This window comes from Vitis vinifera, chromosome 9 (genome assembly GCF_030704535.1).
Source record: "Vitis vinifera cultivar Pinot Noir 40024 chromosome 9, ASM3070453v1".
Lineage (NCBI taxonomy): Eukaryota > Viridiplantae > Streptophyta > Magnoliopsida > Vitales > Vitaceae > Vitis > Vitis vinifera.
Window position 1 is genome coordinate 23,988,485 of NC_081813.1, and position 56,530 is coordinate 24,045,014.

At 35.7% G+C, this 56,530-nt stretch overlaps 3 protein-coding genes across 10 annotated transcripts in view; all 3 read left to right on the plus strand.

Annotated features, from left to right (window-relative positions):
* The first annotated feature begins 304 nt into the window (after positions 1-304).
* On the plus strand, positions 305-35,643 carry LOC100853522 (uncharacterized). Of its 4 annotated transcripts, none has more exons than XM_059739790.1 (10): positions 305-837; positions 1,193-3,139; positions 3,319-3,684; positions 16,462-16,673; positions 16,918-16,955; positions 20,244-22,105; positions 22,236-22,548; positions 32,081-33,879; positions 34,023-34,334; positions 35,431-35,643. In XM_059739790.1, exons 6-8 carry the CDS (start codon positions 20,377-20,379, stop codon positions 32,181-32,183), a joined length of 2,145 nt encoding a protein of 714 aa, XP_059595773.1. In that variant the 5' UTR covers positions 305-837; positions 1,193-3,139; positions 3,319-3,684; positions 16,462-16,673; positions 16,918-16,955; positions 20,244-20,376; the 3' UTR covers positions 32,184-33,879; positions 34,023-34,334; positions 35,431-35,643. The 4 variants fall into 4 exon arrangements, with proteins under 4 accessions (XP_059595773.1, XP_059595774.1, XP_010655223.1 ...); XM_059739791.1 differs by having other exon boundaries at positions 1,193-1,669; positions 3,500-3,684; XM_010656921.3 differs by having other exon boundaries at positions 1,193-3,684; positions 16,462-16,833.
* Positions 2,219-3,138, plus strand: LOC109123173 (uncharacterized). Its single transcript, XM_019222133.1, has 2 exons — positions 2,219-2,772; positions 2,892-3,138. The coding sequence occupies exons 1-2, from the start codon at positions 2,219-2,221 to the stop codon at positions 3,136-3,138; spliced, it is 801 nt and encodes a 266-aa protein (XP_019077678.1).
* An 8,706-nt stretch (positions 35,644-44,349) lies between the features above and the next one.
* LOC100241082 (uncharacterized) overlaps positions 44,350-56,530 on the plus strand; it is a 12,743-nt gene continuing 562 nt past the window's right edge. Inside the window, exons 1-13 of one of the 5 annotated variants that reach the window (XM_010656913.3) lie at positions 44,350-45,286; positions 45,874-45,950; positions 46,037-46,142; positions 46,715-46,804; positions 47,477-47,590; positions 49,341-49,526; positions 50,875-51,012; positions 53,010-53,515; positions 54,297-54,396; positions 54,562-54,621; positions 55,970-56,062; positions 56,169-56,288; positions 56,377-56,530. The exon at positions 56,377-56,530 is cut by the window's right edge and continues 400 nt beyond it. In XM_010656913.3, the coding sequence (XP_010655215.1) occupies positions 45,895-45,950; positions 46,037-46,142; positions 46,715-46,804; positions 47,477-47,590; positions 49,341-49,526; positions 50,875-51,012; positions 53,010-53,515; positions 54,297-54,396; positions 54,562-54,621; positions 55,970-56,062; positions 56,169-56,288; positions 56,377-56,530 (1,723 nt within the window). In that variant the 5' untranslated portion in view covers positions 44,350-45,286; positions 45,874-45,894. The other 4 variants (XM_010656915.3, XM_010656914.3, XR_002030897.2 and 1 more) reach the window with 4 other exon arrangements.

Sequence of the window (56,530 nt, forward strand, 5' to 3'; positions counted from 1 at the left end):
GATAAAAATATTTTTGTATTCCTTTTAGTGCTATATTCAAAATTCTATATGATATTTATGGATAAGGAAAGGCAAAGATTGGTGAAAATGGATACCTTGGTGTCCTAATCACAATAGCAAATATTTGAGCCAGGAAAAAAAAAAGGAAAGGATAATTGAATGTAAAAATATCTTTTTTATTTTATTATAAAGATAAATTAGCATTAAAAGTTAAAATAATATTTGTTTAAGGTGATATAAATGACTATTTCATTTATTAATTAATTTAAATTCACAAAAATGGGAAATATTGAGGAGAAAGAATCTCTGCTAAATTGGATTTGGGTGACAACTTTGGAAAATGCAATTTTGTATAAACAATGCTGATTCACACTAACAAATCAGGGTTTTTTGTTTTTTTTTTCCTTAAAGAGGGTGGTGAGTAGGCGGAAGATTCATGCAGTGGGCGAAGAGAATATTCCAGGAAAAGGGTGATGGGTCACGAATACGATGGGTTTAGGGGTTTGGGGTTTTTGGACATTGGCCAAGCCAAAACCACTGGCTGAGCAGGTTGTTTTTGGCTCTCTGTGAGGCCAAATCTTCAGTTACAGGAACATTGAATGGTTTTGGACATGGGTTATCAGATTTCACAAAGTGGGCATGTCTCTTTTTCTCTGTCTATGAAGCATGCAAATAGACACTTGTACAAAATCCACAGAAAACACCAGTAGGGGTTGTTGAGAAAACTCCTCCACCCTTGTTTAGAATGCCTTCTTCTTTTCTTCTTCTCCTGTTTCATTTGGTCTCTGCTGCCGTTCTCTTCTATTCCCTTATGTTCTTTGCATTTTCATTGCTGAGGTAACTTTTTTTATTTTTTTTATTTTTATTAATGTGATTTTTTTTTGGCTTGTTAGTCTTTTGCATGTATTGTGATTAAATAGCATATGACAATTAAATTCTTGGGTTAAAATCCATAATTAGCATTTTTGTTGCGGATGTCCTATGTTATGTTTTTGTTTTCATCCTTTTTCTTAATATTTTTGGTTTGGATTGCTCTTCTTTAAATAATTTGTTTTCTTTAAACTTGAAAAAAATGATGTATGTCCTTATTATTCTGTTTCCATAGCTATAATGGATTTAGTTTATTAGTAATATTGAATTTTCTTTTATTCTTTTGAAGAAACTTCTGAAGTTCACTGTTGTGGTTTTGTAGGCCAAGCTTGGAGGAATATTAGGGTTATGTTTGGGAACATTTTAAAAAACATTTTTTTTTTACAACGTTTCCCAAAAACAGTTTTTTTAGAGCAGTTTTCAAAATCAGTTCTGTTTTGGGAACTTGAAACTTTCTCTACCTAATTTTTGTGTTTCCAAATATTTCTTAAAAAATAACTTTTCTTTGTGGTGCTTTATTTTCAATCATTCTCATCTTTGTAAAATTATTTTTTAAAACAACCCCAAAAAATAAGTGAAAACAATTAAAATATATTCTTAGAAAAGACCCTATTTCAAAACAATTCTCAAAATCTATTTTGAGAACAATTGATAACCAAATGTATGTTCGTGTTTGTTTTTGCTCTCAAAAACAAAAAATATTGTTTAGAAAACTTCCCGAACATAGCCTTGATTTCTGGATTGGGTGCATTCAGGACTGTTGACTGTTTCACCCACTAGACATAATCGACATCAGGAGGTATCACTGTCCTGTTTAGGATTTTGTCCTCTTTTTTATCAAGGAAAATGGGTGCAATGAAAGTCTTTGTCAATGTTGGTGATCATGGGAGGGCTGTTGATGAGAAAGAGAAAACTCATGTCCTTGAGCTGCAAAGCTGTTGATGAGTGGCTTTACCAGGCTCAAATACCATTTAGAGGGCATAAGGGGAGATGTATCACCTTGTGGAGAAGTTCCTACAAATGTCAAGGAACTGATGAGAGAAAAGATACTTGAGTTGAAAAGGGGGAATCTCAGAAAGGAAATCGAGAAATTGAACCAGCACAATCTCTCGTTGAAGAGGAAGTCCTTCCTTAAACCAAAGAATGTCAAGCAAGAAAAGTTGGAACCATTCAGAATTCTAGTTCAGGTGTGGAGAGCAAGCAAAAAAGGACCCTGTATCAAGGGTCGATGATTTCATTTTTAGTTCGAAGAATGGGTTCGGAAAGAGCTAGTTGTGATAGAAAGGAAGAGGATATACTGTCAAGGCAAGCCAAAAACGCATTGACAGTTTTTTTTTTTTTTAATGAAATGGGCACTGATTTTACTGCTCCAACCTCAAGGGGCTTCTACAAAATTTTTAACCGGATCCTCAGTTGCCATCAGGTTGAGTGCGAATTTCCTAGCTATCAGGAGCTCAAAGTTTGGATCCTTCAATATATGGTGAAAGAGATGCTACATAATGTGCATGGGATTAGAGATACATGGGCAATAATGTGGTCTAACATCATAGTAGATGGGTGGAAGGATGAGAAGGGAAGAAACTTGATGAACTTCTTTGTTGATTGCCCCAGGGTTCTAATTTATCTTATTTTATGTTACGTTTCAGCCTTGATTGATGATGTTGATGCCTTAGTGCTGTTGTTTGAACAAGTTATTGAGGATGTCGGGGTGCAAAATGTGGTGCAAATTGTTTCCCATTCTACATCAGAAGGTATGGAAGCTGTGGGCCATAGTTTGGTGGAGAAGTGCCAAACAGTGTTTTGGAGAGTTAGTGCATCTCATTGCATAGAGATGATATTTGAGAAGATTGGGATGATGGGTAACATTAGAGAGATATTGGACAAAGCCAAGACTGTCACAAGGTTCATACACAGCTATGCAGCAGCTCTGAACCATATGAGAAATCATACATGTGTCCATGACCTGGTGAAAGCCTCCAAGAGTAAGTTAGCAATTCTCATTTTGACTCTACTGAATATAGCCTCAGAAAAGTGGGGTTGGAGAAAATGCTTATCTCAGCTGAGTGGGAGACCTCATGCTGGGCTTCCAGAAGAGAGGCGGAGAGGGTAGCTGATATTATGGTGGATCCCTATTTCTTGAGTGGAGCTGAGATGGTCCTAAAGGCAACTGTTCCTCTGGTGGGTGTTCAATGCTCAATCATTGGGGGTGATAAAGACAGTGCCCATTTCATACAAAAATCTGCCAATGCATTTCTTAGCTTGCTTTGAGGTTATATCTTCTCCCTCTCAGTCACAACTAGCTCTTTCTGAACCCATTCTTAAAACTGAAAATGAAATCATTTTGTTGACCCTTGATATGGGGTGTTCTTTTTTTGCGTGCTTTCCACCATCTGAACCAACATTCTGAATCGTTCCAACTTTTCTTTGCTTGACATTCTTTGATTTAAGGGAGGACTTTCTCTTCGAAGTAAAGATCATCAGAGACAGACATGTAACATATGTGAAACATGGATGCAGTGAAGGAAGATATTGCAGAGGAATTTGAAAATAATGAATCAATACATGCTGTTTTGGAAAATGATTGATGAGATTTGGAACAATCATTCATATGGTGCTCTTGATGCTGCAGCTAATCACTTGAATCTGAGAATCTTCTATTCAAGGGAGTATAGTTTTGATTAGGAGGTTTTTGAAGGTATTAACTGCTGTGTTGAGCATATGGTACCTGATGAAAATGAGGTATGGTCACAACTTGACCAGTATTTGATTTTGGGATGGGAAGAGCCATGGACGGAAGAAATGATATTCATCCAGGTTAGAGAAATATATTCCCTTTGATTATTCAGATCTGCACATCCTAAATGGAATGAATAGATGAGTTTCTATTTACACGTATCGAAGATTTGAATTAATAGTTAATTCCATGGTTTTTGTAAATATTATTTATTTTGTATAGCTGTCATACAAGTGTAATAGCTGTATTCTAGAAATCTGGTTGTTATTGGAATAGGATAGCTGTGTTCCTTATTGGTTGTGATTTAATCAATTATTGTATATGATTTAAGGTCTTGTACTACTTCAAAAAATAATAGAGATCATATTTATCCCTTTCTTCATGGTATCAGAGCCAATTGATACCTGACTTATGTTTCCATTATTGGCATGCATTGCCGAGAAAATCTTCTTTGCGCCTAGCCTTCATCATCCTTGCTATCTCTGGCCTTCATCTCTATTCTCAGAGTTGTTGCTGATATTCTCCTTCTGTTCTTAATTGTTATGCTTGTACTGTCATTTTCTTGCTTTTTTTGCTTTGGTTCAATTCCTATCCTAATTACCTAAGATATCATAAACATTAAAACCATTGCTTCTGTTAATCCCATTCAGAATATAGCTTCATTTTTTTGACAAAATCCTACCTTCTAAATCACTATTATGAAATTGAATTGCTTAAACTTAATGGATTGGTTCCAATCACGAAGCTATTCTTCAAAAGCAAGGGAAAAATGAAATACATGGTAGGCACTATGTCACCACCGGCTATAGAGGATCCCAAGTTTTGAGTATGGGAGCCAGTAAATTCAATGGTGATGTCCTGGTTTTCTTCACTCTGCAACCAGAAATCAGTATGACCTATATCTTACTAACCTCTGCCAAGGGCATTTGGAGGGTAGTCACTCAAACATATTCGAACAGAGGTGTAGTAGCCTAGTTGTATGAAGGTGTAGTAGCTTAGTTGTATGAACTGAAGTGACAGATCATCTCTACTATGCAAGGTTCCAAGAGTTTCACCTGGTATTGCAATACTCTTGACCTTTACCAAGATGTGGAGATGGGACCAGCGGTTGATATGAAGAAGGTGAAAAAAAATGAAAGAGGGGAAACAGATTTTTGTCTTGCTGGTTAGCCTCAATTGACAGTATGATCAAGTCTGCATGATTAAGTTTGTGGGCAGATTTTGGGAAATTAACCTTTTCCATATTTTAGAGAGGTATTTGCTTATGTGTGAGCAGAAGAAGTTGAAAGGGTGTGATGCTTGGAAAATTAGAACATCCAACACCTAAGAACTCTGCTTAGTAGCCATTAAACTTGTTTTTAAGGTTGTTTTATAGGCGGGAAATTACAAAGGAGAGGGAAGGAGACTTGTGGATAAGGACAAGATATGGTGGGACTATCACCACAACCAAAGATTTGCTGAAAAATTCATGGAGAACTGCTATATTGGAACAAATATTTCTAATAGGGAGCTGTTGGAAAGGGAGGAAACTAGTTGAACAAACCTAGGCAAGCCCATCAAAAGGTGGTGATGGAAGACTCCGAAGAAACCTTTCTTAGCAAGAATGGTCTGGAGAGGTTAAACAAGCTGCACGCCCAATTTGAAAATCAAACTGTTGGCTCCACTCCACTTTCAGGTTCCCTTTTTGTTGCTCAATCAAGTAGTATCTATGCTTTGAATTCTTCTAAAGGCTGTTGTTTGATACTTGGATCATTGATTCAAGTGCATAAGAGCATATGTGTAGTTTTTCACATTGTTTTCTACGTATTAAACTTCTTTTGGAAAGTAAATAATTCAGGTTGTTGATGAGTCATTTTCTTCCATAGCAAGTTAAGGAATAGTTCAATTGATCGCTACTTTGGTCCTAAAATCTATTCAACATGTCCCTGCATTCACTAAAGAGTTGTCCTATCCGTAGGAAAACTCACTAAAGACCTTCATTGTTCTATTGTATTCACCTCTTTCGGATATATTTTTCAGGACTCTGTGATGGAGATGATGATTGAGCAATGCTGAATTGAAAGTTCTACTAGTGGTGTCAGGCTTCAAGACTTGGTTTCCACGTCCTCTCCAAAAGTAGTCCACATTTGGCTTTGACATAGACATATAGGATATCCGCCTTTTCTTTTGTTTAAATATTGTTCCCATCTTTGTTTGAAATCATCATCATTAGTAATTTTACTTTTGAACTTGCCAAACAGATCACGTTTGATAAATACTCCTAATGTTTTTTCTGCTTTTGTTAAACCCGCTTTGATGCTTGAGTTCCTTATCACATTATAAATATTTTTACTGTTCAATGAATTGTTACTTTTATGGATGATTGCATTCGTTCAACTTGAGCTTATCTCATGAAATCCAAATCTGAAGTTTCATTGAGTTCCTTATCACATGACAAATTTTTGGTTTTTGTTGGATTGTTATTATCATAGATGATTGCATTCATTCAACTGGAGCTTGTTTCATGAAATCCAAATATGAAGTTTCATTAATCTTTCCTTTCTTTCACAATCTTAACTGCTTTCAATTTGGGGCAAAAATACACATGCTCATATTTGAAAATGGAAAAGATGATTTTAATTAAAACCTAAACATTTATCTTTAAAATGGGGATATTGTTCATCATTCTTCTTGTGTAGGCACTCTTTAACAAAATGGGGCCACTGAATGAAAAAATGGACCTTTATTAGAGGTTGCTTAGTAAGTTATTCTCCAAATGAGAGGTTTAAAAACCAACTAGGAGGAAGGTATGCTATCAGCTACCTAACTAATAAATCAGACGCATTCTTAAGTCCTTGAGTTCAAATCTCCCATGAATAAACTTGCTCCTTTTTCTCCAAGTTTCCAAGGGATTGGGAATCCATCTTTAAAGGTATCATAACCATTTGAAGGATATAAATGTTATCACCCTTCTACAAGAAAAAAATATGTTACCATGGATGTTACATTTGTAGGAAACCAACTTTATTTTGGGGACACCTATGTTCAGGGAAAGAATGACTATATGAAAGATAGGTGGTGGGATTTGATTAGTAGCAATAGCTTCCAAATTTGAGTTTCTCATTCTTGAGAATTTTTTTTTTTTCAATCTTCCAATCCAAGTATTGCACTTGACAATCCTCTACTAAGTTCATCCACTCAAAAAGAGCTTCTATTATACCTTCTATCTTTTGAAAATCTACCTATGGGTATTCTAATAGCATGCCTTTATCACTAAGTTCTCTAGACATGAAATTCTAACAACTTTCCAAGAGACCTTGAGCCTAAGATCATTGAAGGAGGTTATGAACGAGTAAATGCCAACATTAGATAAAATTGAGACTTAGGAGATTGCAGCTTACCAAAGGGAATTAGATGTAAATGGATCTATACTATTAAATACAAAGTTATGGAACATTCAAGAGGTACAAGGCTAGGTTAGTTGCTAGAGGGTACACTTGGTTGTATGATGTTGAGCACAAAGAAAACATTTGCTCAAGTGGCAAAGATGAAAAATATCAAAATTTCGTTATTATTGTTTTCCCACTTGGATTGGCATTATAACATTTTAATGTGAGGGATGTCTTTCTGTAGAAGAAGAGAGATGGAAGGAATAAAAGGTATAAAATTCTTTTCCTTGATGTTCAACTTGTACAAAGACCCACATGTATACAAAAATTCCTAGCACCAAAATTCGGAACTTTCCTAACCTAATTACACTAGATTTCATTGATTTACGGCCACATCTCAATTTGTGGAAAGCCTTAATTACAAAATCATGGCTCTCCTAATTTCATTCTTCCACACTCCTTCCCAAGCTAGTAAATAGATATTTTCCCAGCTTGGATATACTTGCTTGAAACGTTGTACTGCTTAAATCTTTTGTGAGTATATTTGCAAGTCGACGGTCAGTAGAGATGTAAGGAGTACAAATCAATCCATTATCTAGTTTCTCCTTAATAAAACGTTTGTGTATCTTTGTGTTTTGTTCGATCATGTTGCACTGGATTATGTGCAATAGTGATTGTAGATTTATTCTCTCAGTAAAGTTTCATTGGGTCATCCCATTTAATCTTCAGATTTTTTAAAATTATCTTCAACCATAGTAGTTCAAAAATTCCTTGGGCTATTGCGCAAAATTCTGCTTTTAGATTAGACCTTGCCACTAAACTCTATTTCTTACTTTTCCATTTCACCAGATTCCCACCAAGAAAGGTGCTATCTAGTGGTTGATCTTTTGTCAATCATAGATCCAACATAATTTGCATGTGTATGTTTTAAGTATTAGTCTTGAGTTTTGTTTAAATATGATGCCCTTTCTTGGAGACTCCTTAAGATATTATAACATTTAGTCAGCAGCTTGCAGATGAACCTTTTTTGGACTGTGCATGAACTGACTAATCACACTCATAACATATGCTTCATTCAGTCTTATGTGAGAAAGATAAATGAGTCTTTCTACTAGATGTTGATACGTCTCTCTATCTACCGTAACATCTTCCTTAACCTCTCTAAGCATATGATTAGGATCTATTGGTGTGCTTGATGGTTTACATGCCAACTTCTTTGTTTTCTTGAGAAGGTTTGTTGCATATTTCTACTGAGAAATAAAAATTCCCTGCTTAGAATGTGCAACCTCGATTCCTAGGAAGTATTTCAACCTTCCTAACTCTTCAATTTCAAGTTCCTTGGTTAAGCATTGCCTCAAAGTATGTCTCTCATTTTCATCATTTCCTATCATGATGATGCCATTCACATATACCAGAAGGGTTGTAACTCTCCTTGAATCTGAATGCTTGATGAACAATGTATAATCTCCTTGACTTTGTCTATATCCTATGTTTTTGATCACTTTAGCAAACCTTCTAAACCATGCCCTTGAAGACTGTTTCAGCTCGTATAGAGCTTTCCTCAATTTATACACTTTTTTAATAACTACGTCATTTCCAAATTCAGGAGGGACTTTCATATAAATCTCTTCTTCTAAATCTCCATTCAAAAATGCATTTTTGACATCAAATTGTTGTAGATCCTAGTTATAATTTGTTGCCAATGATAACAAATTCTGACTCTGTTCATTTTGGCAATCGAGGCAAATGTCTTTAGATAATCCAGATCATATGTTTGAGTGTATCCTTTAGCCACCAATCTTGCCTTATGCCTCTATAATGTCTTATTTGCTCTATACTTAACAATATAGACTCACTTACATCCCACTGGCCTTTTTCCTATAGACAATGTTGAATATGTATAGTATACTATCTTTCCTTGTTAATATAGGTCACATGTATGGTAGTTAGGACTCCTAGCCTTGTATATATATATCTCTCAATTGTAAGTAGAGATTACAATGAATGTGAATAAGGTTTTTCTCCTTTCTCTCTCTCTCTCTCAACATGGTATCAGAGCCAAGGAAGAAAACCTAATTCTTTCCTGTTTTCCGTGTCATCAACTCCGGGAAACCTTCCGGTGACCGTGTTTCTTTCCGGTCACCTTCCCCATCTCCCAATACTTTCCGGTCAGTCGGATCGTCGTTAGAAACCACTCACCGCTGGCAAATTTTCCGGCGAAATTTTCCGGCGAACTTTCCGGCGAAATTTCCCGGCGACCTATTTTTCCGACACCGACCATACCAGAAGGAGCGCCTGGAGGAGATCTCCAACTTTTGTGAAGGCACCAGCACCAAAAGAGCAGCCACGCGCCGGCCACGCGCAATTTTCCGGCCGGCGGTTGAATCTCACGCGCCGGCGCGTGGGGGCGCGTGAGAGCTTTTCCGGCACGCGCCTCCTCCTCCAGCTTCGCCTGACGCCGATCAGCCTTCCCACCTCCCTGGTTCTCCCATCCGAGCCCTGCACGTATCTCTTTTGGGGATTTTTGTCTCCGTCGGCCCTCCAAACAATCTTTCCGGCGAAGCTCCGACCACTTTTTCTCCACTCCAATCCCTGCACGTGCCTTGGGAAGTGTTCTTCTCCCTTTCTGGTGGTACCACACCGCGATCTGAGGCCGTCTCCCTTTTTCGGTGGTGCCACGCTGCAATCTGAAGCCGTATTAGGGCTCTCTTCGATCCAAACATACTTCATTCTCCAGATAAGTGGATATGGCTACTAAAGCTTCCATTTTTTCCTCTGTCATATCTGGATCTCCTATGATTACTTCGGAGAAATTAGTTGGGAGTGAAAATTATCTTTCCTGGTCTGCCTCTGTTGAACTTTGGTTTATGGGTCAAGGATATGAGGATCACTTGATTACACAGGAGGCAGATATCCCTGAGGTCGACCGCGTACAGTGGAGGAAGATAGATGCACAGTTGTGTAGTGTATTATGGCAATCGGTTGATCCCCGAATTCTTCTTCATCTTCAGGCCTATAAAACTTGTTTTAAATTTTGGACTCAGGCCAAAGGATTATACACGAATGATATCCAGCGTCTTTATAAGGTGGCTTCTGCTATTGTCCATCTCAGCCAACAGGACTTGGATCTATCTACTTATATTGGCCAGATTGCCTCTCTTAAGGAGCAGTTCTTGACTGTGATGCCTCTTACTCCTGATGTTGGGGCTCAACAAACACAGCTTGACAAGTTCTTCATGGTCCTTACTCTTATCGGCCTCCGTCCGGAACTTGAGCCTATTCGTGATCAGATTCTTGGTAGTTCATCAGTTCCGTCCTTGGATGATGTGTTTGCTCGCCTCCTCCGTATCTCGTCCACTCAGACTTTGCCATCTGATAGCGCTTCAGATTCTTCTGTGTTAGTTTCTCAAACTACCTCTCGAGGAGGACGCAGTGGTACCCGAGGTAGAGGTCAACGTCCTCATTGCACCTATTGCAATAAACTTGGCCACACTCGCGATCGTTGCTATCAGTTACATGGAAGACCTCCTCGCACTGCCCATATGGCCCAGTCCTCTGATTCTCCGCTGCCTCAGCCTCCGAGCTCCTCCGCATCTCAGACATCTCAAGCTTCTATTGCCTCTGTTGCCCAGCCTGGTAATGCCTCTGCCTGCCTTACCCACACATCTTCTCTTGGACCCTGGATTCTAGATTCTGGAGCATCTGATCACCTATCTGGTAATAAGGATCTTTTCTCCTCTATTACTACTACCTCTGATTTACCTACTGTTACCTTAGCTAATGGTTCTCAAACTGTGGCTAAAGGTATTGGTTTGGCCCTTCCTTTGCCTTCTCTACCTCTCACTTCTGTCCTTTATACTCTTGAATGTCCTTTTAATCTTATTTCCATCAGCAAAATCACTCGTACTCTTAATTGCTCTATTACCTTTTCTGATAAATTTGTGACCTTGCAGGACCGGAGTACGGGGAAGACGATTGGCATAGGACGTGAGTCTCAAGGCCTCTATCACCTCACCTCAGATTCATCTCCTGCAGTTTGCATTTCCACTGATGCTCCTCTCCTCATTCACAATCGTCTGGGCCACCCTAGTCTCTCCAAGTTCCAGAAGATGGTTCCTCGTTTTTCCACTTTGTCGTCGCTTCCGTGTGAGTCATGTCAGCTTGGGAAACATACTCGTGTCTCGTTCCCAAAGCGTTTGAATAATCGGGCAAAGTCTCCTTTTGAGCTTGTCCACACTGATGTTTGGGGTCCTTGTCGGACTGCGTCTACTTTAGGATTTCAGTATTTTGTCACTTTCATTGATGACTATTCTCGATGTACTTGGTTATTCTTAATGAAAAATCGAGCTGAGTTATTCTCTATTTTCCAGAAATTTTATACTGAAATCCAAACCCAGTTCAATATTTCTATTCGTGTGTTACGCAGTGACAATGCCAGGGAATATTTTTCAGCCCAATTTACTTCGTTTATGTCTCATCATGGGATTCTTCATCAGTCTTCTTGTGCTCATACTCCTCAACAAAATGGGGTAGCTGAACGCAAGAATCGACATCTTGTTGAGACAGCTCGTACTCTCCTCCTCCATAATCATGTTCCTTTTCGTTTTTGGGGGGACGCTGTTCTTACCGCTTGTTATTTGATTAATCGTATGCCCTCCTCTGTCTTACACGATCAGATTCCTCACTCCCTTCTTTTCCCTGACCAACCACTTTATTTCCTTCCTCCTCGTGTCTTTGGTTGTACTTGCTTTGTTCATATTCTCACTCCTGGACAGGACAAGCTTTCCGCCAAAGCCATGAAGTGCCTCTTCTTGGGATATTCCAGACTTCAGAAGGGTTATCGTTGTTATTCCCTTGAGACTCATCGGTACTTTATCTCCGCTGATGTCACCTTCTTTGAGGACTCACCATTCTTTTCCACCACTTCTGAGTCTCTTCCTGTTTCTGAAGTCTTGCCCATTCCCATTGTCTCCCCACCTGATGCTATGCCCCCTCGACCACTTCAGGTTTATCATCGTCGCCCTCGTGTCGTTGCTCCTCTCCCTTTTCCTGAGGCACCTGCTGACTCACTTCCTATCCCTTCGGCTTCACCTGCCCCGGCTCTGCCTTCTCCTAATGACTTACCCATTGCTGTTCGGAAAGGTACTCGCTCTACTCGTAATCCTCATCCTATTTACAATTTTTTGAGTTATCATCGATTATCTTCACCCTATTCTGCTTTTGTTTCTGCTATATCCTCTGTTTCTCTTCCAAAGAGCACCCATGAAGCTCTTTCCCATCCAGGCTGGCGACAGGCAATGGTGGATGAAATGGCTGCTCTGCACTCTACTGGCACTTGGGATCTTGTTGTTTTACCCTCTGGTAAATCTACAGTTGGTTGTCGTTGGGTCTATGCAGTTAAGGTTGGTCCTGATGGTCAGGTTGATCGCCTTAAGGCCCGCTTAGTTGCTAAAGGCTATACTCAAGTTTATGGTTCTGATTATGGTGACACATTCTCCCCTGTTGCCAAAATTGCTTCTGTCCGCTTGCTTCTGTCCATGGCTGCTATGTGTTCTTGGCCTCTTTATCAGTTGGATATTAAAAATGTCTTCCTTCATGGTGATCTTGCTGAGGAAGTTTATATGGAGCAACCTCCTGGTTTTGTTGCTCAGGGGGAGTCTGGTTTAGTGTGCAGGTTACGCCGCTCTCTATATGGCTTGAAACAATCTCCTCGAGCATGGTTTAGCCGTTTTAGTTCTGTTGTTCAAGAGTTTGGCATGCTTCGCAGTACAGCAGACCATTCAGTTTTTTATCATCATAACTCCTTGGGGCAGTGTATTTATCTGGTTGTTTATGTGGACGACATCGTCATTACAGGCAGTGATCAGGATGGTATTCAGAAACTAAAGCAACATCTTTTTACCCACTTTCAGACCAAAGACTTGGGGAAACTCAAGTATTTCTTGGGAATTGAGATAGCTCAATCCAGTTCTGGTGTGGTCCTTTCCCAAAGGAAGTATGCTTTAGACATCCTGGAAGAAACCGGTATGTTAGACTGTAAACCGGTTGACACACCTATGGATCCGAATGTCAAACTTGTACCAGGACAGGGGGAGCCTTTAGGAGACCCCGGGAGATATCGACGGCTCGTAGGTAAATTGAACTATCTCACCATTACTCGTCCAGACATTTCTTTTCCTGTGAGTGTTGTTAGTCAATTCCTACAGTCACCATGTGATAGCCATTGGGATGCCGTAATCCGTATTCTTCGATATATCAAAAGTACACCAGGCCAAGGTGTATTGTACGAGAACAGAGGTCATACTCAAGTTGTTGGTTACACAGATGCAGATTGGGCTGGCTCACCCACAGATAGACGTTCCACTTCAGGGTACTGTGTTTTTATTGGAGGTAATCTAATATCTTGGAAGAGTAAGAAACAAGATGTAGTGGCCAGATCTAGCGCTGAAGCCGAGTATCGAGCTATGGCTTTGGCAACATGTGAACTCATATGGTTGAGACATCTTCTTCAGGAGTTGAGATTTGGAAAGGATGAACAGATGAAACTCATCTGTGATAACCAGGCCGCATTACATATTGCATCCAATCCAGTCTTTCATGAAAGGACCAAGCATATTGAAGTTGACTGTCATTTCATTAGAGAGAAGATCGCATCAGGATGTGTTGCTACAAGTTTTGTCAATTCAAATGATCAACTAGCAGACATCTTCACTAAATCTCTCAGAGGTCCTAGGATTAAATATATTTGTAACAAGCTTGGTGCATATGACGTATATGCTCCAGCTTGAGGGGGAGTGTTGAATATGTATAGTATACTATCTTTCCTTGTTAATATAGGTCACATGTATGGTAGTTAGGACTCCTAGCCTTGTATATATATATCTCTCAATTGTAAGTAGAGATTACAATGAATGTGAATAAGGTTTTTCTCCTTTCTCTCTCTCTCTCTCAACAGACAAATCTACTAACTCTTGAGTTTTATTCTTCCCTAGGGCCTTCATTTCTGCATTCATGGCTTGTCTCCAAGTTTCATTAGATAAAACCTTAAATAAAGTGGTAGAAATCTAAAATATTGTTCAAACTTGTAAGAAAACTCTTGTGAAATGGAGACAACTTTTTGAATGACACAACATGGGAAAGTGGATACAGAGGATGTTTAGTACATTCCCTTGTTCCTTTCCTAATGGTAATAGGGAGGTTTTGATTTATGGGTTTTTTAGACTGAAGTTTTGATTGAATTTATAAGGGAGGATGAGAGACTATTACTTCATTTCTAGAAGCTGGTTCAGATTCTTGAATTTGTATGAGTTTAGGGATTGCAACTTACTTCCTCGAGTACACTTTGCCAATCATTCGATTCTCAGGAGTAGGCTCAATGGACGACAACTCAGGTTCAAAGGAGGGTACATATATTGGATTGGACACTTGTGGAAGGTCAATGAGAAAGAGGTCAATGAGAAAGAGATCAATGAGAAAGAGATCAATAAGAAAGAGATCAATGAAACAGGAATCTCAATCTTTGTCTTCTTCAATGGAATTCCCCCTTGAAGATAAGAAGTGGGAAAATAAGACTCACTTTGTTGTAAGTAACATCAGCTAAGATAAAATTTTTTTTGGATGGTGGATGGTAACACTTATATCCTTTTTGAGTTAAAGAATATTCTACAAAAAAACATTTGATTGCTCTTGGGTCCAATTTTCCCCTGTTTGGACTGTGAAGATGTACTAAGGACACACATCAAAATATCTTAAGAATGAGATGGTTTATGATTCTTGTATTAGGAAAAAATGATGAGAGTATTTCCACGAGACTTTTGAAACCTTAGACTCTCGGAGGTAATCAATTTATGAGATGTATGGTGTTTATGATGGCTTCCCCCCTAAAAGATTTAGACATGTTTTTTGAGTAAAAAGTTAGTGTTGTATCAAGGAGGTGACCATTTTTCCTCTTAGTAACTCCATTTTGTTGTGGGGTGTTTACACATGATGACTCATGAATTATTTCCTCATGTTGAAACTATGGCGTTAGGACTTGATTGAAATAATCTTTGACATTGTCAGACCAAAACCTCTTGATAGTTACACCAAGCTAGTTTTTTATCATATTATGGAAATTTAGGAGAACAAAACTCACATCAAATTTGTGTTTAATGATGAAGATCCAAGTGGCCCTAGTACAATCATCGATCCAAGAGAACTTTGTTGGAAAAATCCCTAGCACACTTGTCTTTTGTTATGCGATGAGTTGTGACAAAGGGGCAACGATGATGGTTTTGTTGAGGTCCCGACTGCTATAAAATTGTTTAAATTTTGTGTTATGATTATATTAAGTTTTATTTTTTATTTTTTATTTTTATAAGAAACAAACAAATGAATTAAATTAAGGATAAAGAAATATAAAAAAAGGATGGGGAATCCTTCCAAAATACAACGAACTAATAAGAAAATATGTTGAAGCATCCAAAGTACTAAGTAAACTTATACAAAGTAAAGTACCGCATGAGAATATACAAAAAACAACTCATAGCTCTAGTATTTGAATTATTTCCTTCCAAACAATCTTTACTTACTAACCTGCACTTGTCGAACTACACACTGAAAATCTATCAAGCTGGACCACATTAAGGGGAATGCCCTTAAATGCTGTGCTACAAGATGCCCAAAAGGAGGCAAGGAAATGAATGATATCCCAAAGAACCTTTAAAGTCCTTGTCTTGTCCAAAAAAAGCCTAGCATTTCTTTCTCCCCAAACAATCCAAATCAAAATGAGACATAGTTTGCCAAAGAACCTTGCCTCTAATGGAGCTTTCCAATCCCTTATATGAGATGGTTATCATATCACAAATACTTGTAGAAGGAATCCAGTCCAACTTAGCTTATCTAAAAAGTTTGTGACATAGCCCCAAAGTGAATGAACAATGTAAGAAAAGATGATCCACAGTTTCTATGCATGCTCTTCTAAAGTTATTAATGGTGGCCTAAAGTTAGAAGCCTTGTTAAAGGTATAATGTTTTATAAAAATGGTGAGCTAAAGTTAGAAGGCTACCTTAATACAGATTGGGCAGGTTCTATTATATATGAAAGATCAACAGTAAGATATTATATGTTTCTAGGAGGAACCTTGTCAACTTGAAGGAGTAAGAAACATTCTGCCCGTCAAGTGTGGAAGCTGACTTTATAGTTATGGCTCAAGACAACACTAAAAAACATCTCTCTCTCTCTCTCTCTCTCTCTCTCTCTCTCTCTCTCTCTCCCTCCCCCTTACTTTGACGGTGTTGTTTTTGAGTTGGTTAATATTAGATGGTTTTCATTTTAATATGCACTATCATCTTCACTTCGTTTTAAGATGTCATGATTATTGACATTGCATTGAGCAAACTTACTATTGATCTATTAAAAGTACAAAGGATTGATCTTGCTTGTGTTCCATATATCCTGTGTGCCACTCTAACGTACAAGCTTTTTAATGCTAATGTTCATTTTGTCTAGGAAATTTATGAAACACTTCAAAGCTTCATCAACACCAACCATTTGATTGGGACTGACAGTGAACTATAGTTATCACTCTGGCACCATCTGTTGATGCTTTATCAAGTCAACTCTGTGTGGGAGCTGCTGCTGCAAACAAGCCAAAAATGAGATTGACTCTGAGCTCCATGAGTGTTTTGTAGTGGCCATCAACAAATTTGATGGGCCTGAAAGTGAGTAAAATATTTCTCCTTCTGGCAGGCAAGTCGGGCTTAGTTCTTATTTCTTTATTAGGAAGACAAGTTGTGAGACTAACCCTGTAGCATGAATGCACTAAACACTAATCAAGTTGGACATGAAAGTGGAAGGTTTGTCCATTTATCAAATGAAATGGTACTTACAAGTATTAACATTGAATTTTATGTTTCTCGATTTGAGCCTACAGTGTCACATAATAAATTTTTTTTTTTTTTTCAGAAATACGAGCTTGCTAAGGATGGCAGAGAGAAATGAAGGTAATAAATGCATTGGGGGAGAAGTTATTCTTACAATCATAAAATCTTCATCACTCTCTGGAAAAGGAAAATTCAATATTGTTTTCGGCATTGATATTCAACCATCTCTCTCCTAAATCTGTATCTTTTATTTGCTTGGCCTTCCTGAGAACCCTTACCACTGTTTCTGGTCTTGTGGCCACTGGTGTTTCATTTTGCTTGTTGAGATCATCTAAACAATGGTCCATTATCTAATAACACAATGGGAGTACAATTGAATCTTTGCAATTGTAGAAGAGAGATTGAAGAATAAAAGGTAGAAAATTCTTTTCCTTGATTCTTCTTCTTTCAATCTGTACAGAGACCTGTACATATATACACATATTCCTAGCGCTGAAATTAGTAACCTTCCTAACCTAATTACATCCAATCCCTTTGATTACAGGATTGTCCTAGTTCACTTCCCATTTACAATGTTATACAGCTTCAGCTTTCTAATTTCATTCTTCAACAGTAATGTTCTTTATTATTTTAATGCAGTCAATTAAAAATTTAAACTTTACTGTTAGATTTCTTATAATGCAGTCAACTAACATTCGCTTTGCTTGCCTTATCACGTATTTGTGTTTACATGTTCATGCTGATTGCTTGACTGTTATAATTTTTTTATGATAGCTGGTTTGTTGCAACCATACCTAGAATATGGTATTGGCTTATGGGGAAAGGAAGTCAAATTCTGGTGGTCAAAATAAAAAACACTTGGTAGCAATGCTGTAAATCTAAATTGCACAAGAATAGGTATTCATTTTAGAATTCCTTGGAGCCTTGGCAAACATTCAAGTTCCACAGGAAGACAAGTTTCTTCATTAAGTGGTTAAAGGTGATTTATTTGTTCCCTTTTAGTTTTTCTCATCAATATTTGCCTTATCCAAGGGGCTGCTAAGCAAGACCAATGAGGCAAGGACTGGCAAACTAGAATAAACTGCAACTAGTGTGCTCACCAACTTTTTCTCCTCACCTAGCATGAGGGCTCACACCAAGGGAGCATTCTCAATGTAGTTTGTTTTTCTGTTCTGGTCCTTGTTTCCCAAGTAGAAGATCATCCAAGAATATGTTCTCTTGTTGAAGGAGCCTAAAATATTTCTATTTTCAACAGTTTCCACTCAAATTTATCATCTTCAATTTGATGGACTCAATACCATTGCAAATTCAGCATAATATTTGGAACTTTGTATAGAAACTGAAAACAATGATTATTTGTATCTTTTCAACTTTTGTGTTGATGAGAAAGAGAGGTAATAGAATTTGAAATGATGCTCTATATAGATGAAATTTGAAATTACCTATTTTACAATATAGATAAGATATTAGATATATTTTGTGAATTAAATAGCATTATATTTATTTATGGTGGTGGGTTCCCCTAATATAAATAGCCATTTTATTTATTAATATTACTATCAATTAATGATAATTGTAAAATTTAATTTGAATAATTTTATGAAATGGGAGAGATTTAAGGACAAACAATCTTGTGATTTTGTTAATAAATAGGATATAGGTAATATAAATATTTTAATAAAATTAAAAATATTGTTATATAGTGTCTTATCAACTAGTCCATTAAAAAGGCAATAGCATTTACTCTGCTGAATTGGATTTGGGTGGCACCTCCAAAAAACGCAATTTTGAATAGAAATGCTGATTCGCAATAATTATTCAGGATTTTTTTCTTAAGCAAGAAGAGATTAGAAGATGATTGTATAGGAGGGAGTTTGAAAATTGAAAAATTTGAAATACATTGAAGAAGTTGTACAAAAAAATCTGAAGGTGGACAAAAAATTTTGAGAAGGGGTGATGAGTTGCAGAAGATGATGGTTTTGGTTTTCTTGTTCATTAGCATAGCCAAAACCACTGGCTGAGCTGGTTGTTTTGTTACTCTTAGGTTACAGAGAGGTGTCAGGGGGAGCATTGAATGGTTTTGGAACCGGGTTATCAAATTTCACAAAGTTGGTCTGTCTCTATCTCTTCTCTTTTTCCCTCTTTTTCTTTATCTGTGAAGCATGCAAACACACACTTGTACAAAACCCACAGAAAACACCATCAGAGGGTTGTTGAGAAAACTCCACCGGCTTTGTTTCTAACGCCTTCATTTCTTCTTCTTATCTGTCTTATTCGCTCAGTGCAAATGTTCTCTTCTCTTCTCTTCCCGTCTCTTCTCTTCTTCTCTTCTCTTCTTTGTATTTTCATTCCTCTGGTAATTTTTTTGAACTTTCATTGTGATTTTTGTGGCTTGTTGGTCTCTGGTGTGTATGTTTCTTATGTATTGCAGATTGATCTATTATTATTATTATTTTGAAATTTTTAATGTGTTTAGCTGCCTGTTTCATCTATTCAATCTATGTCAATGTGTGTGTACTCTCTTTGATCCAAATAGAGCCTGCCATTCTTCCCAGCATTACAATGGGAAAAGTGGTAACAACATTTAGTCCTATATTTGCTGCATTCTTTTTAACCATAGCACTACCTATTGCCATCTATTTTTGATGTTTAATCTAGTTCATTTAGAACCCCAAATTACTCCATATTCCAATTAAATGTTAGTAATTCTGGATAAATTGTGACTTTTTTCTGCATAAATAGTTGTATTGCAATTAAGTCTTAGATTAACCTCCATAATTAGCATTTCGAATAGGATTTAAGCATAGATTGTTGTGGATCTCCTATGTTTTGGATTTCATTTTCTAGCTAAATATTTTTTTGTTTCTGTTTTGTTCTTCTTCAAAAAACTCGTTTTGTTCAAAATGAAAGAATTATGAGTATCTTTATCATTATTCAAGATTATGAACCTTGATCTCATAGTGGTTTCACTTTTCCTTGTTGTTCTATTGGATATGTATATCTCTTTACTTGGATTAGAACACCTACAAATGTTATTCCCAAAGAACAATCTGATTACCACTCAAGCAAAAAGCCATTATAAAATTAAAAATGCTGTTATACTTAGTTGGGGACCATTCTTTTGCTTTTTGTGTAATAATAAAATTTCGCAATTTTTTACTGTGTTTTCATGGCAGATATATTTAAGTTGTTTTTTGTTTTGTATCATTTTTGCTTTGTGCATTTTAAGTAAAATGTGTAGGACATCATCATACTAGCCTGGATTTGACCCTGGTTGAACCCTCTGCATTTCATATGTAACACTGTCTGTTTCAATTACCATAGTCAAATTTATGGTTTGTTGGTAATATTTGAAATTTTTTGTTTCTCTTGAAGAAACGTCTAAAGTTCACTCTTGTGGATTTTCAGATTGTGTGCATTCAGTGGACTGCCGTCATTTTCGGGCATATTTTCTCATAGTTTCATCGGTTGGAGAGATTATCTGCATTCTAGAACGACTGGTTGTTGTGAAGTTATCAGCTTCCAGTTCAGAACAAGAAGAATGGCCACAAACGATGTCTCTGCCAAATTTCATGATCATGGGAAGGCTGTTGATGAGCAAAAGAAAAAGGCTCAATGCAACTACTGCGGTAAGGTGGTGAGTGGCTTTACCAGGCTCAAATACCATTTAGCAGGCAAAAGGGGAGATGTATCAGCATGTGGAGAAGTTCCTGCAAATGTTAAGGAACTGATGAAAGAAAAGATACATGAGTTGGAAAGACGGAAACTCAGAAAGGGAGTCGAGAAAATGAACCCGCCTGATCTTTCTTTGAAGAGGAAGTCCTCCCTTGAATCAAAAAATGTCAAACAAAGAAAAGTTGGCACTATTCAGAGTGCTGGTTCAGACAGTGGAAAGCATGCAAAAAATGACCCTGTATCAAGGGTCAATGAAATAGTTTCATTTTCAGTTTTAAGTATAGGTTCAAAAAAAGCTAGCTCTGACAAGGAGGGAGAAGATATACCTGTAAGCCAAGCTAAGAAATGCATTGGCAGATTTTTGTATGAAATGGGCACTGATTTTAGTGCTGCAACCCCTACAAGCTTGCGCAGAATGATTAATGGCATCCACAGTTGTCATCAGGTTGAATATGAGTTTCCTAGTCATCAGGAGCTGAAAGGTTGTATCCTTCAGGATGAGGTGAAAGAGATGCTACATCATGTGCATGGGATTAGAGATACATGGGCAACCACAGGGTGTAGCATTGTAGTAGATGGGTGGAAGGATGAGAAGGGAAGAAACTTGATGAACTTCCTTGTTGATTGCCCTTGGGGTCCAATTTGTCTTAGATTATGTGACATTTCAACCTTGTCTGATGATGTGCATTCCTTGGTGTTGTTGTTTGAACAAGTTATTGCGGAGGTCGGGGTTGAAAATGTTGTGCAAATTGTCTCCCATTCTGCATCAGAATGTATGGCAGCTGTGGGCAATACTTTGATGGACAAGTACCCAACATTGTTTTGGACAGTCAGTGCATCCCATTGCATAGAGATGATGTTGGAGAAGATTGGGATGATGGGCACCACTAGGGAGATACTGGATAAGGCAAAGACCATTACAAGGTTCATATACTGCCATGCAATGGTTCTGAACCTTATGAGGAATCATACACTTGTCCATGACCTTGTGAAACCCTCAAAGAGCAAGTCAGCCATCCCATTTTTGACTTTACAAAATATAGTTTTAGAAAAAGGGAGGCTGGAGAAGATGTTTATCTCATCTGAATGGAAGACCTCATGCTGGGCTTCCAGAAGAGAGGGGAAGAGGGTAGCTGATATAGTGCTGGATCCCTCTTTCTGGAGTGGAGCTGAGATGGTTCTAAAGCCAACTATTCCTCTGGTGGGTGTGCTATGCTCGATCATTAGGGGTGGTAAGGGACAAATGTGTTACATATATGAAACAATGGATGCAGTGAAGGAAGACATTGCAGAGGAATTTGAAAATAACGAATCCCAATACATGCCCTTCTGGGAACTGATCGATGAGATTTGGAACAATCATCTACATAGTGCTCTCCATGCTGCAGCTAATCACTTGAACCCGGCAATCTTCTATTCAAGGGACTACAATTTTGATAAGGAGGTGTTTGAAGGTATTAACTGCTGTATTGAACATATGGTACCTGATGAACACATCCAAAATGAGATATGGTTGCAACTTGAACAGTACAAGGATGCGGAAGGTGATTTTGGGCTGGGGAAAGCCACTGAGAGAAGAAACATTTTTCATCCAGGTTAGAAAAATATATCATTTTAATTGTTACAACTTTTGCTACTTTGAATCTTCCATAAGTGAGATTTATTTATTTAATTTACTTTTGGGAGGGAAAATTTCTAATTTATTCCCTGTTAATTTATCTGCAGCCTTGTGGTGGTCCAACTATGGAGGACATTGTCCTGAGTTACAAAAATTGGCCACTAGAATTCTAAGCCAGACATGTGATGGTGCTTCAAGATACAAGCTCAAGAGGAGTTTGGCTGAGAATCTACTGGCAAAAGGAAGGAACCCAATAGGGCAAGGGCGATTATGTGATCTTACCTTTGTGCATTACAATTTGCACTTGCGGAATGCTGATTGGAGCACAGACACTGACCATGAGTTTGGGGAGATTGACCCAATGAATGACTGGATTGTGTGGGAAGGACCTTCCACTTCTCAATCAAATGTTGAGCCCAGGTATGATAAACATGATTAATAATAAAACGTTGACTTAGGAAGCCATGTATTTTCTTTGATAGAACACCTTCTGTTTTGATAAATATATTCTATTGGATGTTATTTAGATCAAATTGAACCTTCAAATTTCACTAATTCAAGGACATAGTATTTAGGGCAGGTTATCATTCATAAAGGAATTTAATTTAATTTAATTTAATTTAATTTCTTTCCTGGTCTATGACTAGAAAGGAGGAAATTGCTTCAATGTTCTCTAACCTCTTGTTACATATCATCTGTTTTTCATGTGGCTTGCAACTAGAAATTATTGCTTGGATGGAATCAACATTATCGCAAACTAGGATAGTCTGATTATTTTTTCAATATATATATTTTTTTTTGTTCCTTGTTTTTTTTGTTTACAAACCTACAGTTGAGTTACTATTAAATTATTGAAATAGTAAAGGAAAATTGCTTTAAGAATTATATGCTATTTTCATTCATTGGTATTTGTTTGCAATAGCACCTATTTGTTTGCAGTAGCCATTACACTAATGCAACCAATTTCACTATTTTCTGTTTTTCTTAGGGCTTGTGCTTTCTTCTTAAGTTTCCATGGAATCTCATTCTCCTGAATAGCAATATGGTGTGTCCCATGTCTATCGTCACACAACTGATTCCATGTGATTTAGAGGGAGGTCTTACCGAAATGCTATGCTATTCTGGTAGCTCTCACTGTACATGTGTAGCAACCCTTTTTATTAGGCTTATAATCTATATATTTATACTGAATTTACCTATCAAAAAAGGGTAAAGATAAATCGGCTAATGTGTTAAATGATAGGTTGACTGTTTTTGCTTTCTTTTTGTCCTCAAGAAGCTATTTGTGCAACTTTCAATTATAAATCGGGTATTTGGTTTGTGTTAATTTTATTTCCAAATTTACTCATTTTTTAAGGAAGTGATTCATGGAACTTCTGTTGTTTTTTACTTGATGAAAGTGTCATGGTTAAAGTATGAAAGGGTTAGGGTTAGGCTTGGGTTAGAAAAACACCAACCCAAAGTTATTTAGGGTTGGTACGTGTTACTGAAATGGCTCTACACCAGGGCATGGGCAAGGTATGAAAGGGTTAGGGCTGGACTTAGGTTAGGAAAATACCAACCCAAAATTATTTAGGGTTGGTATGGGTTAACAGCTCGTTGAAGGCGAGGACAATCCGCTGAAATTTAAACCTGCATATTATTATGTATTTATTATTTGTTAATTGTATTATTTTTTATTTTATTTAAAACATGAAAAAAAAATATAAAAGGATAATGAAAGAATTATAACTTTATCATTTTTTAATTATATAAGACTAATAAATTTATCATTCTTGTTTAGCTATTAAAATATTTTTAAATATTGAAACTTGAGTTTAAAGTTATCATTTATATTAAATTAGTAATTAATAATATATTTTATGCCTTTGAGACTTACTTGATTTTTAAAATTTTATTTTATTATATATTTTACATTTTATAATTTTGAACTAAGTATTTTATTCATAAGAATTTTGTTTCATAGCTTGTGAAAACCAGTGGGAACCCATAGAAACCCAAGTCGCTGATGAATTTGGTGTGGATTGAGAGTTTCCAACCCAACCTCGGGTTGGCTTTGGTGTGAGTTGGACATTCATATGTGGGTTTGGCGTGGGTTAACCTTCTAACTTGCTAACGCACCTTTTTATTGATGTCAAATGATTGGCTGAATGAGTCATAGGCTTTTGATTGCAAAGTAACTATTGGAATCTCGAAAGGGAAATAATCTTCCTAAATTTAGTTTGTTGAAAGTACATGGAGTATAGGTCTTTTTTTTTTCTTTTTTTTTGTTTGAAGTCTATTAAGACTTTAGATGTTTTAGCATCATTTGTCTTTTAAGTCAAATCCCATTTGATGATATATTGTCTAAATACAAAATGTATTTTTTTTTAATCTTAAATCTATTGACTGATACTTTTACATGAATTTTTATTCGAAATTCAGAAAAATTTAGACTTACTCAAACTTTAGGTAAAAAAATCAAAAGCTTCCTTATCATTGGAAACTACTTTAGTTGTTACATTAATTAGGGCACATTTTTATGAGAGGGTGTAGGATCAGGGTTCAAAGTATCAATTGAGTCTAGTATGACCTGGCTGAGTCAAATCCGCCTCGGCTAGGTTCGAGACGATTTTGATACCCAAGTTATGATTCCAATATTGAACACTTGCTTAGTGCTAACTTGCCTTGAATCATCGAATTCAACTGATTTTTTGGAAAAAAAAACTCATTTGACTCGATTAAGTTTCTAATTCAAACCCAATACTCCGAATTAGTTCATAAATCCTTCTTCTTCATCCACAAAATAACCCCTCTTCACTGCCTGTTGGTGCTATTGTGGTGATTGAAGCTTGAGAAGCGATGATCTGACACTAATGGTTTCTCATCCTCTAATCATTGGCTTCTAATCCTTTTTTATTATTGGCGACATCTTGGATGGTATTGGATTTTTACTAGCGATGGATGACATCTCATTAGTGCCTTGGCTCTTCTTGCATCCACATCTCCAACTGTACTTCATGGTGATGACCTTGGAAGCTTGAGAACAAGATTCACCCTTAATTGGAGAAGAAGATTCAGATCGGGGAAAAGATTGGGTGTTGGGTATTTTATTATACATCAATAATATATATGGTATTATATTATAGTATTTGGTATTAGATTATACAACATTATGGATTAGATATATGGGTTGAGGATGGGATTTCAAAAATATATATGGAATGGGGATATTATATGGCTGTGCATAAGGTTATGAACATGAATTTTTATGTGGCTATAAATATAAATTGTTAATACATTAATTGATATATAATTAATTTTATTATACTTACAAATTGAGGGAAAAAAATTGCATAAAAGAATATCATTTAATATATTTTAATCATTAATTAATAAAAATATAATTGTTTTATCATATTCATTAATCATATTCTTTTTTAATTTTTTGGGCTATTAAATTACCATATTTTGTGTACCACCCGATGCTAATCCTAGTTACGGAAACTGATGTGCCTCAATACCTTTGAGTCAATGATTGATACCACAACTTTGAAACATGTGTGGGACCCTTACTTCATGGATCTTCTTTTCTTCCTTTAAACTACCTCATTTGTCTTATCATTTACACATTTTATGTTTCCTTTGTAGGGTAGGCTATTGGAAGAAATTTGAAACTTCTTAGAATGAATATTTTCATTTTGTTTTCTTTAAGCAAAAAGATTTGGAAAATGGAAGAGAACTATGACTTCACCAAGAGTCTTTCTTGGCTTTATATAATAATATGGATGCAACTTACAACACTGATATGAAGGTCACAACATCTTCCTTTATGTTCAGTGAAGAAGTCATTCTCTCATTGAAGCCAACTCATAATGAAGCCGGTGAGGAGATGGAGGAAATGTTATTATGAACTCAACTGGTGGTAGAGTTTGGAAGTGGGAAGTTGTTGATAAATGACACTACTTTGAAATTTGGCCTAAAAGAATTAGAATATGGATGAGAAGAAATATTTTATTGTAGGAAAAAAAGTTGGATATTAATCAAGCAACAAGCCACTCATCAATTTTTTTACAAAAATCTTGCTCTTACAACTTTTGGTAACTTATTCATCGAGACCTGAAAGGTTTCCTTAATGTGCAAATTACCGGCTTGTCATTTCTAATAGACTAGATCTAGGACAAGTGATCAAGATGAAGCCAAATTACTCTAAGCAAGGGAGCACCATTGGGAAGAGGTTATAGACTGGGAATATGAACTCAATGGAGGAAGAAGAACTTTTTGACATTTTTAAAACAAGACTCGCCTCGCCATATCATAATGGGATAGAGGAGCTCTTAAAGATTTGGCTCTCACAATGAGGTAACAAGAAAAAATTTTAGTTGCAACTATGGTTGCTTTAGATCATTGAAGATTTGTCTCATTCAATTCCTTCCATAAACTGGAAAATTAGCATAACGGTTCGTATTTTGCCCTTATTGTTCTCTCCATGAATTAACCTTCTTTAGCAACAAGCAAAGGTTTCCATAAATAACAAAGGCAACTCCTAAGAAACACCAAAGGAGGGAATTAAAAATATGATAAACTTAGGGTTTTGACCATCTTATAATGAATAGGCAAGTGATTTACGAATTCCTCATTTTGTTTGCACACACAGCATTGATCAGCTTTGCACAAGCAACACTGATTGCTTGTGCACAACCAACAACAATTGGCTCAAAATCTACTCACATTTTGGTCCAAGATGAGATTTTTGTCTAAAATATCTCAAGCAATTAAATCAACCCTGGAAGTAGCAACAAATCTCTAGACCTCCTTTGTGGAAAAGAAATATCGATACTTAGATTCAAAGCCTTATGGTAGGATTTCATAGAGAAATGACTACCTTTTTTACTTCTAAACTAGCTTTTCCCTTTTATATGAATGCAATACAACGTCATAAGTATAATACAAGAAAGATTCTACAAACCTCAACTCTTAATAAGCTTTTGATGAGCCTCAGGATTCAATGACCGTGATTACTTTGCATATTTCAATAATCACAAATTTGGGAAGTGATCATCAAGAGGAATCTCCCACATTGAATATAATGATTAAAATTTTTGTTTCTGGCCTATTACCCACTAAAAATACTAGTTAAAGGATGGAAGGTGTTCCATCATCTATTGCTTCTTTGTATTTTTGAATTGGGCCACCACGTTCATTACTAAACTTCTCCATAGCAACCTTCCTCAACAACTTTTTTTTATATATAGCAAAACTTTAAAGGCACTTTTTTATTTTTGCTTTCATCTTTTAGAAACAATATATTCATTCCATTGAATTGATAAGTAAAATAGAAGAATGAGAAGCCCTTCCAAAATATATAATGCTTATAAAAGAAAAATAAAAAGAAAAAGAAAAAGTATGTCTACATTCCTCTAGAAAAAACAAAATAAGTTTTATGATTTAATGAGTGTAAATTGATGTAAAAAACAACAATTGCGATGAGATGGTAAAAAATCCCCTATGAATGACAAGGTTTGCTCTACTTTTTATTGATTGTAGGTTTCATCTTGATTAGCTAATTGTGTTACCCAAGAAAAATAATATCCCAATCTCTAGAATTCCAAAAATTAGCAAATCCATTGGTTAAGCGACCACAAATCTCTTTACCTTTTAGACAACTTTAGGAAGACCATAATAGAATCTCCTTTGACAAATAGATTGGATAGACATGTAATCTTAACTTCCTATAAATCCTCTAAAACGAGAACAATCTCGGTCTCAATAGGTAAAAATCCTTTAACATGTTTAAAACAAACTAAAAAATGTCTATCAAAGAACCTCTTATCTCAAGTTGTTATGGTTAATTAAAGAGTATCTATCAAACTTAATTTTATTTAACCCATTTAAGATGGTATCCAAATAGGATGTCTCCTTAGCTAATCATATAGAACAATAAACATGGTTACCATTTCCTATTAAGTACTGTCCCTAATATAGATTTATTTGCAATCTCACATAGAAAATTGATTAAAATGAGATAAATAACTGGACATTTATGCTATAGCCTTTCTGTTGCAAAATTTTAGCCATCTAACAATATTGTTAGTATCTTAGCATAGATGCTCAAGATGACCTTGTGCCATAAATTGTCACTTTCTATAGAGAACCTCCATAACCACTTCCTTAAGAGGGCTCTATCGCTCAAGAAGATCCTATGAAGCCTAATTTAAAATCTCATCCCTTTTGGGTTTACATACCTAGTCCTAACCAATGTCGTGGTCTTTCTTCCTATCTTTGACTCCCAATCTTTCAATCCTAGAGGATACTTTTAGTAAAATCTTGACTGTAGAAAGTAAGAAAGTGTGAATAAGTGATAAACATATTTACATAAGAGCATAGTTGTGAAAGGCGCGCCCTAGGCCCTAGGTGGCGCGACGCCACCCTCCAGCGCCTCGCCTGAAGGCAGGTGACGCCCCTTCACAAAGGCGTCGCGGTCCACAGGTGCGCCTCGATCCCCTACCTCATTCTTCTCCTTCTCCTTCTCCTTCTTCTTCTTTTTCTTCTTCTTCTTCTCCAGTGTCGGGTTGCAGAGGGCAAAGAGAAGCCCTAATTTCTTTTTTTCTTTTTTGGGACCAAAACAACGTCGTTTGGTCCATGTTCTTTTAAAAGAGCAGGGTCCAAAACGACGTCATTTTGGACCTTTTTAAAAAGGGTCAAAACGACGTCGTTTTGACCCTTTTTAAAAAAAGACGAACAAATCAAAACGCCTATTCCTTTAAAATAAAAAACAGGCCAAAATGACGCCGTTTTGGCCCTGTTTTCCTTTCCAGCCCCCTTTTCTGGTTGTTTTCAACCCGATAACTCTTCCAAATTTTGCCCTAGCCTTAGTCGTGTAGTGGAGAAGTGAAGAAGACAAAGAAGAGGAGGAAAAATAGAGGGAAAATAGGAGAAAAATAGAGGAAAAATATATATAAATTTGGGTGAGCCTCACTTCACTAAAGCCCGCGCCTTAGGTGCGCCTTGCGCCTCAGGCTCTAGGACTACTTTGCGCCTTGAGCCTTTTAAAACTATGCATAAGAGTTATTCTACCACTTAAGAATAAGCCGACCTTTTTTTTACCATTTAAACAATTTGGTATCCCGTTTTACATTGGTTCCCAAAAGCAAATAGCTTGCTTTGGGTCCTACCGGATCTAAATTAGAAAAAGGCGAATCAAGGACTTTATATTTGAAAAGGCTAGCTAAAAAATAAAATTTGATTTTTTGGTGTCCAGCAGTGAACTAATCTAGAAATTTAGCTTAGGGCATTATACAACCAAAAACTATTAATATAAGGTTGTGACTTTGACTCGTTGGCTAATGATCTTTCCCTTGGCCCTAGATCTGCTGGAACCCGAACCTCTAATCTTAGAGCAGATGAAATTGTTGCAAGAACTCAGTTTTCTAGAGTTTCAAACTTAGAAGCCCAAGGTTTGATGGGGGATCTGGCTTTTCTGGAGTATTATATTTTCTATTAGTCTAAATAGACTATTAATATACCCTTCCTTCTTTTCATTTTCATATTATCAAATACGAAGTATCGTAAAGTGCAATTGGATGTGTTTGTCATAATTTGAAATCAACTTGCTTAATAAAGACTTTTCGAGGACAACCAAATTTGAAATTCTATATTGCACTCTCCATAGAAGCCAAATGGTTGACCAATGGACTGGATGCATTTTCTTTTCAAGATTCTCTTCAAGATATCTTTGAAGCTTTGCTTGACTTGAAGTTGGTAAAGGATGTAAAATGACTATTGTAATGTTTAAAAATAAAAAAATAAAAAAATAAGGAGATTAAACTCTATCTAATAGTTGGTCAATTGTTTAGATAGATCCATTTGGTTGCTTAACATTCGAAGGAAACAACCTATATCTTAAGAAAAAGAAAACAAAATAAAAGGATTTTAAACCATATCTCGAGATGCAATGTACCATATTAGGTTTTTTTCTTTGCTTAGAAGTTGTAAGTCTTATGTTTTTTTCTATTAAAAGAAAAAGTAAAAGAAAAAAAAAGTAAAAAAAAACAAAGGGGAATAGGATGGAATAATTTTCAAACCTGGAAAGTTGTTGATTTGTTGCATCCGTGATACAACTGTATCTTGCAATGTGCGTGAATGTTTACTTGCTTTGGAAAGATACTACTTCTTTTGTAGGGAAGCCCTTAATCGGGTGTGTGTGTATGTGTGTGTGTGTGTGTGTGTGCATATATTGGGAAAATATAGATAATTGTATTGATTAAAGTGCCTAGAAAATGAATGGGTTAAAATCCATGTACACTTAATACATACATGTCATAGACAGACAAAGGAGAGTGGAAGGATCCTCACTCTTGAGGCCTGGCTCAAGTGGTAAAGGGATGGGGGGTGTTGTGGAAGGTTCCAAGTTTAAATCCCAATGGGGAAAAAAATTTACCTACCAAAGAAAAAAAAAAGTGGAAAGATCCAACTGTACCACCTGGCTACCTAATGGGCCATGCTGTCCACAAAACCCAAAAATTGAAATATAGCTAAATAAAAAATCCTATTAGACCGCAAGTACAACATTTTTAGAAGTACATCTTTCATAACTAATATTAACTGCTTGACAACTTCAAAAGTTTTTCTGTTGTGCTTTTTTCAAATGATCCAAAATAAAGCATAGGGGAATGACCTTCCAAATTACCTTTTGTTTGTTTCCTGCAAATACACCTTGCTGGCTGAAGAGGACATTTTCAGGCGTATGAAGAAGAACCTAAGATACATTAAACAAAAAAGAATATTGGAGACCATGACCCAGAATCCAGTTACAGTGGATAAGGATGTGGTCAACAGATATATTTGGAAGATCTCAAGTATATGAGGGGTACTTCCTATGTGGTTGAGTTTGTGGGTGTTTTTCAGTCCCCTTAATCTTGGATACTTAGTGATCTTGGTTATGGGGTTTGCCTTAGGTTGTGGTTTTGGTGCCTTTTTTATAATACCATTTCTTTGGTTGGTTGGCATCCTTCCTTGTGTTGTCCTATTTGATAGCTACTAAATATAATCTTTTTATTTCCTATCCAAAGTAGGAAAATGAAAAATAATTTCTACTAACCCTACTTTGATGGTTAGACATGTTGCAAATAAACTAAGTTTTGATAATTCAGAAGTTCTCCATCTGAATAACATTGATTGGAAACTGTTTTGCCCATTAGTGAGAGGAACATTATGTTAGCTGCCTAGTAGATGGCCTATTAATTGGACACTTAGTGTGAAGTCCCACTAGTTGGGCAATTGTTAGTGAATAAGAGTAAAGTGCTTATTTCAAATTTTTTTGAAAGCAAACTAATTTTTGTATATTACAGTGTTTGTGTGTTAATTTGTGAATTCATTTGGAAGTAAATTGTTTGCTATTTATTCGTGATTCAGGAATGAGCTTATCTTTTCCATGATTTTATTAATAGATATCTTCCGAAATTTTAATTGTGATACTGTATTTGATCTTGTTACTATATTATTTTCTCTTGTTGAGTCTTCAAGCTCACTCTTTCCTTTGTTGTTCTCTTGACTCATATTAGTTATGCATTTTATTTTGGCTCTTTACTTGGATTGAAACACCTAGAATCGTTATTCCCAAAGAGCAATGGTGATTACTGCTCAAGCAAAAAGGCATCATAAGATTGAACATGTTTTTATACTTAGGGGCCATTCATTTTCAGTTTGTATCATAGTAAAATTTTTCAATTTTTTTTTACTGTGATTCATGGTAGATGTATTGAATTTTTTTGTTTAGTGTACTTTAAATAAAATGTATAGGAAGTCAATATACTAACCTGGATTTGACCCTTGGTTGAACTGGAATTATGAACTGAGCATTTCATATGCAACACATTCTTTTTCATTTACTAAAGTCAAATTTATAGCTTATTGGTAACATTTTTTGTTTCTCTTGAAGAAACATCTAAAGTTCACTGTTGTGTATTTGTAGATTGTGTGCATTCAGGAGACATGACTGGTTCAACTACAAGACATATTTCCTCATAGTTTCATTGGTTGGAGAGATCATCTGCATTCTGGATCACCCTAGTTGAAGTGGAGTTATCAGCTTCCAGTTCAGGACAAGAAGGATGACTTCAACTGAAGTCTCTGTCAATGTTCATGATCATGGGAAAGCCATTGACGAGCAAAAGAAAACGGCGCAATCCAACTACTGTGGTAAGGTGGTGAGTGGCTTTACCAGGCTCAAATGCCATTTAGCAGGTGTAAGGGAAAATGTATCACCTTGTGGAGATGTTCCTGCAAATGTTAAGGAACTGATGAAAGAAAAGATGCTTGAGTTCAAAAGAGGGAATATCAGAAAGGAACTCAACCAATTGAACCACCCTGATCTTCCTTCAAAGATGAAGTCCTCCCTTAAATCAAATAATGTCAGGTAAAGAAAGTTGGAATCATTCAGAATGCAGGTTCAGACAGTGGAAAGCATGCAAAAAGGGACCTTGTCTCAAGGGTCAACGAAATGGTTTCATTTTCAGTTTTAAGAATGGGTTCAGAAAGAGCTAGCTGTGATAGAGATGGAGAAGATATACCCTCAAGGCTGGCCAAGAAATGCATTAGCAAATTTTTGTATGAAATGGAACTGATTTTAGTGCTGCAACCCCTACCAACTTGCACAGAATGATTAATGGTATCCACAGTTATCATCAGGTAGAGTATGAGTTTCCTAGCTGTCAGGAGCTGAAAGGTTGGATCCTTTGGGATGAGGTGAAAGCGGTGCTACATCACGTCCATGGAAGGATGAGAAAGGGAAGAAACTTATGAAGTTCCTTGTTGATTGCCCTCAGGGTCCAATTTGTCTTAGATTATGTGACATTTCAGCCTTGATCAACGATGAAGATGTCCTGGTGCTTTTATTTTGAAGAAGTTATTGGGGAGTTCAGGGTAGAAAATATTGTGCACATTGTCTCCCATTCTGTGTCAGAATGTATGGCAGCTTGATGGACAAGTGCCAAACATCGTTTTGGACAGTTTGTGCATCTCATTGTATCGAGATGATATTGGAGAAGATTGGAATGATGGGCACCACTGGGGATGTATTGGATAAAGTGAAGACCATTGCAAGGTTCATCTACAGCCATGCAATGGTTCTGAACCTTATGAGGAATCATACACTTGTTCATGACCTTGTGAAACCCTCCAAGAGGAAGCCAGCAATCCCATTTTTGACTTTGCAAAATATGGTCCCAGAAAAAGGGAGGCTGGAGAACATGTTTATCTCATCTGTGTGGAAGAAGTCACTCTGGGCTTCTAGAAGACAGGGGAAGTGGGTGGCTGATATAGTGGTGGATCCCTCTTTCTGGAGTGGAGCTGAGATGGCCCTAAAGCCAACTGTTCCTCTAGTGGGTGTTTTATTGTTGATTATTGGTGGTGATAAGGGACAATGTGTTACATATATGAAACAACGGATTCAGTGAAGGAAGATATTGCAGAGGAATTTGAAAATAACAAATCCCAATACTTGCCCTTCTAGAAACTGATTGATGATACTTGCTATAATCATCTACATAGTCTTCTCCATGCTGCAGCTAATCACTTGAGCCTGGGAATCTTCTATTCAAGGGACTACTGTTTTGATGAGGAGGTGTTTGAAGGTATTAACTGCTGAATTGAATGTATGGTTCCTGATGGGTGCATCCAAAATGAGATATGGTTACAACTTGAACATTATAAGGATGTGGATGGTGATTTTGGGCTGGGGAGAGCCACAGAGAAGAAATGGTCTTCATCCAGGTTAGAAAAATATATCCTATTGATTGTTCACAACTTCTGCTATTTTGAATCATCCATCAGTGATATTTTATATATCATATTTACTTTTAAGAGGAAATTTTCTAATTTATGTTCCCTGTCTATTTATCTTATCTTATCTGCAGCCTTGTTGTGGTCCGACTGTGGAGTACATTGTCCTGAGTTACAAAAATTGGCCACTCAGATTCTGAGCCAGACATGCTATGGTTCTTTGAGATACAAGCCCAAGAGGGGTTTGGATGAGAATCTACTCACAAAAGGAAGGAACTCGGCAGAACAAGAGCAATTGTATGATCCCATGTTTGTGCATTACAATTTGCACTTGTGGGATTCTGATTGGAGCACAGACAGTGACATTGGGTTTGAGGAGACTAACCAATGAATGAATGGATGGTGGGGGAAGGAGCGTCCATTTCTAAAGCAAATCTGGGGTCCAGGTATGATAAGCACAAATAATAATAAAAAGTTGAGTTAGGAAGCCATGTATTTTCCTTGATGAAACACCTTTCTCTTTTGACAAATAAATTTGATCGGATGTTATTTACGTCAAATTGGACCTTCAAATTTCTCTAGTTCAAGGAAATAGTATTTAGTGCAGGTGCTTTAATTTCCTTCCAGTTCCATGACTGGAAAGGAGGAAGTTGCTTCTATGTTCTCTGACCTCTGTTACATATCATATGTTTTTCATGTGGCTTGCAACTAGAAATGATTGCATAGATGGAATCAACATGATAGCAAACTAGGATAGTCTGATTATTCTTTCAATAGCAATTTTTTATATTTTTTATAAACCTATATTTGAGTTCATATTAGATAATGGAAATAATGAAGGAAAAAAGCTTTAAGAACTATATGTTATTTTTACTCATTGGTATTTGTATGCTATAGCACCTATTTGTGTATAGTAGCCATTACCTAGTCAATTTCGCTGCATAATGGGTAAAATTGGTGATCTGTTGGGAGTTTTGTCTTGATTTCTTAGCATGTTCCCCAATCACCTGAAAAGTTTCCCTTATGTCTCCATAACCCTTCAGGCTTGTGCTTTCTTCTTAAGATTCCATATCTATTGTCACACAACTGAGAGGAACATTATGAGGTTAGCCACCTGTTCAATTTCCCATTAATTCGGCATTCAGTGTGTAGTCCCACTAGTCTGACAATTGTAAGTGAATTATATTAAAGTGCTTATTGTAAAGCATTCTGAAAGCAAACTAATTTTTGTAGAATATATTGTTTGTGTTAGTTCTAAATCGATTTGGAAGTAAACTGTTTACTATTTATTTGTGATTCAAGTTAGTGAAAATAAGATATGCATGATAATTTAATTTTATTCTGTATAAGAAAAAAAGGCCTCTATCTGTTGATGAAGCCATTTACTTAAAATGAATGGATGCATATTAATGAATATGACACTATTAATATTATGATATCTCCCAAAATTTTAATTCTTGTCCTGTACTTGATGCCTTTAACTGTATATTTTTGTACTTTTTGAGTCTTTGAGCTCACTCTTTCCATTGTTCCACATTTCAGGTGTATACGATGTCAGCTAGGAGGGATCATGATAAGATGGATGCTCCTACTAAGACTGACTTTTTGGTTGATGGTTTAGGATTCCACTTGTTTAGTATTATTCATTTGGGTTGTAGTATTGGATAAGTGTTATTACTTGAAATGTTGTCTTTGTTTAATTCATTATATTTAGTATTTATACTGGAAACTTAAATGACTTTGGTTTTTTATTTAGCATGCTTTGTCTATTGCTACCCTTAGCAGGGACTAGTAGTAAGCATATCAGCTTGTTATCTTCATTTGGAGGTCTTTCACAGTGAGTGTAGCAGCTTGTTATCATCGTTTGGAGGTCTTTCACTGTGAGGCTCCACACCTGATAAGTGAAATGACCTTGGTATACATGGCCTCTGGTTTGAGCTGTCACATGTATCCTAGTGGAGCTCATAATAACCTCACTTATGGCCTTATGTGGTTGGCTGGAATGGTCAGGTGGAATGGAGATCTCATTAATTTTGCTTCCACTCTGAAAAATTTATCAAAATGGCCTAGATTGAGAATTGAAATCTGCTCTTCCCTGTGGGAATAACCCACATTCAAATCAGCTTCTTTTTCCCTACAGCCCTTTCTATTACAGTATTCTCATTTCTATTCCAACTGATATTGAAAAAAAGAAAATAAAGGAAGCCAGCGCAAGTTTTGTAACTGCCCTCCTAATCATTCATTCTCCTGCACAAACCATAAAGACATACCCATCTCTCATCAGGTGACCTCTTGGTTCTGTACCCTCCATGCTCTCTCTTGTCACATTGATGACTCTCTCTCTCTTTGGTTGATTGGGTTGGGATTTGATTTTTAAATATCTACTTGTCACTGAGAAGATTTATTGCTTAGTGGGTATGGGTTCATTTTTTTTTTCCACTTATTTCTGTATTTTCTTGATCTTGTGATCTATTTTTATTAATCTTAGGTATTATTGATGCGATCGACTCAATTCTAGTTTACTTCTTGTTCTGAAACTTGGTACTAGGGCTTTAGACCATATCTTTCCGCCTTCTACCCAGTGGCAGCTCACTGTCTATATGACACCATTGCTGTAATGCTGTTGAGACCTTTATCTGTTTGCTTATTTTGGTCTCTGTGTTGTATGTGTTTTAAGATAATCGAGTCCACTCAGCTCTAACTCTACATTGACTAGGTCTTTCATCTTCTTCTTATTACGATTCTGACAGTCAGAACAATCTCTGAAAGCATCAAATAGTGGTCTTGGATATGTTTTATCTGTCTTTTTTCTGATGTGCATTGGCATTGATTGAAATGTGCAGCTGTTATCTATCACTGTGTCACTTTCCTTTTGTATTCCCACTATGTTTGCCTCGTCTATGATTCCTTGTGGTGGTCAAATGCGGGTTTAATTCCATCAAGGTTGAAGTTTTCATTATTAGAATTTGTTAGTCTGAATTCTGGTTTTACTGCAAATGCTATGGGGTTATTAGTAAAAGCCACAAGAAGACAATTTCTCTTACATTTGTGGAGAAAATATTTTTGGGCCTAGATTTTAGTTGTTTTTTCAAGCTATGGAAAAGGCATGTATGAGCTCATAGCAAGTAATCTACTTGACAGTTTGTCACTTAAACCATGAGGTTTTTGCTTCAAGTGTTTTGAGTATCTATTTCCTATCCAAACATGTCCTTGATGATGCCATGCCCGCCATTTCAGCTGGCAATGTCTACTGATGTTAAACTTGCTCTGTGCAGCCTGTTCTGGAACTTTTTTTTTTTTTTTTTCAGCTATTGGTATAATTTCAGATCAGTTTGAAACGAAGCAACAGGAGGCCCACTTTCAATTTGGACTCGCTGTAAGATCTAACTATTCAATTGTCCAACGGCAACAGATCTCTTTCCATGTAAGTTGTTATGGATATTTGGAAAGTATTATTTGGTTGCTAATTCATGGACATCTGTTTCAAGGGCATGTTAGAAAATGAGGAAATTTCGACGAGTTGCATTATAATTTGGTGTGGTAGCATACACCATATCATTTGGTATTTCAATTCCATCTTGCTGGATTTGATGAAGTTAGAATTTGGCATTGTTATCTTTGGTTGCTATTTTATGAGATTTATTTCTTTCTGGATATATTAGATTTGATATCTTGGTTGCTGGTTTCCGTATTTGCTCAATTTTGTAGCTAATCTTGGGTCTTGTCAATGCATTTCAGTTAATTCTAATGTTTTTCTTTTTTAACTCTTAATTCCTTTTTCTATAATTTATGCTGCTTCCTTGCTTATTTTCGGTTTTCTTTTCCAGTTACATTGAGTAGAACCTTATTTATTTGCACTGGGCTAGAAACTAATAGGGGAGAGTACTAAGCAATGATGCTAGTGTGGACCTACGGTTTTAATGTGTCCTCACTTGATGACAAGACTCGGTCTCAATGAAAAATTTATTTTTGAAAACTGATTTGTTGGAGTTGTTATTTTATTTTGTTTTAAAAGGGAAAATAAATATAAGAGTGACTCTTTGAATGGGTAAGACAAGTCCACAAGCCAAGACATCTAAGATGGTCTGATCTATTGTTGGAAATGCTTGGCCATGTGGGCAACGCCATTAGGATCAGAAGATGGCGAGTAGTAGTCAGACATCTTTCATGGCTCAAGTTGATCATAAGGGAGTGACCTCCCTTTGTGTCTGAAAATATAAGGCTTTGTTTGGATTGGCTTTTGAAGGCTGAAGACTATTCTTTAAGCCCCAAAAGGGAGCTTCTTCTTGTGTTTGGGTAATTTGATTAAAAAACCTTTTGGGTTAAAGAAGAGCTTAACATGAGATTAGATTTAAAAAGTTACTTCTTGAGGAAAATTATGATTTCAACTTCTGCTTCCCAAACGAGAACTAGATTGATCTCTTCCTTATTTTCTCAATTTAGAGATGATGGAGTATCAATATTATCTGCCCTAGCTACGGTTTCTTTAATGTTATTGCTTGTTGGAAAGCATTGAACTGATATGGTAGTTTCTAATTTTCCTTTGTTTTGTTTTTCGATCTTTAATATCAGGTTCTGGGCTATGAGAAGTTCTCCAGGAACTGGAGCTGGAGCACCAAGCACCGGGCTTTGTGTTTTGTGGAAAGACACTATCAACAAGTTTTGCAGGAACCACCAAAACCATCAAGATTTCTCCAACTTCTGAGTATACTTCATGCATTTCCCATATCATCGATGATTCGCGTGTTACATATCTTGATCTTACACAGAGATTCAAAACACACAGCTACTCAGGAGTGGATTCTATGATCTGGGTCTAACCAGGAGGGGCTACAATCTCAGTTTTTGGTGGTGGGTTGGTGGATTGCATGAGGTTGGTGCCAGAGCCACCTACCATAACCCCATTCAGAGAAATGCCTGGGTAATGGAAACTCTTGTATTAGTGAAAAAAAATGCCTCCATTTCTGGAGTGTGGATGCATTTATGTGGGCAAACAGCACACAGGTCATGTACCATTCAAAGGCCTTCTCATGTTTCATTTTCCTGCCTCAACTCTTATTTCAGTTTTCAGTAATGGAAGAGAATGGAGCTGGACCACTTCATTATTTTTCCCTCTTGTTGCTCCCAAGTGTGTTGAATTGCATTCACTCAGTGTACTAGGAGCTCCTTCAGCAGTGTCCTCCACCATTAAATGACAAAAAGAAAACCCATCATCATAGATTCATAGGCCACCGACTCCACCATATTTGCTGAGAATGATGACAAATGCAGAAGAAATCACCCAGAGGTGAATTATGCTAATCTTTCAAACAGAACTGAAATGAAAGCCTTTGTTTTTTGTTGGCAAGTTCAAAGGGTGGATAATGGATTATATGATTATGAATTCAAATATTATATGATTATAGATTATGGGGTTGTAATTATGAATTCAAATATTATATGATTAAGACATTAGAAAAAAAATCATATCAATAAGAAGTGAGTAGGGCAATGTGAAAAAAAAGATAAAAAAATGTACTACATGTTAATTTTTTAAAAAAGTTCTTCCATAGCTTTAAATGCGCAAAATTTAATTTTCATTGGATAGAAGTCAACATTTTTCTTTTTAAAAAATCTTTGACTGTAAGTAAAATGTCATCTGGGGTTAAACTAAACAAGTGTCGTAATTGGAGCAATAAATGAAGTTGACATGGACCACCCTTCCCTTAGAAGTCTGCCCACCAACAAATTAATGTGAAATGATGTTTGTATATTTACTTCATAGATTATACATTTTCGTGAAGAGTCAAGAGTATGAAATGCTACTGCCCCTCCATCTATCTTTTCCCGTGTTACTAATCTTCCTCTCCAATGTGGGTTGAGCACGAGATGAAGAAACCTAAGAGAAGATGCTCTTATCCTAGATTTTTTTTTTTTTTTTTTTTTTTTTTTTTGCAATGTAGGAAAACACTTTTTTCCTTTGTAATAATAAGAAAATCGAATTCTGGGTCAAAATGGTCTGTTTGAACAAAAGAATATAGTTTTTGGGCCCCTTTTGAAACTTATGTTTAGTGTGGCCTCTTTACAACCACATGAGTGCTAAATCATTCTCAGTTCCAAAATTTTCAAATTACTTTCCCAAATCACTATCCCAACCATTGGAATATTGTTGTTATTTTTTTCTTAATATCCGATTTAAGGATTTTTGAACACAAGCCTCAAGACCATGAATTCAACCTACCACCCATCATGAGGGTTTTTATAAGGCTAGAGCCAATTGATTAGAACTTGTTGTGAGCCTAAATGACTCTAAGGTCAACTTCTTAGGCACCAACTACTCCAGCAAAGCCGCATCGACTTAGGTTTGAACATATATGTTGGGATCTTATGGAATCAATACCGATATTTTTTTTATTTAAAAAAAAAGTGATATTTAGGGTTAAAATACTAACCTTTAGATTTTGATATTCCAAAACATTGAATCCAAGTGTTAAAGAATCAAATCAATGTCGTTAGAAGTCTCATAAACCTAAAATCTTTCACCCAATAACTCTTCTTTGATCTTGACACACTTTTGGTGGGGGAGGGAAGAGAAGATGGAGGCTATGACTCTCTTTCTAGAGGTGGAACACAACTTTATGAAAAAATTATGGAAACCTTAACCCTTAAAGGGGCATTTATAGGGTTCCCCAATAACCTTAAGTGACTTGATATTACAAGTACAAGTATGCACATATATTACACATTTAACACTATTTTTGTCATCATAACTTGCATTTATATATGTTGAATATGGTGAACTGTAATTTTATTTTCCTTTTTGAATAAGATTTCACTTTTTATTTGCAAGATATAATTTTTGCAATGAACATTAATCGAAGGTTTGTTTTCAATTGAAATAGTATTCACTTGTTTCATTCTTAATCCTTGACAGCTCCTAATAATCTAACATCCATTGATTCAACATAGAAGCGGAAGAGAACCTACAAAATCTCCTATAGCATCCAATTGACCAAAGAAGCACAAGTGGAATGTATTGAAATAAGGGGAAAAAAAAATTTGAAGTGTATAAATTATTTTTGTGTACTATCTTAAATATATTTTACTCATTTGAATTTTTTATATAAAAAGATCAAATTATTTAAAAATATATAAATTTTAATTATATGTGATTTGTTTTTGTAGTATTTTCTTAGAATGTATCAAACACAACACTAGTTTCTATTAGCTCCATGACCTTGGAAAAGAGACCCACTCTAATAATATTATGAAATGAGTTTTAGGAAGTGGACTGAGTCTTTTTTTAAGATTATCTAATACATTTTGAAAATAATAATATTGGCCATGGGAGAGATTACACATGGGTCATTCTAGTAGATTGCTTCCACTTGTGCCAGTACCTGTTGATGAGTGTCTCCTTTGATATTGTTGAGTGACATCGTCTTGAGTGTGTTGTGATAGTTTGGACTCATGTAGGATTTTCCACTAACACCTTCCATAGATATTAACTTTCACTTCATAGATTGACATGGTCGAGACTAGCATTATTAAAGGTTGCATTATGAGTACTATGTGGCATTATGAGATGCTAAGGGGACCATATTATCGCTATTAAGCCTATAGTGTCTCATATGGACTACCATGCTTTGTACATGACATGTTATCGTCGTATTACATGTCACTTTATTACACCTATAGATGATGTTGGACCTATGCGATACCAGACTACTGTTTTTATTTGCCAATTTATTGGTTTGTACTACTTTAATATTATTTACATATTGCATATAATATTTATTCTAACAAATAATTACATATCATTTTATGTGATAGATTGATACTATGACATTGATCATATCTCGAGGATGTCATGCATTAGAGGACTCTAATAGTGATGTTGTTGGCATTGATATTGCTAATATTATTCGCATGAACATTAATGTTATGCAAATTATTAGAGAGAATTATCGTCTCCCATATGGCATTGATATTGTTGATATTATTCGCATGAACACTAATGTTATGCAAATTATCAGAGGGAATTATCGTCTCCCATATGTACAATATGGAGGAGGTAGGGCACCAAAACAGTTGATAGTTGCTCGATTGCCACCTATTCGAGGTCGATGGACATCTCGAGTGGGAGGTAGATATATTAGTTGTTAAGCTATCTCGTCGTCGATGTTAGCATCATTACAACCCCTTACCTTTTTATACCCACAATCAGTATAATTATCTAACTATTCTAATCCAATATTAGTACAATTCTCTACCTCTTTAGAACCCCTATTAGTATCTACTATCTTTTCAAATCCACTATTAGTACTTGCTACCCTATATGTTGATCCCCTTTCATTGCACCTTGATGCTTCCTTAACTACTCTACTAGGATATGAGTTTAGAACATCAATCGTACCCCCAACACAAATATCTACACCATCTACTCTACCACCACCAAAGTCATCTATATTTGTACCTGTACTTGTCGAGACTATCACATCTACTAAGCTAGATTTAACCCAAACCATTTCGAGAGATAGGTGTTGTCCACGTCAACCTAGATTGCAACCTCCACCGCCTCTATTTCTAACTTCCATAGATATATATTCATCACATGTTACATGTCACATGTAGAATTGGTGCTTGCTTTAGTTAGAGAGGGGTGACGAAAAAGGAAGAGAGTACTGATTATACATAGGTTTTCTTCCTATGAAGGCATATGAAATTATTTACTTTTTTTTTTCCACTATATAAATGTTTAGTAGATATTTTTTGTGATTTTGATGAAACTGATAAAAATTACATTTTGTTGTAATTTTTTTTTCAAATTAATTTCATTAATTGATTTTAAAATGTATCTTCTAGACGTATATATTATGTACAAATAATAGTTTTTTTTACGTGAAATTATAAACATATGCTTTATAATAATAAAAAATCTATATATGAAAACATAAGAGTAGAGTATTATTCAATAAAGATAAATTTGTAAAAATATTAATAAATTAATATTTAATTTATCAATAAATTAAATATCTTAAATTAATATGAATAAGTAGGATAAAACAAAAAAATTATTAAAAAACATGCAAAAGCGTGAAATTAAAAAGTTCAAGGTGTGGAATTCAATAGAGCAAACATTTCAAAAATGAAACCACATTTGCACTTCTAACTTCAGATATTTACATTTTTTATCATTTATTTTTAATTTTATCTTATTTATATCTCATATAACTTAACTTTATTATTTCAAGATTGTTAATTTATTGATAAATAAATTACTAATTTACTATTATTTTTATAAATTTGTCTTTATTGATGTAATATTAGATGCTTAAGTTTAAATATATTTATTTTTTATTATTAAAGTATATATTTTTAATTTCAACATTAATTTTTTAAAAAGTTCAACATTAAAGCTATATTTGACAATTGAGGCTTCACTTTAAAACTGAAATCGCATTTGCCAATTAAGACTTTTGTTAAAGAACGAATTTGTATTTGACAATTGAGGTTTCGTTAAAAAATGAAATCGCATTTCGCTATTGTGGTTTCGCATTTGACTATTATGACTTTAGTTAAAATATTAAGTCGTATTTAACGATTGTAGTTTCAACTTAAATTTATAAAAAGAGAAAAAAATTAATGATATGACTCCTTTTTGGTAATAAATGATAATTTTTAACATAAGTTTACAAAAATAGCTAAAGTTAATTTTTTTTGCAAGCCTATTTTGACCCAAAACTCCGTATAAGGAATATATGGTATAAAATATATTTTATATAAAAAATAATTGCTTATTATTGAAGATACATAATAATATAAATGTGTTTACAAAGAATATACTTTGTATATTATTAAATATGTTTTAATATTTGGTATATTAATAGAGAGGAATTTTAGTTAAAAAAAAATAGAAAACATATCATATTATATGTCAGATAGTTTGATAAATAATTTGAGAAAGGGCAAAGACTGTGAAAAAAAAAAGGGGGGGCGGAGGGAGAAAGAACCTTTCTGACATTGATGAGCTGTTTTACACATTGGTGGTGTCGTCTTGGAGCCGTCAGCCACGATGGCACATTGGCTTTTGGTCTAATATATATAGAATATTTTTTGAATTAAAAGGAATTGAAAGTAAGGTGGGTGAGAAGACAAAAAAGAGTGGGTATATATAACCAGTCTTATTCAAAAATTGATAATTCATTTATGTATTTGGGATATATATGAATGGGATAGTTGTTTCAATGATGTTTAAGACTAAATCAAAGAGGCTTGAAGCAATTATGTGATTGTAATTTCAGCAGAAAGGACCCTCATGGTCAATGCAGCTGCAGTGGTGGTTGAATCTTAACACTCAGCTCTCTCTCTCTTTGAGATATTTTTCTTGATTGATAGACTGAAAATGAAAGCAGACTCAGACGCTGCCTCTGAACCCATCTTCATTATCTAACAACTGTACATTCTAGATCCTGCATTTAGTGCTTCCATTGTAAGATAAAAGAGAAAAAGCAAGAATTTGTTATTCTTGATTTTGGGTTTCCTAATTTTGACTTGTGGGGTTTGGATTATGGAGAAAGAGACAGCATGGTATTCAGGCAAATGGGTTCTCAAAATTTGAAATCTTCAACCATAAAAGAATGGAGTTTTGTGGGTTGTCTTACTATATAATATAGCAAAAAGCATCCCTTGTATACTCACTAAGCTCTGTGCATTAGCAGACAAAACAATCTGCCACCATATGCACATATGCTTTGTTTTTCTTCTTTTTCAAAATCAAACAATATTATATTTGGTGCTATTTCAGTGCCACTCAGCCCATTATTTTGGAAGTTGTTTTAGATTTTTCTCTATTTTTTGATTTAAATCTTTCTGTATTTCAAATCTCTGTTGCCAAGTCTCTGACTTTCAACTGGGGTTTTGTTTTTTCCTCTTTCTTTATTATTAAGAATTTGAATTCTGCAGACAGAAACTGAGGGAAATGGACGGTTCAATGCTCGATACTTGTTGTTTTTTTCAAAAAACAAATCTTATATTATATTTTAATTTTGAAATGGTATCTGCACAAGCATTCAAAAAAGCATCTTGCTCGTCCGCCAAGGCTTTTTTCCATGAATGTTCTAAGTTCTAACTTCTAACACAGGTTTCTTTTTTATATCTCTTTGATTTATTCGCGTTTGGGTTGTTTGAGGATTTGGGGATGGAAAATTAGGAGACATTCATTGCTTGAGATTGATGGGTCTGTGTAAAATTTGAGAGAGAATTTGGGGACCACCACTTCTTCTTTACATACAAAAACCAAAATGCATTTTTTTAGGTTACTTGTTCTTTTTCTTTTCACTCTCAAGCTCAGTTTACCTTTTCTCAAGAACCAGAAATCTGGAGATGGGCTGTTGTTGTAAGAGTGGAAGTTTACTAGGTAGGCCATCTATGTCCTATTTCCCATTTATCCATCTCATACCCACATGCCCATCTACTTTTGTCTTCTTTGAGGGCTTTTCTCTGCATTTCCTTTATCATCATTGCTGGTTTTTTTCCCCTTTTCTTTTCACACAATCATTTCTTCATGAACTTCAGTATTTGTTGCACCCAAGAATTTTTTAAAGTAAATGTGTGACTAGTTCATCAAAGCTCAGGCATATGCTCCAATGCTTGAACTTTTGGGTTTTGTTGCTTCTGTCTTGAAATCCCCCTAATGCAAATTGTCTTAATTACAGTTGGATGGTTATGTTTGAAAATGACCGGTAGCTGTGTCTTCATGAGTTTCTTTGTCCTTATTAGCCTTCACAGGTGTCACAGTGCTTTTTCCATGAAATCTACACCTCATCATGCCCTGTATTTCAAGTTATTATGCTTTGTAGATTCCACTGTTTAATTTGCATATCGACGAATTTGAATACCCAACTTCATCAGGATCTTCTTAACACTAGTCTGGTTTTTTTTGTGTTGTTCAAATTCATGTTTATGCTCATCTCATGCTGCATCAATCCGGAAAAACAAGTATAGTTGTTTCAGAAATTGCTGGGTATGGTTAATGATTTCAAGATGTGTGACTCAGTTGTTGTGCAATCTGCCTCAGACCGGTATGGGTACATCCTGTTATTGTTCTTGGTTTTCTGTTCCTTTTTAATTGGCTGTCATTTTGTTTTTCTAATGGAATTTTCTACAGAAATGATTCCAGCAACAAATGTTCACCTTCTGGTGCGAGTTATTGTAGTTCAGCAACTCTCTATGATTTTGAGGGCAATTTTCAGAACAATCACTCCTCCTTCGAGGTCTGTGGTTGTCGACATGCATTCCCCTGTTAATTTTGTGTTTCAGTAGTCTAATTTACAAAATTGAAGGAAACATGTTTGGGATGAAATGACTTTTTCTATTTGTACCTTCTTCTTCATCTTTTTTCTTTTGTACTTCCTTCACCTGGAAGCTTCACACAATTTTTGAAGCCAGTTAGTCTGTTCTTTTATTTTATTGTCTCTTTTTTATTTTTTGTTTTTTGTTTTTATCTTTATAGAATTTTAGCTTCAATTATACAGCACTAAAACACACAGACAGAGTTGTGTTGGTAGTTATTGATAAGGCATAGTTATTACATAGGCCTGAAAAGCAATATCTTAAGCTTTAATAAATAGGGGAAAAGGGTTTTGGTTTTTATTTATGAGGCTTATTTATATCTGAATTCCATCTAATTTCTCATTGTCTGTGATCCAAGCATTTGACCTAACTCAGTGGCAGAAGACTTGCAATTAAGTAGTTCAAAAATGATTTCAAACTTCCTTTGCCATATTCACTAGTCATATGCTCCCATCCTTAGGTTTTTGGGTTTAATTATTTCTTTGAACTTCAGGTGAGCAATATTGGTGAAGAAGCTGAGAGACTCGGCTCAAGCAATAAACAGAATGGTGCTTGTCCTTATAGGTTCCAACTTGAACAGGATGTAAGATTCTCTCCATTTTAGACGCCCCATTATAAGATATTGTGTCAGTTGCTATTTACTTTGCATTTGCAGGATGGTGAACTGAAGTTCTGGAGTGTTGGATGCTATGAAATGATTATGCTACGTGGTCATGGTTATGGCCTTAACATGCAGTAAATTGATTGTGATCTATCACATGTACGCGGGCTATACTTGTTGGTTTTAGATTCGTCCTAGGTATCACATTTGTCAAACCAAATTTCTTAGTACATGGAAACATGGATGAATTATAAAGCATAAAGATTTATTTTTTAGTGTCAGTGTTGTCAAACCAAAATTTTTTCAGTTGAAATGAACACTTGTTTGTCTTATTGTTGTCTTTAATTGTCAGAAGAGTAAATGTTCCTTTTATTTTTTTTTAATTTTTTTTATGGAGGGAGAGAGAGAGAGACTCTCACTGTTTGCTGGAGGTGTTGTATTTGAATTGGTAAAATATTAGATGGTTTTCATATTAAAATAGATTGTGATCATCTTCACTTGGTTTTTAGATGTCGTAAAATTATTGATTTGCTTTAAGCAAACTTCATATTAGTTTCATACCTTGTTTTATCTAAATAAAGTTCAGGAGTATTATTAAAGATTTCTGTTGAATGAGTTGGTTGCTTTTTTCTAACAGAAGTCCCCTTTTTATAGGTAGAAAGATTACAGAGGCAACTTCAAGAAGAGATGGAACTCCATGCTATTCTGGAAAATGCAATTGAGAAAAACACTGGAGAATTATCTAGTTCATCATGCCTCCCTCACAATGTATGTCAATATTTCAATCATCCTTTGTAATTAAGTGCTTGAATTGCTTATGAGAGATGATGTAATGTCTATCAGAAGTGTCTCTAAAAACCACCCTAAGACTATATTTCACCTTATCCTAATATATCAAAGTATATCAGATTATGTCAGGCCTAATATATTCTTTCAGCATGCTGATTTGGAAAGATAGAGCAGAACACCAAAAGAAGAATTCATGTAACTGACTCGAGGTAGTTGGAATTTAAGGCTTTTGCTCGGTTCAGTTAGTTGGTTCTGAGCTAGTTGATATCTAAGTCCAGTAATCAAAGACTTGAATAATCCTTTGGTGTTTCTTTTTTCTCCTTTGTAGTTATATTAAGGACTCATCCCTTCTGAACAAAAGGAGCCCTCACTGGTAATCGGTATTAATGTCACCATCACTGCCTTTCCTACCTCTCTCAACCCCAGCACAGTCACCAGATTTGCAGAATCTCCATGACAAATTATTGTGATCACCATCTAATGTAGTTCAATCACTGCAACGTCCAAGCATATGGTTTGCTATCAGAAAACCAAAGCAACAGCCAACTCCATCATCTCCACAATTTTGTCATTACACTACATTCAACAACCACTAATTCATCATCTCATCAGCAAAGCCAGCCAACATAACTGCCAGCATCCACTGATCCACCTGTGTGTTCATCAAATCCAACGTCACCTCTAAATTACATCACTTTTCAGTCTCCACCACTAAAAATTAGGAGCTCTACATTTTTAAATTTGATTAATCAAGCTACCTTGCTCTGAATTCCTTGTTTCCACCTTATTTTAGATAGTTGAGTTAAGCATATTTAAATCCCTTCTACTCTAGTAAAAGGCTAGTAGGAGCACTGGCGGAGCCATGTTTTATGCATAATAGGTGATTTGAACCCCTAACCAAAAGGTTCATTGATTCCCATTGAGCAAACACAGAGCAGCCTTGTATTTTTTTTGACCCCATGAAATAAAGCCTTTAGCCTTGCCCTCCCGCCCACAAAATGAGCTCCTTTCTTCATTGTCAATGTAGTACAAACATGAGTAGAACTATAGGCTTTGCAGTATTGAATGAGAATAAAGTCAAAGGAACTGAATTTGTTCGAAACCCCTTTTCCACTTAAAAAAAAATCAGTTTCCTTTTTTGAAAAGTTTCTATTCCATTATTCGAGTCTGGCAGTGAGAATGACAAGTTGCAATTTTGATTTGCTATGGAAATCAATTGCTAATTTTTTTGGGATGTTATTTTCATTAACCAATTGATGCAACTACCAGACTCAGATGCCAATGATTGGGTGATTAGATTTTATTTATTTATTTTTTATTTTTTTTATATTTTAATATGAGAACAACTAGAATCAATAAATTTTAGACCATAATGACCTCTGGTTGGATTCCTTTTTGTTCCAAATCCTTTTTTGAAAAGAAGTTATTTCTTATTATAATTTTCATCATTCCCAAACAATCTAAAATTAGGAAGAAAAGCCTTCTTTACTGTAACAGCTTTTAGAATGTAAATGCTTACTTTTAAACTAGGGATCTTGTGTCGAATTCATTGAGTTGTCTGTTAACTAATATCCCATGTTTTTATTGACCATTCCCGTCTCAATCATTGAATTGTGGTTGCAGATTAAATAATATTCTTTTATGTTGGGCATTCCCTTTTTAATCATGTCCGAGGTTTAAAATGGGTTTTAAATAATGATAAAATTATTTTCGCCTGATCTCTGCTCAGGCTCAGGTGCTCTTGGCTAATATTTCAGTATTGGAGCTCACAGTTTCAAAACTTGAGCAAGAGATGGTGTCTTTGCATTTTAAGCTTAGTCAAGAAAGAAATGAACGAAGACTTGCAGAATACCGAATGCGACATTCATCTTCTTTTTCATTATCGCGTTGCTCCCCTGACAACATGAAAGCATCCGTATGTAATCTTAACTCTTTCATAAATTATTCTTGACAATATAGAAAGTTTATATTGTCCTGGATAAACTTTTGATGAAAATTATAGTTAGATTCGAGCCTATATAATATCTCCAAAAACGAGAAAGTGAAGTTCAGCATGCTATTGCAATTATTGGTTGTTATTATTATTATTATTATTATGGTTTGTTTCTGTTTTTCTTATTTATCACTGTTACCATCTTCTTGTGCTTATAATCATTTACTTCGTATTCCTTTTCTAGTTCTCTAATTAACTCAACCCAATAAAGCCTTAATATGACTTCGTTGGATTGACATATCTAACGATCCTCATTTTTTTTGAGTTCTTATTGTTAAGAGCATGATATGTATATTGAACCCAAATCATATAAACTTAAGCTTTTAGGAAAATTGGTAGTTCAACATGTTATTAGAGCCTGATTTGGCAAGAGGTCTTGTGTTGGAGTCACCTCTTTGCAATTTGCATATTTATTTCCACATTTTCATGTTTGTAAATCCAAAAAGGGCTATTTGCATTTGTTTCTCTCTCTCTCTCTCTCTCTCTCTCTCTCCCCTGTCTCTCTATGTCTCTCCATGTGTGGGTATGGGGTCGCACGTGAGGGAGGGTGTTAAGAGCATGATATGCACATAGAACCCAAATCCTACAAGCTTATGCTTTTAGGAAGATTGGTAGTTCAATACTTATGATTTGCAAGATAATTTTGCCTTTTCCCTTCATGTAGCTGTTATGCATTTTAAGATGATCTCATAGCCTTAGCTCTACCAAACATTTGGATATCAACCCAAAAAAAATTCTGTGCTTTTATAACTAATTTACTCAAAAGGTTTATACATACAAAGATTGAATTATTGCATAGTTGAAAATTTTTTGGAGCAAGAAATCAAACCAGATTCTCAAAGTTGAACTAGTTTTCTTTTGGCGGATACTAAGGTTATGTATCAATCCCCACTTCTAAGAATTTTTTTTTTTAATTAAAAATAGGTTTTGGGGTTTCCAGAAAAAAGACAAGACTGATCATTTAATTCTTTTGCTACTTCTATTTTGTAGTTGGAATCTTTTAATATTTGTTCTTCCATCCTAGTTCTATCTTTATATAAATGGGAGAATGGGCGAAACAGACATCAATGTTGCTTATCAGCCATTCATCGTGCATATGCTTTTATTTTGCTTGTTGTATAGACTTAGTATATGTGAAACTTCGGATGTGTAGCTAAATGTTCTATGTTGTAGTACAGAGCATGTTGCTTGGATAATGATGGATAGCACCATCTTTTTTTGAAGTTATAAACTATGTGCCACAGTGAATTTAATTGCTCTTACACTGCAGAAATCATCATCATTGAGGTGTTTAAAGCATTCCATTTCTGAGCTGCATCATTCCTATGAACATGGCTCATGCCAGGAGCTAAGGGATCAACCACCGGCATCTACTAGCAAATCATGCAGCGCATACTCAATGGTAGAGGTATATCTTCATTCTCTTACCTATAGAAATTTTACCTAGATGACCATCTTGAGTGCTCTGATTCACTGAAATTTTTGTCGCTACATTAGGTGCTTCTTCTGCACTCTTTGCATTTTGTTCCAGAAATATAGAAGTATTGCTTCCTAGTCTTCTGACCAAAAATCCATAGATGATATTTAGTTTTGAATCAACTCAAACTGGCTCTCATTTGCTGCTTCTAAACAACGGCTGGTTTCAGCACTACATACTGAAATGCATTCTTTATTGGAAATGAGCAATACAACATATATGCAGCTAGCTCTTTTTTTTTTTTATAATTGAATTTTATCTGTGGTGTATGAGTGTCATTGTAAAAATATCTGAGTCCCATACCTAAAGATTAGTTGATCATAAGAGTACCTTGTTGAGCCACAAATAACCTGTGTCCATGTAACATAGAGGGGAATATCCAAACCATGCTGTTCATTTCTGAAACTTGTTGCAATGGTCAGCATCCTTTTTGGTTTTCTTGATGGTAATAAACAGAGGCAAGAATTTAAGTTGGTTAGTTCATGTTTCATATTCTTGTATTTTGGTTCTCATTGCTTGGAAGCCCTTCTTTTGCACTGTATGTGATTCAGCTGCATATATACCAATTGGTTTATGAACCACTGGAAGCAGCCAAAGGGCTCTGAATCTGTGCTAAAAACTGGATGATTATATTCTCTTTTCCTTGTTTTAATAGCATAGATGGCCTGAGGGTCTGAAAATATATTCTGAACTCCACCTGATATTAGGTCAGCTATATGAATTCCATATCGAGACTATGAAATGAGCAAAAACGTGGAACCCATTTTTTTAACTTACAGGGTGTGGCATGAGTGGAAGCACAAACTGATTATATTGCAAGAACTTGAGAAAATTACTTATGGTGATGAGTCAAATTCGAAGTATTCATAGCAGCTGCAGTACTATGAGTTAATTATCAAAACTGGTTCATATTTGACCTAATCCTTGTTATAAGTAAAGTTGGGCAACAACACAAGAAAGAAGAATGGATTTGCTATCTTGTTTGATAGGGTGATTAGAGCAATCAATCACTTAGATAAATAATTTGGGTGGGTGATGTAACTCCCATTCATAGGAGCTAAACAGATTGACACACTTGATCCTGAAAGGGTACAATTTATGTCTCGAGATTGTGAAAAGCCACAATACATTGGTTAGGGGTAGAATCCTAATTGCAAGGTTGTGATCAAAAGGACTATAGAGTGGTCTGGATCTATCTGGAATATAGAGATTCAAAATTTGGAGCTCTAGTGTTCAACAGAATATGTGAGCTTCTCTTCTTTCTCAGCTCTCGTAAGAATTCTGTTTGATGGAGAAAAGAAAAAGGAAAGAAAAAAGGAATCATTTTTTGTTTCTTGCAGATTTGGTAAATCAAAGGGCACTCAAAGGATTGGTCTCTGTTAGTGCAGGTGTAGTTAGATAACATCATTGTTGGTATTCATTATATTCTGATGAGGACTTTCTAGGAACTCGCTGCAATCCGACTATGCAGATTGGTTCAGGGAAATAAATGACTCAAGGAAAACAACATTTTTATGTTCCTTGAAGTCATTTAATCCACTTATTTATTCATCTTCTTTTTTGAACTTTACTCTGACATCCTTAAGTATAATGTTGTATGAAGTAAGAAGAGGGGAGCCCACCCCTGATGTAATAGTGCTGAGACATTTTTATCTTATGAAAAAATAACCATATAGATCAGTAAATGAAAAGAGTTTTTTGGGGTTGTCTTTGATGCTCATAAGGGAAAAAGATTTAAAATGGTGAGCTCCTCGATAATTACAAATTTCATTTGCTTAATTCATGTGTATTAAGTGCTCTCTCTCTCTCTCTCTCTCTCTCTCTCTCTATTTCTGTATGCTTTGTGTGTTCAGCTAAACTTGATGAAGGCTTCACAAAAATTTGTAATTGATGACAGCGGGAAGCTAACATTTAATACTTCATATCAGAATGCAGATAACTCAGTAGCAGTTTTCCCCGAGGATATAATATCCATTAAAACAGATACCAAATGTTATCAACCTGTAGACTTTGGGAAACTTACCAAGGGGATGCCTCCTAAGGGTCTATGGGAGCACCCTAATCAACTATCAGAAGAGATGGTACGATGCATGAAAAATATATTCATATCTCTGGCTGAGTCTGCTCTACCATCCAAACCATCTGCAGTGGAGAGTCAGTGCTCTTCCTTGTCACCTCGTGGACATCTTTCAAATTCGTCTTTGTGGTCATCATCTGAGCGCTCAATCATTTCATCATGGGTACAGAGCCCACAAGTTGATGTAAAAGGTCACTCTGAAGTTTTAGCCACAGAGAATGTCTGTGACCCCTATAAAGTGCGTGGAAAATTAAGTTGGGCAGACATTGGAACGTATGGTTTAGCAACTGAGGTTTCTTGGATGTCTGTTGGGAAGAAGCAACTAGAATATGCTTCTGGGGCACTAAGGAGGTTCAGGTACGAAATCATTCCACCATCCTAAGTTTAAATTTTTTGTCTCTCTTTTGAAACAATGGTAATATAAGGTTTCTAAAATTCTAGAAAATATTACTAAAACTTTGAAAAATATCAATAAAAGTTTGAAAAATATTCAGAGCAGTTAATGAAACAATTTCTGCAGTTGCTTTCACTAGGCTGTTTTCCGTATGTTGTGAATTCTAATTATCTTAGCCTTTTGAAATTGCATCCACATTATTTGTATATGCCAAACACAAATGTGTTACATTGCACATCTATCTTTTCTATACATTCTAGTTGTCCCATTTAAGCATGTCCATTGTTTTTCTTTGCAGTCAAGTAAGGTCTAATGATTTAGGAGACTTATCCAAGGTAGCTATGGTTCCAAATGAATTTTGAGAAGTTTCAATATTTGAAGATGAGTTTACAGAGATGTCAATTTTTTATTCTGAATCCTCCCTCACATTTCTTTCCAACTCGAGTATTTTGTTAATTTAATTGGATTGGGTGAATAGTTCAATTTCTACTCATTCAATGGGGATGTTTGCTTAAGGTCCTCGCACTAAATCAAATTGTATATGGGTCAGATGAGCTGAATGTCTATCAAAATGGGGAAAAAGAAGAAGAGAAAAATAAAAAGGGAAAAAAGAAGTGAGATAAAGCTTAGTAGGCCTAGTCAAAGCATTCCCTAAAGCTTTGTCCCTTATTTCTTTGAATGGATGACTGTTGTGTGGATCTAAAGCTGATCATTGCTGTTTTGGTGATATTTTTTGGAGAATAGAACACTAGTTGAGCAGCTGGCGAAAGTGAACCCTATCCAATTGAACTGCAATGAGAAGCTGGCTTTCTGGATCAACTTATATAATGCACTCATAATGCATGTGAGTTCTTCAGTTCTTGTTATATGTATAGATTGGAATCAATTTACACAAGGCATTGCTCCATTTAGCTTTGCAGACGCATGAAAATATGGAATTTCTTTTTTGGAATATGACAAATCAGTGGCAAACTTTGTTTAATTTTACTAATGCCTAAAACATGGACAGGCGTACTTGGCATATGGAGTCCCAAGAAGTGACCTGAAGCTCTTTTCTTTGATGCAAAAGGTTTGATATCTGACATGGATGCTCTTTTATCTATTTTTGTGGTTTGTTTGTGATGGACTTTTCTAGAGAATGTCCTTCTGCATAGTCAAGATGTCACACTACGGATATTTATATGGCACTCCAGTGCAATTATCAGGGGCCAGATGAACAATAACATGGTCTTTGTTTGGTGGGCTTGGGTCACAAAGCAGTCAGTTGCTTTGGTGCTTACCAAGTGCGCGCGCACGCACACACAGACACAGACACAGACACACACACATATATATGCTTATTATTTGGATACAGTTTTTATCATGCTATTTAAAAAAAGGTTTTATAATTTTGCAAATAACTGCAGTGTAGGATGGATACTGTCATATATACTAGAAGAGCCAATGAGAGATAAAAGTTGTGGGCACTTTTGATAAAAGCAAATTTTACGGGTACTATAGAACAATGGAGGAGAAGCATTTATCTTTTTGAATGTTTTCATTATGATTTCTGGAATTTGGATGTGTTCATTAATCTTTCTACTTGCTGTTGTGTTCGTTAATCTTGCTCCTTTCTTACCATAGAGTTATTTTTTCAATTTTCCAGTTCTTTGTCCTATTGTGGTTAAAACAATTATGGCGAGAATTTAAGGTTCTATTTGACAACCATGATAGTACCCATGTATTGCAGTACATGTGTTAAGAAATTCATAATTGATTAACAAAGTGGAAAAGGCTAAAATTGCATCCTGGAGCAGATCGTTATATGATATGAGGTTGCCTCTGAGGATGACAAGGAAAGTCCTGATTCATTTGTGGAGAAAACCAGAAGTCATCTATGGTATAAATTAAACTATTATTGCTGTTTATGGGCCAAAGGAGGGAGATAAACTCATAATGAAGAAAGTTGAAGGTCACCACATTCTAGCACAATCAAATCGGGAAGAGATGGCTCTAAGCAATGGTGTTTTGTGACTATCAAATTGAACATATGAATCACTAGAATGTGATTCGTATTTATCCAAGTTTGTCTCCTTTGTGGATTCAAATGACCATATTTGATTTTTAGGAAACAAGAAGGAAGCTAACACAACTTTTGAAATTATTCAAGCCAACAAAGGCTTTAAGGGATCTTAATGTTATTCTAGCTCTTTCTCGTCTGCTCTGCTTGTTTATTTCTCCAAGAAAGGGATGAAGAATCTTTTTGTGAACTTTCAAAAGCCTTGTATCCATCTCATTGATGAGTTTTTTGTCTACTGTGTAACCAGATCAATCTAGGCGATACATTAATTGTTTTTGATGATTTATCATCTCATATCCAGAAATGTAAGGCTGCAGCAGATGTGTATATAGTTGCTCACTTGGTTTTCTGTCTTCAGGCGGCTTACACTGTTGGGGGGCATTCTTTCAGTGCAGCTGCTATTGAGTATGTGATTCTGAAGATGAAACCACCTGTCCATCGGCCACAAATTGTATGGAGTTACTTTTATGGTCTCTAATGAGTTGCTCTTGTGTGTTTCTTCTTCTCTTTCACTTTGTTCACTAATCATTAACTTTTCACGTATGGAATATTATCAGGCTTTGCTACTTGCCCTTCACAAACTGAAGGTGTCAGAGGAGCTACGGAAGTCTGCAATTGATACGTGTGAACCTCTTGTAGCTTTTGCTCTCAGCTGTGGGATGTATTCGTCACCATCAGTAAGTTTTTTTGATACTTTTCCACTATTCATTGAAGCTTAATCTTGTTCCATGAGTCAACTTGAATTCTAAATATATTTTTGTGCAGATAAGGATCTACACAGCAAAGAAAGTGAGGGAGGAGCTTCAGGAAGCTCAGCGCGATTTTATTCGGGCCTCAGTGGGGTTGAGCAGCAAAGGCAGGTTATTGGTGCCAAAGATGCTGCACTGCTTTGCAAAAGGCTTTGTGGATGATGCAAAAC

Excerpts from the sequence above, each read along its gene's own strand:
- LOC100853522 (XM_010656921.3), top strand. The coding sequence starts at position 20,377 with ATGGCCACAAACGATGTCTCTGCCAAATTTCATGATCATGGGAAGGCT. Across the intron at positions 22,106-22,235 it reads AAGAAACATTTTTCATCCAG|CCTTGTGGTGGTCCAACTAT; the intron begins GTTAGAAAAATA and ends ATTTATCTGCAG. Across the intron at positions 22,549-32,080 it reads CAATCAAATGTTGAGCCCAG|ATTGTGTGCATTCAGGAGAC; the intron begins GTATGATAAACA and ends GTGTATTTGTAG.
- LOC109123173 (XM_019222133.1), top strand. The coding sequence starts at position 2,219 with ATGGGCACTGATTTTACTGCTCCAACCTCAAGGGGCTTCTACAAAATT. Across the intron at positions 2,773-2,891 it reads AAAGCCAAGACTGTCACAAG|CCTCAGAAAAGTGGGGTTGG; the intron begins GTTCATACACAG and ends TACTGAATATAG.